Here is a 72,089-nt window from a genome sequence, read left to right on the forward strand (position 1 = left end):
GCGGGCCTCCGGCGTCCGAAGTCGGGGTTACGCCTAACCCGTTCTCGCGCGCGTTGATGTCAGAACTGCCCGAAATTCGGCTGGATGGTAGCCCACCCGGGCAAATTTCGCGTCGGTTGATGCGGCTCACCTTGTAGAATCTGGCGATGTAGCACACGAGTCAATCGCGATGGCACGTAGCGTTGAAAACGGCTGCAAAGCCGGAGCGTTCGTGGACACGCCCGCACCGCTCAGTGGCTTGGAAAGAAAAACCTGGAACGTGGAGGAAAACCTGTCCTCAACAGTGGACAAGAATGTTGTGTTGGGCAAGTTGGATGTAGTTCATTTTGTCGATAAATTCAGCGAAGAAGGACAAAATACAGTGGAAGGGGCACAACCCCTTTGTACCACGTCAAAAAGTAAACTAGAACGGCGGCGTAACGTTAGTCCGTTCATGTGCACAGTGCGTCACCGCTCTCCTTTGTTGAATTGTGTTTGCGGCGTCGTGTATTAGGTACCGCTTTCGTGCAAAAAAGTGTATGTTGGACAAACCGGGCGCTGCCTGAACGTTTGGCTTATAGAACATGATAACCTTTCTTCAGACACCGTTCGTTCAAGCATCGCTGAACACTGTGCAGAGTGCACCAAGAATAAAAAAAAAACGCGCAAAACTTTTTTTAAAGATACCACTGTGTTGTACCGGCATTGTGATCAGCGCACTCGAGAGATTACGGGGGCGTATTTTATCGGGAAGAAAAAAGATGTCTGTGTTAGCACTCCTTCCATCACGTTGTATGAAAAAGAGATAGGATTTTCAGACGCCACATGATTTGTCACCTGTTGATCTGTGGCGCAAGTGTACTTCGGTTTGTTTTTTAATGCACGTTGGAGTTGATAGTGTCCTGTACGGTATCTATGCACTGCGTGCCTTCCGCACCACCGCCGTTTGTGTGTATATATTGCGTTCCTTCACAATAAAATTTACTTGCGAGACAGCGCTTGTTTTGTCCCCTTCCTGCGCCTTTTGTCCTTAGATCTGCGCTGGATTTTTCAACAATGAACCAAAATAAATTAGCAGAACTTACTTTACTTTTACTTTATTAGGGTTTAACGTCCCAAAGCGACTCAGGCTATGAGAGACGCCGTAGTGAAGGGCTCCGGGAATTTCGACCACCTGGGGTTCTTTAACGTGCACGGACATCGCACAGTACACGGGGCTCTAGAATTTCGCCTCCATCGAAATTCGACCGCCGCGGCCGGAATCGAACCCGCGTCTTTCGGGCCAGCAGCCGAGCGCCATAACCACTCAGCCACCGCGGCGGCTAAATTAGCAGAACTGATTACTCCCCCAAAAAGCACAGCATCCGGTATTGCAGACGAAATCTCCCCGCCCGTGTTTTAGAAAGCCGTTTGCACGCTCTGCTAACCCGGTAACGACTTGCAGAGTTCTCTGGAAGCTGAGGTGTATAGAGGGAGTAGATGCTGCGTGCTGTTGTTAGCTGAAGGTACATAAACATTTCACTAGTCTGCTGACAGCTCGAAAGGAATGCACCAAGGGATTCTCGGACTTCATGGCAGTCGTTATCGTCTGCACTCATTACGCTTAAAAGACAGCGGTATAGAGGGCGAAAATGTGCCCAGAGACACTGAAAGAATATAGAGTAAACTATATATCCACATTTTTCCTTGCATCACAATACGAGTAGGCTCTATGTCTCTTTAAATGAAACTTATGGGCTGCTGTCAGCCGTTATGGCAATTTATAGAGACTAAATATTCATTATGTATTTTTTTACTGATAACAAGTGAAGTACTTGAGAGTGCAGAATGCGCTGAAGCGCGATTAATGCGAAAGTGTAATCTATTGTCCGAGGGGCGCCGTTAAAGCGGTTGGCTGTAAACAGAGATGGAGCGTAACGTTAAGACAGAAATATTAACGCCCAGAAGCAGAATTGCTTACTTTGTGAGCTATACCCTGCATAGTTAAAGAAAGAGGTGCGCAAAGAAACGACATTACAAGCCTTTCTTTACCGTGTTCTCTTTAAATTGCGAAAGTAATGGTATGACAGAGTGCATTTACAGATGCTTCACCTTGAAGAAAGGTACATTGTCATATTCTAGCATTCCGTGGGAGTTAGAATAGGGAAAAAGGTGGAGTAAACAAACGCGTGAAAAATCCACGCTTGTAGGACGCATGCTTTTTTTTATCCTTGGTTATTCTAGACATGACATGTTTTGCAGCTATATATGCAGGTAGCTTTCGTTCTTATTAAAGTGTCGGATATTATATGGGGTTTCTAGTTCGTGCAAACGTTGCCACGGGTATATTATTTTCAGCGCTGTAAATTGGTTTAGTTGTATACATCGCCAGCTTTGCATGGGAGGCACTACATTGAAAAATGGAGTGCATCAAAATGTTATTGAAACAACAAACGAATTAAACATAAACACTATAAGGTATTGCAAAATGCACTTGTCTAGAAGCTACTTGTAGAAAGCATCAGCAGGTGAAATCGTAAATATGAAAAAAAAAAACTGCTCACCTCTCGGCGAAAAGGACAAAAAGGGAACAAAAGAAAACTGCATTCATATAGAACAGTGTTAGAAGCCGGCAATTCAAATGAGAACACAACACTGAAAATCATGAATAGACGAAAACAGGGAAATTACCAGAAGCTTTGAGATTAACCTTTTGAGCACAACACCATCAAACAATGTTACAAAAACCACAATCGCCTTTCACAATTCACGTATGGTTTCTAAATTAACTGCAAAAAATGTAGACAATTTTTTGCATGTTCCATTTTTTGAACATTGACGTTTTCGATATACAAAATGCTTATGTCGTCTCAAAAACGAATTTTATGCTTAGTGCAGTACAAATTTCTCCACCTTGCTATCTGAAAACAAACTTTTCAGCTGCCTGCAATGTCTGCTCAATTTAGAGACATTAAATTGTAGAGGAAACCTCTGTTTGGATAATTTTTCTGTCAATGTTCCAGTTGTATCGCATAAAGCGTTTCAGAAGCCATGGTAGAGAGCAAAGCCTTTCTTGAACGTTGGCTTTTCCAGCACTGCTATAGATACGCACATCCCACAACGACCCACGCGAAACTTCCTTCTGCGATCACATAACCACCCTCTGCATGAGCCTCTCATTGCCTTAGTCTTCTTAATGTGGGGTGCGCAGCAGCGGAGGTGCATGATGGTCTATCGAGCTCTTGGTCCAATTTCATGCGGTGAGAAAACATGCGCCTTCTGTACCTGGTTTGATAAATATAGGGTACCACACAGGATGCTCAATGACACTAACGGGCAGAGAAGACAAAGTATTGTAGACATGTTAAAAAAAATCTTACATTTGAGTATGATTTCGGCTGCCTTAACTGAGAATATTAGAAAAAAAATGGAAATTAAAATGTTTGAAACGAGAGGGAACCATTTAGTTGGAGCAGCCTTTCTTGAAAGTAAAGAGCTTCAGATGATGACTTCGGCATCATGCGCTCTCAAGTTATAGACTGCCAGCGTTCCAAACTTCTTCAAGGCGGGAGGAATGCTCGTTCTCTGCTCTTCCGGAAGTAAGACCTGCACGGATGTCACAGGTGTCCTTCTATCAGTCACCTAAAACCTGGCAGCGGCAACTTCGCACCAGTTTTAATTTCGTCAGAGAGTTGTACGCCTTGGAGACCACCGTCCTAGGAGTCTTTCAAAATGTATGGCCATTACAGATGCTCCACCTGTGTAAAGGGTATCAGCGTACCGCTGCCGTTCTCGCGTCCTCGCGCAGGGGTAAGGGAACAAGTCTCGTGATTTTTCTTCCATCGCCGAAAACACTCCCGAGTTCGTGCTCACAGCACCTGTGAAATCGGAAAAGGTCGCTCTTCTCGACGTTGGAAGGACGTTACTCATTGCCTTCTACGCGCAACACAGTAAGACGAGCTTATTTAAAGGTTAACCAAGGGGCGAATTGTATTAGCGCCAACACAAGGTTAGCTCGTTAAGGAGAAATCCTAATCAAAAGCTCGCGCTAAGCACCTCCGGACTATTCCTAGCTTCACACGGAAGGAGGAACAGCACAAAACGCGAATGCTTCCGGAGTACTAACTAGATGAAGAAGAAAATAAGGTTTCTGCCTTACCTGTCCTATGCGAATTTTCTCCTTCACTACTAGTATGTTCGCGAAATACTGACAGATCGTTACCTGGAGTAGGAGCTGTGTACGAACATGCACTGCCAATTTTGCAACCCAAGTGTTTTCGTGATTCATTACAATATTGGAATGCCGGAATGTTGTTGTTGTTGTTGTTAGCCTATCAAAAGATGTCACGTACCCACACTGGGGGATCGGCCAAGAATCGGGTGGCTATTCACCTGAACGCAGTTAACAAAAAGGAAAGCACGTGGGAGCGCAACACCGGTGAATTCTTCGTCATGAACAGAAAAGAGATGAGAGTTTTGATTTCAAAATTATAATAATAATAAAAAAGAGAGGGATTAAAAAATAATGATTAAGTCAAAATGTAATAATTGATAAAAAAAGAAAAAATTTTGGAATGCTGTCCTCACATGACCTCGTCTTCTACCTTCCTTCATGTTAACCCCTGCCGAATTAATTTTTTCAACCTCAATGCCACGTTATTAAAACATCGCGGCTTCATTTACACTCGATAAGGCCTTGCTGCTTGACTTCACTTTCTATGTGACTGAACACGGTTATATATTTCAATACAGCCAAGAACGTGTATTTAGGATAATTGAGATCTGTGAGTAAGATTGCCTCAGACCGTTCTTTTTTGCGCTTTTTCTTTTTTTAGGATACGTTCGGACAGTGGAAAAATGAAATGGCCTTTCGCCGCTTTTAATGCGGACGATCAGAGATACGGGGCCTATATTGCGGTGAACGTGTTCCACTTTACTGCATTCATTGACATTCCGAACAGTACCAGATTGGCCACGTGACTGTTGTCGTTTTTATCTTATATCTGCTGCCACTGATACTGCAAAGGCAGTGAGGATGCCGCGTCCTACTATCATCCCTCCCCTCGCGCAAACTTTGTCGTCATACCATGAGACGAAGTCAGCGTGCGGGAAGAGCTATGTGGACGGGGTGGTATTGTGGCAACGGGATGATCATGTCATAATGTCAGCACCTGGTCACGTGGCCAATTCGTAGGCGGCTACTTAGCAGTAGCGGTCATCGGCGTTACCATTCCGCGGACGCTGTATGGTCTTGGCGATTACAGCTGCTACGTAGACGCCTGCAACTTTGAGCTTTAACAGCTGACATTGATATGATAGAGCGGAAGCAAATGAGGCTGGCTGGAGAGCAAGACTCAAGACCACAGAAACAGGGCTGAGATTTGAACCGGGCGGGAGAGTGTTTTGTTCTTTAGTCAGACCGGTAGTCTGTATATCGCACCTCAACGTCCGAGAAGCTTGAACTGCACTAGCAATCGCTTCTAAACCAGTGAGTGCTTATGCAATACATTCTCCCTTCAAAACTCGAAGAAGAAAGTTGATCACCCTCGGCTATCTTATCGCAGAGTGACCAAATATAGGTTATAGACTGATATTTTTAATTTCTTTTTAAGGCGATAGCGTTTAATGGCTCATACTTGCGGTGACCGTTCGTCCGTTACATCACCATATAGGTAACGTGGCGCCACGCTCGCGCCAGCTGTTCTCTTCTGTTATGAAATGAATTCAAACGCGGCAAATTCAAATCAGTGCAATGAGCCGCAAACGGCTTTAGCATTACCGAAGCTACGAGATATATAAGTGTCTCCAACGAATTTTTCCTCCAGGCATTTCAACTCACGCTTCGCTTCTGCTCATTTTGAGCTTTCTTCAGGGTAGTAGACATAGCTCAGACATCCTAGAAGCACGAAGAATAACTACAAAGGACGTCTACAGTGCTTTAAAACAAGAAAAAAAATAACCTGGAAATCCTAATCTTCTAAAAAGCGCCAAAGATAACTAGTGCGAAGCCTGTTCACGCGCGAAAAGAAAGACACCAACTGTCGGGCGCCGCGAATTGATTTTCGTGCGTCTTCAGAATGACTATGTTCCCGACACAAAGTTTTTGTAGCATCCAAAGATGCATTGGCACTAACTGGGTAGGAAATTGAAAAATGATTCAGAGAGCGACAAAATTAAGCATCATGTAATATACAGACATTAGTCGTCATCTGCGCCTGTTACGTCATCAATATGAGGCTGTGATGGGCAGCAGTTAATTTGCAAGGGCCTCGATGTCTCTGTGCCAACAGTCTAGGGCTGTCATGCAAGCGTAGGGGCTCCGTAAATTATCGCAGACTTACATGTTTCACTTCGTTTATACTAATGCCACCCGTAGAGTGAGAGGTGAGCCCTGAAGAATATATATTTTTTTTATGGGGGGTTAACGTCCGAAAGCGACTCAGGCTATGAGGAACGCGTGGTGAAGGGCTCCGGAAATTTAGACCACCTGGGGTCCTTTAACGTGGGCTGACATCGCACAGTACATGGGCCTCTAGAATTTCGCCTCCATCGAAATTCGACCGCCGCGGCCGGGATCGAACCCACGTCTTTCGGGCCAGCAGCCGAGCGCCATAACTACTCGGCCACCGCGGCGTGAAGAATATATTGAAACCAGGATGAAAAGGAAGAAAGTCCGGCATCTCCGGTACACTGAAGCCATTCCTTCTTGTGGAGGGCCCACAGAGATCTTCCTTCTTGGCAGTTTGTAACACGTACTGAGTGACAATAAACCTAAGATATACGTCGGCCAACATGAACTCATGCGTCCTCGTTCATTCTCACCAGAATTTGAGAACAAGATGCCCGTCTGCCGGATCGCTCCATTAAAATATGCGCTTATATGTAAGCATTCAGGTCTGCAAAGCAACAACTGCACTTTGTCGCCCTTGATAAGATATCTAGGTGATTGGAAAAAAATGTTATTTACATATGTACACATGCCAAGGTTACCGGTTACATTGAAATTTACAAGTAGACATGACGCTAAGCATGTAAGGCGAGCCAATTAAAGAGGTACCATAAGCAGCTTTGACAAACAGACAGAAAAACTTTACTTCGCAAGAGTTTTAGACCGTGCTGGGTCCCTGGGCCATTGCGCGGTCCCGCACTGCATCAATAAGGTCGTGTCAGGACATGACGTCGGCAGCCCGAGTAACCGCAGCAAGCTGCGATGTCGGGTCTGCAGACGTGACCAGAACCTCCCAGTCCTCCCAGCTCGAGATGGCGTGCTGTCCCTGCGGGGGAGGGTCAGCAGGACAGCCGAAAAGTATGTGAGAGAGTGTGGCGTGAGGGTCACCGCATAGGGAGCATGCAGGGTATATGCCACAATAGTTGGATAACAGCTGAGGGGATGACAGAGAGCGGGTCTGGAGGCGTCTGAAGAGAATCTGTCGAGAGTGCGTAAGAGAGGGATGGGGAGGGGGGTAAGTCCGACGGTCCAAACTGGGTATTTGCGCGAGCCCCGAAAATGTGTGCGCCCGCTCCCTCGAGAATCTTGGATCGAGACTGTCCTAAGGCCCGCAAATGAAACCTCGGGCCAATTCATCGGCAGCCTCGTTTCCAGGGTTCCCAAAGTGAGCCGGCACCCAGTGGAGCTCTACCCTGCGCGGTAAAGTTTGGGTAGGGGTGTTCAACAATTGCCAGGCAGGGGTGTGAATCCTGCCCCCGGCAAAGTTGGGCAGAGCCGTTTTGGAGTCGCTGAACATGTATTGGGCGTCCGAATGTGCAAGGGCTAGGGCGATGGCTGTCTCCTCTGCCTCCTCGGGCGTAGAGCAGGTAGGGTTGGATTGTAGGCAACTGCTAGCGTTTCGTGCGCTGTACATGCGGCGTCTACCCAAACGGCATCGTGGGCTTGCCCATAGTACATATGGAGGGCATTAGCGCGAGCTACGTGGCGAGGGATGTGATATTGGGGATGGACGTTACGAGGAAGGGGTTTCACAACGAGAGGTGCATGAATGTGTCGAGGGACAGCTATAAGGGTTGACTGGTTAGCTGGTATGTTGATGCGAAGGGAGGAGAGTATATGGCGGCCAGTGACGCTCGCGGCAAGTCCAAGGTAATGTTTCTGAAGGTGCGCGTCAACTAGTTCTGAATGGTGTTATGCATGCCTCGTGCAAGGAATTTGGCTGTGTTAGTGCTACGAGGTAGGATTAGGGCTGCATTAGTCGCAAGGCGGATCATGGCGTTCACGCGTTCGGTTTCCGCGCGGTTCAATTTGAGATATGAGGTTGCGTGTAGAATATATAGATATGGGGTTGCGTATAGAAGCGTAAATGCATGCACTACTTTCATGTTGTCCGCTTCGTCTAAACCCTTGTTAAGGGAGGATACTCGGCGTAAAATGTGCAACACGGAGTGCGTGGAGGCCTTCAGTCTTTTAGGGGTATGTTTATTTCGTCCAGAATCCTGCATGTGGAAGCCAAGGATGCGGAGGGCGGGTGTGATGGGGACAGGGGATCCTTTTAAAGCGATTTGGATGGGCAAGCTAGCGCCAGATTTTGGCCTAATTAGGAAGAGCGTGGACTTGGAGGGGGAACATTCGAGCCCGATGGATGACACGTGAGAAGAGATGGTGTCTGCTGCTAACTGAAGAGTTTGCTCAATTTCCCCGTCAGAGCCATGAGTGGTCCATGTGGTAATATCAGCGTACAGGGTATGTTTTATGGGGGGGATTAGAGCCAGTTTGTGAGCTAGGGGAATGAGAGCAACTTTAAAGAAAAGGGGAGAAAGCACCGCCCCTTGAGGGGTTCCGAGCTCTCTGAGTGTATAAGGGGTGTGGCAATCTGACCTATGTGCAGGGAGTCCGTGCGGCCCGAAAGAAAGGCGTGAGCGTAGTTGTAGGTGTTAGGGCCTACCTGTAGAGCCTGCAGTTCCCGTAAGATGGCATCGTGTCGAGTTCTGTCAAATGCCTTGGTGAGGTCAACCGCCAGGATAGCTTTAGTGTGGTGGGGGATGGAATCATCAAGCACGTCATGCGTAATTCGATGTAGGGCGTCCTGCGCAGATAGATGCGCACGAAAGCCGAGCATACTGTAGGGAAAAGGTCGTTATATTCCATGTGCGTTGTCAGCCGAGCAAGAATCATGTGCTCGAAGACCGTGCCTAGACAGGATGTAAGAGAAATAGGGCGGATGTTTTCTAGAGTGATGATAGGCTTGTGGGGTTTTGGAATAAAGATGATTTTTCCATGCTTCCAGCAAGCAGGGAGAGTACCTGCCTCACGACATTCGTTAAAGTAGTTGACTAAGTCAGAGATGGAAGTATCGTCAGGATTTCGGATAGCTGTATTGGTAATTTGATCGTCTCCGGGAGCGGTATTCCGTAATTTCAAAGGGGCGGCGTGAAATTCTCATTCTGTAATAAAGGCATCAAGCTCGGGCTGGGGTGGGCCCGCATAATCTGGGTACTTGCAAGGGAGACCGGGGGTATTATAGATGCATTTCACCTGCGCGAGGAAGGCCTGCCGATGATCGTGAGCGAGGCGGCGAATGCTAAGGCACGTCTGGGATTTGGATTGCGAGGGGTCTAGCAAGTGCCCTAGCAGGTGCCAAGCGCGGGTTGTGGAGAGATTGCCGTGGAGATTGTCACAAACCCGAGCACAGTTAGCTTTGCAAAGAGTGGCACTTCAGTGTTCTTTTTTGGATTGAATCCGGGTAAGTTTGAGTTTTAGTCTCCTAGTGTGCTTCTGAGTTTTCCAGCTTTGCGTTATGTTGTCCTGTGCTTGGAGGAGGTGGGCGACCTTACTGTCAATAACACGGGTGTCTGGGGTAGAGTCGAGTGTTTGAGTGTGTTGGCGAATGTCTTTTTGTAGCTGAATAATCCAGGTGTCAAGATCGAAGGGGGCCTGTGTAGGCTGCGCTTGCCTGAATTTGCGAAGAAGCACGTCCCAATTAGTGTGCTTAACAATAAATTCGCGCTAGAACGGCGATAGTTTAGCGTTATGCAAATTAGGTGCTGATCGCTGCCTAGTGCGGATAGCATTCTTTCCCACTGCAGTTTATCCAAGTTTCTACCAAGCAGCTTTGAGCAACAGGAACCGCTTGTGAGCGATTCAAGACGGGATAACATACCTATTCACAGAAGAGTGAAACAGCAATAATCTGACACGAAAAGAAAAGCCTTTATAGCCAGTTTGGTCTAAAGACCTACGTACCGACTCCTGAAAACCTCCATCCTTTTCCAGTGCGGAGGTGATCGCTCTAAAACAACAAGTAATTGCTCTGCGGCAGCCATTCCCATGCTCCCCACGGCGTGCATTGACTTCCGCTCGACGGCCTTTAACTAACAAGCCTACTTCATCGCACCCCTCACAGTAAAAAAAAATGTGGCTCTAATCCAAGCTGCGAAGGTGGTGGGACAGCGAAGCTATGCTGTTTGCATTAAATTTTAGCATGATTTTTGCTTACGACAACTACACGAAAACGCAACACTAATCTTTGCCCGGAAACACACATGGAGAGAAGGACCGTGAATCGCATTGTTTTCAGGCGCCTTTATACTTTATGCGGTTTGCACTTCACGCAAGCCAAGACACTCAGACGCCTACAAGCTAAGGCAATGCTTAGCCCCTACCGATTATGTTTAGTTAGAAACGATGAATGTGACCCTGCATGCCCGCACTGCGGTGACGGGACGCACGCCACCCACGACCATATATTATGGGAATGCGCTAGCAAACCTCCTGCGACGACACTTGCCAGCTATATATGCGTTCCCTTACTGCGCGGTTTTGGTGCCCACCCAGGTAAGTGAGACACCTAGGCGTCATTTTCAATCCTTAAAACACATTTCCATTTCATTTTTCTTACTTTTCGGCGCGGTTCGGGTGTGCACCAAAGTATGTGCGAAAGGCGTATTTCCTTTCCTTAAATTGTCCAACGGGCAAGGCGTCACGCCGAAAGGATGATGGGTTTTTTTCTTGTGTGGACACCTTGGCTACACTTCAACCTGCTGTCGCGTCCAGCTCTTAAAGTTTTGTTGTTAGTGGCTATTTATTAGTAAAATAAGAATGGAAGGAACAGGTGTTGCTAGCCTGTGAAAGCATTTATTTGAAAACAGCAGAGAGGTTGCATGGGCAGCAATCCCTAGTGGGTCGCTCCCCTTACAGTACTAGGTGGAGTCACTTATTCAGGGACCTCATTGGTCTGGGCCGCCACTCGAGCTCGCTGAACTAGGGCTTGTTGGGCCGGTAGGTCCAGGCAGCTGAGCAGTGCCGCGGCATCTGCCATCGGAACCTGAAGCACCTGAGGTGCGACTAGCGGCAATAAAACGATAGGGAGAGGACAGGTAGGGGGAAAGAAAGAGCGGAGCGATAGTGAGAAAGGAAGGATTGGAGTCGGAGGTAATATATACTAACACAAAGAAAAGAAAATTGCTTTTTGGGGAAAGGAAATGGCGCAGTATCTGTCTCACATATCGGCTGACACCTGACTGCGCCGTATGGGAAGGAATGAAAGAGAGAGTGAAAGTATAAAGGAAGAAAGAGGTGCCGTAGTGGAGGTATCAGGAATAATTTGGACCACGTGGGAATCTTTAACGTGCACTGACATCGCACAGCACACGGGCAGCTTGGCTCGGTTGCCTCCATCGAAACGCGGCCGCCGCGGTCGGGCTCCACCCCGGGTACACCGGATCAGTACCTCAGCGCCCTAACTGAGCCACCGCGGCGGGACCGCTCTTAAACATGAAGCCGATTTTTTTTCTATTTTTATTCTTTATGTATATATATATATATATATATATATATATATATATATATATATATATATATATATATATATATATATATATATATATATATATATATATATATATATGAAGGAAGCCAACAGTCACCGAAATGAAGGTGCATAGGGGAATGTTTGTTTCTTTTTTTATTATTTGTAGTGCTGATTAGTGGGAGAACAATACTTCGATTAATTTGTCGATAAAAAAAATCCTTACATACCAGAGCACCGGACGCGATATTCGGAGGTCGTTGGTTCGGATCCAACCCGCCGCATGGTTGTTTTTTTCTGCTGCTTTGGAAGCTGTTTTTTTTAAGATTAATCGAAGTATCATTCTCCCACTAAACAGCCCTACAAATAACAATAAAAGACACATTCCCCGAAGCACCTTGGTTTCGGTGACCGTTGGCTTCCTTCATATGTTTTGTCAAACGAGCCCTTCATTTTCCGCACCTTGTCTGCTGTGTATATATATATATATATATATATATATATATATATATATATATATATATATATATATATATATATATATATATATATATATATATATATATATATATATATATATATATATATATATATATATATATATATATATTACGACTCCTTTACCATCAGTACGAAATACGATTTCTATGCTGTTGGGGTTACTGTTACTATCCCACTCCTGGGGTTTCTTGCTGACGACGACGACACGAAAATTTTCTTCGACGGTAGAGGTGTACAGCTTCACTGTAAAAACTTGCCACAACATCCATGGTCTGGAGGCTTGCTGCAGCCAATTCGTATCGTGTGTATTGCACGTTACCTCCTTGTGTTGTAGAGCCATGTAGATTTTGCGACACGCCAAGCGACGCCAACCTCGTCCTTGCCTCGTCTCATAGTGCCACTCTGCTTTTAACGAGATAAGAGCAACTCCGGCGCCGCACATGTGCTCTCATCTCTCCCTTAGCGGTAACTCACGCCGCGGTCTTATCCGTGCAGAGGAAGTTGCGCGTGGGAGGATCTGGGTCTGAGTTGCCCTCACTCCTGCCACAACTGAAACGTGGCCTGAATTTAGAGACATATCCTCGCCACGGGTGTACAGTCTGCAAATGGAGGAATCTTGAGGCTGATGTCTACCACCTGCTGCGGGTTGGGTCGGCATTGAAGTCGATGAGAGGCCAGCACCTGACGGCAGCGGCTCCCTCGCCGAACAATCCATTGTCATATAACGCTTGTAGGCAGACTACGGATCATCGCTCACTCTGCGACTTGTTTTGGTGGGCCAGCCCATTTATTTCATTTTACAACCCTATTCATTCACCCATCACTATAAAGTACACCCTCTACGCCCTTGAGGCAACAAATATCGCTTAAAAAAGAGCAATTCTGTGACGTCGGTGCTTGCTGCGTGCACATTTTCTGGCAGATAAAATTAAAGAATACGCGAAATATGTGAGATATCGCCAATAGATTGTCAATAAAAGAACTCAGCGGAATAATAAGGCAGTGCAGAGGCTGGCACCAATGGACCAGTCACAGCGCCTTGTTAATGTTTTATGTGTGTCTATCTTCCTGTGTCTTTTTATTGCGTTAAGTTCTTTCTAAGATTTCAAGATGAAACACAAATTCGGTCATTACAGCATGCGTTTCTGAAAAGAAGGAAATTGTCTTTAAGCACTCCCACTCTCTTGGGAGTTGTTTTCTTGCAGGACACCCTCACTTATTTTTAGTTTATGCTTGCGTTCATAGTAAAGAGAATGCAAAATAGAGGGTGGCTTTTCGGAATCACGAATTGTTAATGATTGTAACTATCCTCATTTACCTTACAAACCGTGGCAACTGCTGACGACTTCCGAAGAACCCCTGCCCCCAGTGAGTGAAGCGTGGAAGATAGATTGCAAGCCGAGATGTGCTATTGCTTTCACAGGTCCGTGTCCTGCACTGTAGCTGCACATTAAGAAACCTCTCTTAAGGGTTTCAGTAAAACCGTAAACAGACACGTGTTCGCCACCAACCGAGCAAAACAACAGATTGTGCGACATCAGCAATAGTGCGACTGGAGGAAAATAAATGAACTACTCATCACAATAAACATTGAGCCTGCGCATGCGGGGCCGCAGTTTGGCTAGTGTATGTCTGTGTGTGCATTTCATCTACAACATGCCCTACAATGAAGAAGGGGACAAGGCAAACTGGCGATGCTCTTGTTAGGCTCCCTTGGCAGATGAAACAAGAATCACTGAGCTCTAAAGCATCAGATTTAGGAAAAATCGCTTTAACAGTGCTCTCTTTCAATATTTTTTAAAGTACTCTTGTCAAAATACATCTTTGTCTCTGTGCTGTTCTTTTGACCGTAAAGGAACGCGATTTTCTGGAAATAAGACAAAAACCGCCATGCGAATTTTGAAGCATTCCTTCGTATCGATTATGGGAAGTTGAAATTTGACAGTTGAAGCAATCGATCCGAGCTTGCTGTTAGCACACTAGCTGCGTATTTTTTTTATAGTTTCGAGTCGTTTCAACGCTTGTACGAACAATGCTACCAACAGGCGAACAACCGGCGATCAATACGTCACGAATGGCGTCCGCACTCTTGTTTTCTCCGCTCAGCTAATCTACCATGCATACGAAATATCACACCAAAAATATACATTCCTTTCTTTTTACCGCCCGGGCTTGATGTGTGTGTTTACTGCTGACTTTGTACGCTAACTTCTCAGTTGTGGTATGTCGAGCAGTCTGCGAGCAGACTGAGGGTGAGGGTGGAACAATCAGCATGAGATGGTCAGCGTTCAGTATGTGATTTCTCCGCGTGGGAAACAAGAAGCAACTATTTGCTCCCTCTGTCGTAGCTTACATAGCAACATTATTTTGCGCCGCTATGTCCTGTCTCCGTGCACACTTCCAGGATGTAAATACAACCTTTGTCCATAAAGTTTCGAGACTGATTTAGTTTTTTTTTCTAGAAATGATTCCTCAAAGCAAATGCTGGTGCGTATGTGTAGCACCATCTTTTCGGGCTAACCTGAGCTATTTACTTTAATTGCTGTGGCACACGGTAGAAGGCACTACATGTAGAAAAACGAGTTGTCAATAGTCGTCTACGCATTCTACAGTGAGTGAATGTGGGGAGATGGACGTCCACTTCGAACAGCGTGTAAGCATAAAATTCTGTGTGAAGGTTGGCAAGACAGCCACACAGACGTATGAGCTCCTTCTTGACGCTTACGGCAACGAGACGAGACGTGGGCGCGACTTTTCGAGTGGCACAAGAGGTTCGTTTCGGGGAGAACGTCAGTGTAGGACCACACAAGGCAGGGGCGCCCTTCAACCTCACGGAATGAAAACAGCGTGGCTCGGACCAAAGAAATCGTACAACAAGACCGCACCATTATAGCCCGCATGCTATCAGATGCTCTCTACATTAGTAAGACAACTTGCCACCAAATTTTGCGTGAGAACTTGTGGAAACGAAAGCTGAATGCCAGACTTGTGCCGCACTCCCTCACACAGGACCAGAAGGACACGCGGGCATCAGTGAGCGCTGATTTGCTCTCCGAGGCAGATAAGGATGCTGCATTTGTCGACAGCATCATTGCTGAAGACGAAACATGTTGTTTTCAATACGATCCTCAAAGAAAGAGGCAGAGCGCCGAATGGCGGTCCACAAGCTCTCCGGCGTTGAGAAAGGCGCGGCGACAAAATACCAAAACAAAGATGATCCTGGCAGTTTTCTTCGATGGTACAGGTGTCATACACCATGCGTTCGTCCCACAAGGGCAGACGGTGAATCAAGAGTTTTATATCGGCGTGCTCCAACATATGCGTGATGCACTGCGACGCCGTCGCGCTGATTTATGGGCATCTGGACAATGGAGCCTTCTCTACGATAACGCATGGGCGCACATTGCTCTAAGCGTGACAAAATTTCTCGTAAAGCACAGCACTACTGTACTTCTCCATCTGCCCTACTCGCCTGACCTCTCCCCATGCGATGTTTTCCTGTTTCCTCGTGTGAAGAGAGCCCTAAAAGGTCGCTGGATGGGGAGCGTGGAGCCCATTCAAGACGCCACGACAAAGAAGCAGACAGCCCTGCCAAAAGAAGCGTTTTCCTGCTGTTTTCAAGACCCAAAGAAGCGTTGGAAGCTGTCTATAGACTGCAAGGGAGACTATTTCGAAGGAGTGCTGCGCAAAATATTTTAATGTTAAACGCATTTTTAATAGACTCAGTCTCGGAACTTTACGGACAGAGGTTGTAGTTAGTATGTTGGCCATAAATGCCTTCAGCGAATATAAATGAGGACATAAGGAGCACAGTTATTCTTTTTCTAGCGGAAAGTAAAAGAAAAGATTCAGGCAACAAATCGCCATTCGTCGCTCTTTTTTATCGTTAGAGGGAAGCGTATCAGAATAATTTCCATGCAGATTGAAACTGCGGCCAGTGGTCAAATCTTAAGCAATAGGCAAGCTACGATCGAAATGTGTGAAGTTTCAGGTAAACCACAAAGACACGTAGTATGAGTTTCAGACAGCCTATTTTGCGTGACTCTCTCACTCTCTATCTCTCTCTCACGCTTGAATTGATAAAGTTCAAGCTTTTTCCGTCATTGGACATTGGAGGCGCAGTCTAGAGTTTAGGAGCTTCTCAATGATGGCGAGCCAAGAAGCGAATCGTCTATTACTAAATTCCTTGTGGCAAGGAATAACCATATCCGCGATCTGAAGGGTAAACTATATTGTTTTGAAAAAGAACCAGTTACTCAAGGATGATGATTATGTGATGACAAAATTTGTTGAGAAAATAAGTAGATACATAGGTCACAGATATGACTTCATTGTTTTCTTGAAATCTGAAATCACCGAAAATCTCAGAGCTATAAGGGACCCGCAACACCACTCGCCAGCATGGGTATAGCAGGAGTGAGAGGCTCTAAATGTTATATAAGAATTGTTGCCATTTTTTATCAACGCCATCAGCGAAACCAAAAGGGAGGACGGGCGACACGCAGTCAGTCCTGCGATAAACCTTTATGTTGTCATTTTTTTTTATATCATTCATTTAAAATATTCACTGAAAACTTTTGTTGCCGTACTGTCAGTCTTCTTCACTAAATGTTCAGAGCAGGTCCACAAAAATGATTTGCATGGCTCACACAGGCTTTCTAGGCTTCTAATATTATCTCACCAACCACGAAGACTTTGTCGTACAAATAAACTGAAGTGTGCTTACCTCTCGCCTTTCAATGGCGGCTGCACGGCCTGCATTATTCGTGCCTCACGCCAGCTGTCTGCACGCAAAACCGTAGCTCTTCAAACCCTGCTGTATGAAGTGAGAATAAGAAGTGAAAGAAGACCACAGCCAACGAAAGGGTGAGCCAAGCTTTTTGGAGCCATTGGCTGCTTTGCTGCGAAGAGGATGCTTTAGTTAGATAACTCCCGAAAAGAAACGGCGAGGAAATGCAATAATAGGCACTTGATGAGTGTAGTTTCGAAAATGAAAAAAAATTTGAGGAGAATGGTTCCTTGGCTTTGGTGCTACTTAGGTTCACATGAAGTAGTGACGTAACAAAACGTTACGTTCGAAGAACAACGCAGCGCACACGTGTTGTGTTCTGCCAGCATTGTGTTTTTTTCGCGCCATTCCATCACAGGATAATAAAATATGTCTTTATAGAATGGGAGCATATAGTGCCAAATTTATTAGATGTGAAATTAGTACATGTGAAGTTGTTTCTGAGAAGCCGTTCGGAAATGTCTAAGGGCATCGATATGTAATATGCCAAAGCGAAAACATGCAGTTAATCCTTGCTGCAGACCGATGCATGAAAATGCCGATCAAAGAAACCGTAGTCCTTAGCTTGCCCGCCAGTTGCATCCTGCCATTTTTATAGCTTCGCAATTGGTGAATGTGTCAGGGAGTGAGCAGCACAACATTGCCAATTACGACAGCTTCCGAGCTTAGCATCAGCATTTATTCACCACTAGGACACTATTTGAAGCCGTTAATGAACCTCGTATGCATTATATGGAAAGTGGTCTCCAATTAAAAATTTGGAGGACACTTAAGCTTCGTCTTTAAGAGTGAGACGCGACAGCGTGTTGCAGCGCTGCCAAGGAGTCCACGGAACGCCAACGCCCGTTCGGCGTGACGCGTGGCTCACTGGACAATTTAAAAAAGGGTCGGTGGACACCCGAGCCGGGCAGTAAGGGAAGGAAATTTGAAATGAAAATTAGTTCTAAGGAAAGGAAATAACGCCTGTCTGACAATTCTCGCTAGACACCCGCACCGCGTCGTAAGGGAAGGAAAATTCCTTCCCTTACGACGCGGTTCAGGTGTCCACCGAGATGCGCCATTTTTCGCTCACGGCCAACGCTGCCGACGCCGACGACGCCGTCTTTTCTGCGACACGAGCTCCTTAACGCTGTCGCGTTAAAATGGAGCATGGAGGGCTGAGGGCCAACAGGAGACGAACATTCGGCTGCTAAGACAGGAATGTAGAGTGGAATGAAGTGAAAAGAAACGATATCGCAGGGTGATGAAGAATTTTGATTCATTTGATAAGAAGAAGCAAGTATAAAGTTAAGCATAAAGTCTTTCTCTCTCGGCATCATTTTTGTTGAGTTCACTCTGCCTAGAAAATTGTTTTCGCGCTTTCCTTAAAAGCTGCACCCCTCAAGCGATGTAAACATGGATAAAAGAAAAGGCTACCAAATGACGGCTGAAAAATTTTATGAACGCGAGTGTGTAGAAAAAAAAATATTTTCGTGCCCGCCGTTAACAAGTCAATCCTCAAATTATATGCAAGCATAAGACCACTTGAGCACATCATCCGCTGGAACTAATAGCAGGTGACTGGGTCACCACAGAGAGCTGCACTAAATTCATGACTGAGCACAGGCATCCCGCGAGCTTTTCATGAGGACTGCACTTGGAAGAAAAAAAGAATCCCTAAGGTTTTTTCCGTCTTGCGCCTGTGAGCCCGTTTTGAACTGCCGCGAAAAGTCTCCAAAGCATACCTTAGAGTTCTTAACCTCATCTCGGGATAACAAGAAGACGTTAATCGGACCTCTTTTTCACCAAGTTGTCTTTGCGCCGTTAAAAATCGATTCACCATAGTAATAATCGCAATCATTCTTATTATCAGAACGTACAACTGAAGCAGTTCTTACTGCTGTTTAATTTGTAAGGAGCTACGGAAGCTAAAGCACACAAAATTTTTGAAATGGCGACTGCGCTGACCGCTATCAAAGAGAGCACTTCGATTTGTGACAGCAGCGTTTCTCTAAACGACGTAACTATAAAAAATAAATATAGAAAACTGCTCGGCAAGGTACAAACATAGCAAGTGTCGGTTGCCCTAGGGCCCATATCGTCGCTCTGCTTTGTAATGAGAGGGTTTCCTCGGCTGTTTCGTGTCAAAGGTGCGGAAGACAAAATGAGACTGCGAGAGTGAAGTTCTTCGCTAATTGTCATTTGTCATGCTCTCTACTCGTCCTAGATGAGGTTAACGCGAGAAGAGGGAAAGGAAGCTTTGTGGCCCCTATTATTAGCCGTCCTCTGCTCATCTTAAAGCTGCGCAGCCTTCTGAAGGGCTGCGGGAGGCTCGGCCAATCGCAAGATTAAGCGCTCTGGGGGCAACCTCGCTGATCGATGAACGCAACCGCGATGATATTTTCAGCTATCTAACTGAATTGACAGGCAATGCATCAAGTACAATACTTAAAATACTGTCCTGAAAGAAAAAAAAGGTTATGAAAAATAAAGGCCTACTGCTGAAAGGTTGGCCAAATGTCATCAGGAATCCCCCAATGTGGAGGAGATTTGTAATAATGGAGTAATTACTGATTGGCACCAACCCAAGCACAACCGTGTGGCGGCGCTTGGGTGTCTAGTCCACCCTGGGGGATTCTCCTAGACATTTGGCCAACACTGTTCCCAATTAGAGTTATTGATCAATTCGCTCTCGCCCTATCATAAGCTTGCCGTCGCGGTTAGCTGAGTTGCTAGAGCGACTGCTCCGGTTCCGGTGAAGGGGTGGTCCCTGGTTCGAACCCCGAAACAGGTCGAAGTTTTCTTTAACTGCATAGTTTCTGAGAAAAGTGTACAGCTTTCCTTTGTAGCCGTAGGGCTGCGATTGCGTGGGATAAAAATGAGTAATTACTCCCATATTACGGCTGAATGGTGTGCCGCAGTGGACCTCTAGGAAGGGTCCGTTGCGAAAGACAGCTCGCCGCCTACGCGAAACGTGGGAAATGAAGCTAGGTGAGCTTGCGCAGTAAACCCCTTTCAGACGAACCGAAACGTCGATTATAATTAAAACAACGTCTGTTATTTCAGTTTTTTATACCGGTCTCTGTCCCAGCACGTGGGTAAAACAACAGCGTTTGTGGATTTTAAATTGCTTATCCCATGTAGGATGTGGCTGTGAGGCACACCTGCCACTTCCTCAGATGTAAGTTTTTTTGTAGCTCAAGACACCACTTCATCCTCACCTGAAATTTAAACTGCATTTAGGTTGTCTCTACTATGAAAGATGACTGCGCCATTAGAGAGAACAGAGCACGCCTGCGCGGTTTTGAGATCCTACAAATCAGTTGTGCTTTCTCGGAATAATGAAACATTTTTTTCCCATCAATGCCCCCAAACTCGAAACATTTTTGGCACCTTGAACCTGTTGGCGGTCACCAGTACCTGCTGTACAAAAACATACGCACTATCCACGAAAGCGTTTCAAATTCCCCGCTATTTCTGTTCTGTTTTCGCTTGCATGTGAGACCCTGATCGCCTTCTAGTTTCTGCCTGGATACACTAGTAACAATTCTGGACAAGCATCTCCAGGTTTTTTGTCTCTTCGTTTTTTGCTTATTTGTTTTCTTTTTTTCTTCTTTTTTGGATCATGCAACAAAAAATTCCGCATCGGACTCTGGGATCCTCTCTAAAACACAAGTCTTTCTTTAAATTGTGTTTTCTTTTCGTTTGAGCATTTAGGCCTCTTTTGTTTGTCGTTTATTGGCTTTAAATCAGAAAGAACTCCACTGGTGCGCGCTGCCTCTCACCTCCATTTGTCTCTTTTTTCCTTCTGCGGGAATAAATCAAAGGGTTCACAGGGCTCAGTCAGATCCCGGTAGAGCTGTCTAATAACTGAGTGCGGCTACGATTATCTGTGAGTCATCCTGCACTGCGCTGCGCCTTTCGTGCAATGTTGTTCTTACTTGTACGCACCGTTGGCTACGTTGTTTTTATTTATTGATAATTCTTTTCAAAATCTCAATCTTCTTTCTTCTTCTTTCAATTTTCTTTTTTTTACTTTTATTTTCTTCGTTTCTCTCCCGAATTTCGTTCGCACGAAGCGTGGCATGCTAGCGGATTTTTCTTGGGAGCTCAAATCTCTCCCCTTCAATAAAGGCTTGCTCGCTCGCTCTCTCTCTCGAGGTGAAACAGGCTACAAATATTTTCTCCAACCACTGCGTAACTCGCAGAATCTTAGCTTCGATCCACTTTAGAGAAGAAGAAGAAGAGAACCTCAACATTCAGTTATTGTCTCTCTCCAAAATTCGGAAAAATCTTTCTTGACTCGTTCACTTAGGTTTTTTGTTCCGAGCACAGTGCGCGAGATCCGTTTGGTCTGGGTACCTGGGCATTCAGGCGTCTATTTTAACGAGGTGGCTGATTTATTGGCAAGGTCAGCTCTCAGCGCACCTGTAATATATCCCGTCCCTCACCTCATTCTGTTAGCAGCTTCACGTTTCCAGCGGTTCCAACATATTTCAGCCACTTTGAGTGATCCGTTGCTGAATACCGTGGACTTTCAACACCTAAAGTACCCATGGAATATCCGGTGGTGTAAGTCAAGGCTTTGTGAAGTGTCCATGACGCTCCTGCGATGTAGAATCCCTCACTTGAACTTGTACTTATGCAGGTGCGGGTTCGCTGCGACAAACCTTTGTGTATCATGTGGGCAAGTTGAATCAATCGATCATTTTCTCCTCTCTTGCCGGCGGTTCGCGGTTCAGAGAAAGCAATATCTGGAGGTTCCTCTTTCGAGACTAGGACTGCCTCTGTCTCTTACAGTTCTTCTATCGTTCGGTGCGAGTGCCAAGGGATTCCCGTTAAGCAGTGTATGCGGCTACCTTCACGATTACATAAGTGCAACTAATCGATTATCCTGTTAGCTATACACAAAATTCTTTCGCATGTCCAAAAAGGCTAGATTGATTCTATTCCGGATGACTCATACCTCTTGAATTCATTTTATTTTTCCCAATTTTTTTTTATCTTGATTCAGTCTTCTGACGTTTCCTTCCCCGCGCAAATGCTTCATTGGCATTCTACCCTATACCTTGGCCAATCCCCCCACGTGGGTATGTGCCATATTACTTGAGGAGAAGAAGAAGAAGAAGATTATCTTGATTCAGTCTTCTGACGTTTCCTTCTCCGCGCAAATGCTTCATTGGCATTCTACTCTATACCTTGGCCAATCCCCCCCACGTGGGTATGTGCCATATTACTTGAGGAGAAGAAGAAGAAGAAGAAGATTGCTAGTGTCGAGCTCTAAGAGCTCCGTGCTTCAGCGAGGCCTTACGACAAACGGGAAACCGCATCGCTCAGCTGATTCGAGTATCTTTTTGCCGCCTGCGAGACTCATCGGCTTGGTGAGTGGAACACTCGTTCCTTGCTTTCAGCTGCTGAGCCCATGGACGCCAGACCGAGGACCCTCGGATGCGGCTGCATCTCAACAGAGGCGAAATAGAAAAACGTAGTGTCATTGCATGTAAACGAACTCTGCGTGGTCGAAAATAAACCGCTGCTGTCCACTGCGCCCTCTCGCACACACTACACAAACGCATCCTTGTTGCTTGGCTTTTAGGAAACTAACTGGTTATCCCGTATTTACTCCAGAGACCACAGTGTTTCTTTTCGAGGTAAATTGATGCATCTCGCTTCTGATCATTATGCCACTTTGTACCACACTGTGGTCCTAGATCAATGAGTTCGTTGTGGGTGTGTGTCTCAGGCATTTTTCAATAGTTCTACGGTCAAAACCAACCCACTGTGTCTGTGAAGCATTTTTCAATAGTTCTGCGTTCAGGATCAGCCCACTGTCAATAATGTTCTGCTTTTTGTGTTTAGTCCCCACTCCACGTAATGTTACGCACTAAATTTCGCTCTTACCTAAAGTCAGCTATGTCGTATTTTCTCCGTGTTTACTTATAAGCATGGTTGGTACGAAATGCCGCAGCGTAATCCTATCCAGCACCAGCATTCGTGCTTTATTTCGCGCCATTTAGTTGAGAAAATCTTTTCTTGGCTGTCATTGCTTGTCCAGAAGGAAGCTCACATGCCAATAATAGTTGTCTGTCTCGATGAAGTCATAGCTGAGAGCTCCTTGGCGAGTCAAACATATAGCCCATTAAGTGATGGCCTTGGGAAAGACATAGCAGCGAACGGAATTAGCTAAGACCATTGTGTGTACACTTTTTGCGCTGTTTGGTTCAACTCAAGTCAGTCTGAAAACAAGAAAAAACGCGAACAGTTCGTATCAGGGCTGGTTTCGTACCTCATTACCGCGGGAAAAGTGAAAACCTTCCATGAAGGTGACCAAACAAGCGTGTTAGGGGGTAGTTCTGAGTGGCACTGCACATTCTGTTTTTGGTCATTAATCATATTATTTCAGTACTGCTCTATTGTTCGTATTTCTATGCGAATATCTACGCAATGGAATGAACTTGCCGCAGATGCTATCTTCCATAGCAAGCATAAATTCAAGCACATCACTTGAGTTATGCTTGTAATCAATCCTAACGCGCAGCCTATGTAACACTCGTCATGATGATAGTTGTGTATTTGCATAGGAAGATAACTGAATGATCGCGTCTTCTACGAACCTTTTTCAATGTTGACACCTTGTTCGAGCGAGCGTGCGTGTTGGACTGTGCGGCGCACACGCCGTAGGTGAATGTATGAAGTACGCCAATAAGAGCGCCGCTGACACTGTCCAGTGGTAATATGGCTGCGGTCAAAAAAGCAAAAGTCAAAAGGTCTATACGTGATGAATGATCGGGACACGCATTTTTCATTCGCAGGTCAGCAGCTTCCGGGTTAGCATCATGTACAACGGTGCTAACTACGACCCGGCAGCTAATGCCCAAGGTTATGGCCAGTACGGCTACGAACCTGCTGCGTACGCCCAGGCGTACAGCCAGTACGGATACGACCCCGCACAATACGGCCAGTATGGCTACGACCCTGCAGCGTACGCACAAGCCCCGTATGGACAGGCTCCGCCTGGCCAGGCGAATCGGGGGCTCTTGTTGTCAACATCCGCAGGTAGGAAACAGAAAACTGAGGCGCTGCTTCACAGTTCTAGCAGTTAGCTGTTGTGGGTAAAACCCTAGTTTCCTTGTAGTGAGCCAATTTTTTTTCTCAAACGGCTCAAAAATGGCGCCCAATACCGCCGGTATAAGCTCATGACTCGCAAGCGGGGATGTTCGCAGCAAAGTGTCACACTATAGCTGCCAATCGAACGTGGTTGAGGTGTTCACCGAGATTTCGAGATATTAGAGCTACTGCGTCCTTTCCTCAAAAACCTTTCATTTCCTCGAAACACATGCTTTCGCATTCCTCCAAATAAGCAGACTAGTATCCTCACAGTTAAACAGTAACAAGTAATTAGCAAATTAGTAATACCAGTGGTTGGTGTCCTAGGTCATAAATGGGAACTCGGTACACGATATTGCACTGCGCATGCCCAAGGCGCCAGCAGAAAATGCACCTGCGCTTCAGCCTACTGCGCATGCGTGTGACGTAGTGGCGCCACCATCGTGCTAGAGAGGTGCTCCCCAGGCAGTCTTGTAGGACGCCTCTTGAGCGCCGATCTGGAAGCATGCCGCCTAAACGCTCTCCTGTGTCTTCAGCAACCAAGCGTGCGCGCGCTAATGAACGTCAGTGAAAGTGTCGTGAAGCGAACAATTGTGTAGTCATTAATCATCATCTTCACCACACATCAGTGGCAGAGGAAGCAACACCGCGCTAAACGCTTTCGCCTCACCGCACTTTAGGTCAACAAAGTGCCTTTCTGATTTTTTAGTGCGTGTGCATTTTTCTCACAATATCAGAATGACGCGTGGGACCGTCATCTAGGTATGAAAGGCGCTAGGTCGTCATCATCATCTGCCTAAATCAGCCTACTGCGGGACAACAGCATCTTACCTATCCCTATATTTAACCTTGCACTTCCCAGCTGTGGCCACTTTATTCCCGGAGCCTTCCTTATCCCGTTCACCCCCCTGACTTTTCTGGCGCCCGAATCTACGCCTCCCATATCTCGCAATCTACTCCCGCTACCTTAAGGCACCACCGGTCATCTTGGTTTCGCAATGTGAGCCCTGCTAGTGCCATTTGTTCTTAATTTCAACCAGAAAATTGGAATCTCGCCTTTTTTTCCTTTCTCTTCCTCTCTGTACAAGTTAAACCTATCCATTTGCCTTCCATAGCTGAATGGGCGGTTCTCAATTGAAATTTAATCATTTTCTTTATTTTCTACGTTTCTTCCCCATAGGATAGTACCGGTAAAATGAGTTGGCAGATAATTTCTTCTTGAGTCCTATTGGCAAACTTCTATTCGTCTCGTGATGGCGCCTGAAAAAATACACTTCATAATACTCTTACCTTCCTATTTTCCGATAATCTACGATTAACCACACCGCGTTTTTTTCGTGATGATGCTTCTAATGTTATTGCATTACAATCTGCGGAGGATGTCTTAATGTGGAGGCATGCACCACAATACTGAACTGTCATTATAAAAATACATTTCCAGTATTGCGCGAAAATAGTGCCTTGGATAAGGGAAAAATTAATTTTTAAGCGCATTGCGTCTTTGTTTGCTTCAATCTGATGACGCTGCTTAACCCAATCTGTGAAACAACCGGCAGAATAAACAGTGTTTCGAAATAAAGCGTGAAATCTCGAGGCATTGATGCCATCGGCACGATATGAACCTACAGTGATTCTTTTCTGGTTTGCAGCACTGTTTCAGGCTCCGTGGTTACAATGTATGTGTTTGGACTGGACCTTTGAGTTAAACATCTAAATCTGGTGGACACATAAGAAGCTACAAGCAACCGAAGGAATAGTTCCACGTATTTAGTGCATGTTTCTTATTATCACTGGTGAACAGTTTGAAATCATTTGTACAGCGCTTTGTATGCACTTCCGTCCTCACAGGGGAGCCAAATTATTTCACTTATACGAAGTGCCTTCGAGCTGGTGTTTCATTTTTTCATATAGTAGTCAGAATGAAATTTGTACCTTATCCGTGCCAGGTTTAGTACTACAATTTTCGACATTGTACTGGTCTAAACCACACCACTTCAAAAGATTATTTTTCTGTCCTTCCAGTGCCCAAAAACCAAGGGTAAGTAAAATTAAGCACAGCAGTTTCAAACTGTTCTTCCTTTAGTATTGCTCATATTAACACCTGCCTATGCAGACTTCTATCACTTCCTTTCTTTGGCGGAAATCAATCACCGATAATCGCTTTTATTCTTCCTATATTTTTTATGGAACTAGGTAATATACGTTGACTAAATGCTCGAAAAAAATAGAAAGAACCGAGTTTCACAATTCTGATGATTCGGACTTTGAGCCTGTAACATTTTTAGTAGCAGCACCGCCATTAACCGCCAGAATCTGGAGAAATTATTGCTTGGAAGAATGTGCAATCCACCACGAAAGACAGGAGGTACGCAGAGGTCGTCATTAAACGGTAAAAAATATTGAACTACTACTACAACCACCTTTTCAGTACTGCAAGAAAAGAGCGTCCGGACAAAGTTTGGAAAATATTCAACGAAGCCCTAAATAGAAAAATAACACGAGAAAACACTTCTGAATTGACAATAGATGGTAAAAAATTATCCGGAATTCCTCTAGCCGAGTATTTCAATGAACACTTCGTCAATGTGGCAGAGCCAGCAGTCGTTAACTCGACTAGCGCTTTGCTTCACTACCAGTGTAAGGAGACGCTATTTCTTTACCCAACGGATGAAACAGAAATCTATCGCACATTTATAAATTTGAAAAACACCAATGCCAGCGATATTGACGGCTTTCAAATAAAGGCAGTGAAATACGTTATCGATATTATTGCGCCGCATCTAGTATACATATTCAATCTGGCTCTTACATCTGGATGTTTCCCGGATAGGATGAAAATCGCTAAAGTTTCAGTTCTTTTTAAGGGGGGCGATAAAAACGATGTTAACAACTATAGACCCGTCTCAGTGCTTCCTGTATTTTCTAAGGGTTTAGAGAAGATTATTCTTTTGCGCATGAACAGCTTTTTCGTTAAACATAACATGCTTTCAGATGCTCAACACGGCTTTCGGAAAGGCAGGTCAACGGAAACTGCACTATTAACTCAGAAGGAATTAATAATCTCTAATATTGATGAAAGCAGACTTACCCTCGGAATTTTTATTGACTACAGCAAAGCATTTGATCGCCTAAACCATGAAATATTACTAGACAAACAGTTCAGTTATGGTGTCCGAGGAGTTGGTTTCGCTTTACTTAAATCTTTTCTTTTGAATCGTCAGCAGCACGTCTCTATCGCTGAAAGTGACTCATCCCACAGATTACTAACTTCCGGCGTGCCACAAGGAAGTATTTTAGGGCCGTTTCTTTTCAACATCTATGTGAACGATATCGTGCAAAAGGAAAGCAATGCAATATACGTGCTCTACGCAGATGACATGAGCATCTTTTTCACCGGTAAAAATGTAGACGAACTATTAATAGAAGCCAAAAAAGAGCTTGCAATAATTTGGGATTGGTCAAGTAAGAACTGTTTAAAAATAAATGGCAATAAATCTAAGGCCATATTATTCATGGCCAGAGGGAAGCAAGCACAGATAGAAGAAAGGTTGGTTCTTGGAGGTGCACCCATAGAAATTGTTAAGAAACATAAAATTCTTGGCGTGACCTTTGCTGCTGACATGTCGTGGAATCATCACGTTCAATCATTATCAAGGACACTATCTACGTCAGTCGGCGCACTTGCACGGTGCCGTCATTTTCTTCCAGATAGAGCAAAACTTCAAATTTATCATGCACTGTTTTCCTCTCACATAAATTACTGTACACTGGTTTGGGCCACAACCACACAAACAAATATTCAAACACTGCTCCTTCTTCAAAAGAAAGCACTTCGTTGCATTGCAAATGTGTCCTATTTACATTCATCTGCACCATTGTTCACACGGTATAACATAATAAGCGTCGGAAAAATTTACGATTTCCGTCTACTGTACTCATACTTATTTTCCGATGAAAAGTTTAAGAGCCTCATAAAATTCCTTTCGCATTTGCAGAAACAGAAAAGTGATTGTCGCACCCGTGGATCTGAGACATGGCTGATACCACGCAGACGTACAAATTATATGCTACAGTCGCTCACGCACAAGTTGCCGTGCTTGCTTAACAAATTATTGTCTGCAAATTTTGACTTAAGCGCATGTAATAGAAAACAGACACGTGAAATTTTTTTCTCATCCCAGTTTTTGAGCAGCTAATCGTATTCAATGTATTTTCATTGCCTTTATGTTTTTCGTACTGTATACTTTCTTGTGCTGTGTTTTAATGTGTTTCGAATATGTTCCGATGAGTCAATTTCTGTGAAAGTGTAACTAAACATGTGTTCAGAATTTTGTGTTGGCTATATGTTGCTGCCTTGTACGGGCATCAGGCACCCTCAAGCTGCCAATGGCAGCTTTTTTGCCTGATGACCCCCAACGAGTCGTTGGAAATAAAGTTTTGAATTGAATTTTGAATTGAATTGAATTATGAAAATTACCTACTACAGGTATATTAGTAAGGGAAATCAGGATTGTCTCGCTTGCACATTTAGCCTTTGTTACAGCCAGCCCATAAACTAGCGGCCTTCATAAAAGCTTGCATTTCAACTTCCGGTCGCTATTGCTTCGCTAGTGATAGATGATACTGAAGAGATAGCATCAAGAATGAGTACATTTGAATGTGAGTAATATCAGAGTTACCTAAGCATCAAGCCATTTGAAAATATTCGGCTGTTACGAAGGAAAATACGGCTTGTTTCCCAGACCGTCGTTTCAAACCTCCCAAATACTATACTCTCAGCACCGTTTTCGCTCTCTAAACTTTTCAAATCACGTGATGGCCTAAGGCTACGCAAAAACATTACTTGCCGCCTACTCGGCAAACACCAGGTTCATAAAAATGCTTGTGCGCAAGCGTGTCTTTGGTAGCAGGGGCTGCAGAATTCCTTCCTTCGAGATATACTATTTAATGACCTTTTAAACACCAGCCACAATTTGGCACCCTATCGTAGATACGCAGACATGCACATAGTGTAATTCTTCTTTACTTTCTTTCTCTATTTCTTCATATTTATTTTGAGGGCCATCATTTGGAACTAAACCTCTGTTTCGTCATAATTTTTACGCGTAGGGAAAAATAACCAGTACACTTAAGACTACTTATGAGCGTTGAATGCGAAGTTGTTTTTAATTTTTTTTTTAAATTTTGTTCAACTTTATTTTTCTCTATCCTGTCTAATGACACACCTGCTGGTTAACATACCTTTGTTCGCTAAGCAGCAACGCGGTTTTCTGCATATGAGATGCGTTCTCACTCGCAATCTAAATGTCCTGAGTGCAATGCCCAAACAACCTTCAGAAGAAGCTTTATTTTCATTGATAGCAGGTGACATCACCTGGGGATTTTGGGACCCCTGCTTCGATGAGCCACATAAATCTTTCGCATTAGAAATCAAATAACTACTGCTTTTTGCGTGGAGTTCAAAGTTTAACCAAGAAATGCACAGAAAGGCGCAAATATGCATACTAGTCTGAATACCTCAGCTGCTAATGTTGAAGCTCTTCTGGCATTAAACGCTGAAAGTTACAATCCTTACTGGTTTGCTTGCTGCGCGGAGTTAGAAAAATGGAACAGAAAGTTATTTATCAAATCAAGCACAAATTTCGAGTTATACCTTCCGTCGTCATGATTATTAGCTTCTATGACTTTACCGAGAAGTCTAAACGGCACTCGCCAAAGCATTCCGCGTGTCTAACATGTTTGGATAACTCTCCGGTTTTCGCCGAACAGACAGCGCGGAACACTGCCTCCCGTTCTTGTGCGACCTAAAAGATAACAAAATATTCACCTAAATTTTTCACCGAAATAATTTTTCACCCAAAAGAACATTTTTTAAAACCCCTCATCACTCCCGTCACCTTTCGTTAGCAATTTCTGCGGAGTTTTAAAACTTTGGAGCCGAAGTCAATAGTGATTTTGATTAACTTTACTTATTCCATGATGCAACAGTAGGAAACAGAAATTCATCCTAGTATGAGGCACTTGACTAGTGACTTTATGCCATAATTAAGACAGAAACAGGCTTTGAGTTTGAGCGAATCAGCAGAGTATCAGTGCACGTGTGACCTTTATGCACGAGCTATGCATCAAGAATAGTTTGCGAGGTTATACTCGTTCACGTCAAAGGACATATCACTAGGAAGCAATTATTTCGCAGCCATTTTTTTTCGCGCTAGCTTCTACAATAGTGCTCATTTAAACAACAAAAAAAGAAACGAAGATGAAACAGGCAACACGAAGAAATTGCTCTGAAATTATTTGGTGCCTTTCACGTTTGGTATGAAGCAATATTGTGTTGAACGTCATAACCATCAGGAAACATTAAGTAATCTGGACTTTTCGAAATTCTTATCAGAGCCATCCATAAAGTTAAAGATACTAGATAACAGAGATAAATGGGTTAGCTTCAATCTAGAAACCTTTAAAACAAGGCTGTAAAATGCAGAAAATGATTTTGCGTTTCTTTCAAGCACGTTTATTCCTCTTTTTGCAGGGAAAGCAGTGGAAATCCTTTCATGCTGATGATTAGCGCAATGCTGCTACTCGTATGCGCGTCTGTCGCCATCACTGCGTTTGTGCTCAGGGGAGGTGAGCACAAAGGCTTTCAAAGTGCAGTGTTCACATGGCACCAAGAGTGGATGACAGCATCACACTATCCCCGCCAGAGGAAGATCAGTCTTGGCATTGTTTCAAAAATAATATGATTTTAATCTGTCTCACCAAATATGGCTTCAGTTCGCATGCATCGTGTCAGCTTTTCTCCTGTCATTGAAGATTAGGGTACAACCGTGTCAGTATCGCCTTGCTGCTTATTGGGTTAGGAAATCAGCTTTTTCTTGGATCATGAAGCAGAAAGCATAACAAGCATGCCTGTTATCCCAAATTCTTTTCTTTCGTATCCTTTTACCTTTTGAAAGAAATCTCATGTACATTGCGCGTTAAAATTGAATTATATTCACATATAAGAACATAGTTTGTAAAAAAAAAGACACCGCACATCAGTATCCATAATTGTTTTTTCAGTGCGATGGTGAAGCAGAACGGACACAAGTGTGAAACGATTGAGTGGTAGTATAACTGCATATTTTTTTCTTTTATTTGCAAGACTCATAATGAGCATCGTTTGATGTTTATTACCGTCCTATCTTAATTGGCCACCATCGACATGGCAGCTTCAAAATTCTTTAAATTCTGGTCAGTTTGGGTCATGCGAGGTCACGTATTTTAACGCGAAAGGCTGCGTAGTTAGAAGCTGAAGACTGATACTTCCCCGCAGCTTCCTTGACCATTTCTACCACGACGGAGGATGAGAGAAATGAGCGTAAAACCCTTCCGCCGGTCGTCGTGCATAGCGTGAGGGTAGAGGTGCGAGTGCCAGCTTCCCGCACTACTACTACCACACCGACCCCAACGACGGAAGCATTGACGACATTTCCACCGTTGATGGGTGAGTCAAACACTCACTATTGTGAACATCATGCCGCGTCCCGCTTTCCTGCACACTTGCACTCGCCAGGGTAGCTCAGCTGCCAAGCGCGAAGTAACGGCATCGACTACAGGTCATTTCGGCCACATATTCATGGGGGCTAGTTGTGGAAGAGGGTTATAGAATCCGAGCTGGTTCAATGAAATGCGCAGCCCTCCTCTATGAAACCTGTTTCTAATATCCATGTTTCACACGATCCTCTATCCTTTCCATCAAATTGAGCCAGTGTTCTACCAAGTGAGAGACGTTTGGCGAGAGGATATGTTTTGGAACAAAGCATTATTATCATTTCATAACACTGTACAAAAGTGTCAACCCGACCTTTCTAAGGAGTTGGATGTAATCGTCTTCAGTCCCAGCATTTCTTGACAAGAGAGAGTCGAACGTCCTGAAATCCTGTAAAAACAAGACACTGAGGCTTATCTGCAATAGTTATTTTGAATGTTCACGCTATAAGAGCGACCACTTTCATTTTACTGGTGCATGTTCAATGAACGTTTGGTTTGCTTGATGGAGTTGCCCGAGAAGTAAATTTCATGTTCGCCGGTAAATGAACCACCGAGCATGTCGTTGGAATCCAGCCTCCTCACCTTTTAGATTCAAAGGTATCAAGAGTATAATATGTGCACGTTTGTTTCTTTTCTTGTGGCAATATAAGCTCCTCTGGCTATCACAGTGCAGCTTGTAACCTAGGCTCAGAAAGTGTAGAATACTAATTTCTCCAATCAAAAACGCTCCTTTATGAGTTCATCGATATTGTCAGCTACAACCAGTAGAGGTTTCAGGGAGCGTTTTAGTAGTCATTGTCACAGGACAGGCGTTCAAGCAAGAATTAATTCAGCATAAATCGGTGATAAGCATATGGCACGGTACGCCAACAAGAAGGCGGTAGTAGAATGGCTGGTCACTTGAAACTGGTGGCGCGTAAACGCAGCATGTAAAATTATTTCAGCACTCCCCGATCAGCAAGGACATGGCTACGCTTGTCTCTGCTGTTTCTGCAGTTGCATGCAGCCTACTGATTTCGCAAGAAAGCGGGTCACCGTCTTTGACAGCTTTGCTGGCCCTTTTTCTGTTTGCCAAAGAGTGCATATTACCAAATAATTTGCTCGAATATCTCAAAAGATTCTCTTACGTCGTTCCCGCTAAGGGAGGTTGTGCAGGTAAATTAAAATAGCATTTATTAAGAGAAAGAAAGTATGCTGCGATCTAGAATTTACCAGTCGGAAAGAATGCAAAAAATCTCCCTGAAGATAAAAGATACAGGATGTCCACCGCAAGAATGTCGTCACCCTAGCGAATGGCCACAGTAGAGATGAGGTAATTTCAGAGTGCAGTACTTCTGGATAGGAACTTGTACGATGCAAGTACGTTGCTGAAACACATCCTCCAATTAATTTATTTTCTAACAACCCAGCGAATGCGCGGTGTCACGACTCACGTGAGCGTTATTAATGTTCAGATCTGCTGAAAGCCTGTACCTACCTCTGCGTGCGCTGATTTGAAACGACCTGCTTTAATATGACTCTCTGTTGCTGGTTTCGCTGTTGGCCTGCAACACGACTTCAGCCAGCTTATGGTTTTAGCCTCACTCTTTTTTGGTTCAGAAAAAATGTACGTTGCCAAACATAAAAAAGATGTGCTTGCAGGCAACAAAGAAGAAGACTGGGCGCCAAGCGTGTCCTTCGATTTTTTGTATCCACACCCGATTCTTGGCCGATCCCCCAGTGTGGGTATGTGCCATCTTTTGATAGGCTAACAACAACAACAACAATTTTGTATCCACTGGTCTGATGTCGGCTGGAGCTCTGAGGGTGGAAGTTCACTGAAATGCTGTGTCACGCTCTTGAACCCCTAGACAATCATTGTTCCATGCCACATTGCAAACCTTTCTCAGACCCTATGCTTCAGACAGCAGCGTGCCATTGGAAATGAATGGTCACCTTCTTTGTCAGCAATGCAAGGTGTTCATAAAGTACTGCCCAGAAACTATTTACTTGTTGCTAGCACGTAAGATGCAGCCTGCGTACATATCTGTGGCCACAGGAGCCAAACAAACTTCCAAGTCATGTCAATAGACTTGCTATTGGCCCTGGACTTCAAAAATTGGAGTCCAAATGGGTGATCGAAAATAAACAATCGCGAAACTTAATTGGTTGCGAGAAAACAGAATTAAGAATCGAAATAATATTCCAAAATAGCAAGCAATATTTCAGCCTTTGGGTTCGTCGTCACACCTCAAACCTGGAAGTCACTTTGGCATTGTCCTCAGGCCTGCTCCCAAATGCGTTTTTTTATTTTGTGGTACAAGCTCAAAAACTGTTATATGAAACAGCAATTTCACCCTTGATGAAAGCAGTTCCACAAGACATTTTTATATTCAAGTCTGTCGTTTTGAATGTGAAATAAGCACAAAATCTGCTTTTACAATCGAAGGGACCTTTACAGCGGTCAGTATTTGTCAGTAGTATGCATGACCTGCAACGACAAGAAAGCTCTTCCAGTTTTGATGAGAGCTTACTGTCGAGCATGCTGTATCTAGAGAAAGGGCTGGCCACCCATGGTTTGGAGAGCAAGGAGAACTACGTTCGGAACACGGATGATCACGTATGGATGGATGGATAGAAGATAGTAACGTCCCCTTTGAAACAGGGTGGTGGCAGTTGCCAACATGCACGGCTTTTTTATTTATTTTTATTTATCTCTGTCGTAAACTGTTATTAAAAATCGTCGTTTTTTTAATACGTTTTCCTACCCTTGTAACCTTATGTCACCTCTATGTTTCTGAGCCATCAATATTGCAATCGCATTTTGCTAACTTCCATCGCAGTTCGATGTCACCTGCAATCCGCATTTCAAAGAGCGGGATGTCTAGGAGTGGTTTCGTAAATACATTACATATAGTAGGAATGCGGCGGAGGCTAGAAGTTCTTAAGGAAAGCGAGCAGCAGAGGCTCACCTTTATCGAATAATTTATACGCATCTTTCTTCCAACCGCAGTGGCCCATCAATTGTTTTAACATTGGCCTGGTATACTGGAGGTGTGGAGTTCACTGCCAAGTGCACCTAGGCGGGCGCCAACTTTTTAATAGGTAAACGCTTTCCGCAACTCGGTACAGCATTTGTTAAGTGTAAAACGACCGAGAACAAATGTATTTCAGAATACGTTTTTGCGATGAAGCGTAATATGCCAAACCAAAACATTTTTGTATTGTACATATCAAACGCGCCAGCAATGGTAATCTATGGGCAAACCGCCGTCACACCATCAAAAATGAAGTCGTCATCAGCATTACCGGCATTCCTATTTTCTTGTACTCGCAGTACGCTGCACGCGATAACAGTGAATGGATGGACGTATATATTTCCAGGCATCGGGCCTGAGATACTGATTTGCACCTACGGCCGAAGGACAACGGCGGATAGAGTGATGGCAAGTGACGGCCTCTGCGACATCGCCTTCTACGACTCGATATACGCCGACGGCAGGAATATTCTTGGTGACAACCGTTTCGGATCGGACTTGGTGACATTCATGGGTGCTGTCGCAAGATATAGGAAGACCAAGCTTGGAGTAGCGTTTGCGTTTCAGTGAGTGATTCTCTCAGTTTAAGCCGGTCAAACGCGCTTAACTGGAAAATTGACGATTTGATATAGCACAAGCAGAAAGTTCAGGGCCCCTAAAAAATGGACACTTATTTTTCTTCCATTCTATTCCGTTCTTTGCATCGGCAGTACCAATCAGCGAATGTGTTTCATGCTTTCTCTGCCAAGCCATTTTTGTCCGAAGGCTCTACGCTCGAATTGAAGGCACTTGACGTTTACGACAAGTTTTATCAAAAAGCTTTAGGGAGCTATTCAGAATAGAGAATGCCTTCAGCAGCTAGAAAGAAAACAATCGCAATGACAGCGACTTTGTGTTTTTGCTCTTTTTGTCCTCTCCAAAGAAAGGATCAAGGCATCATATTCTGCTCCTATTCAATATATTGGCTGCAATACTGGGGCACTGAAAGTACCAATTAGACTCTTAACGTAGATAGAAATAACACGGGGCAGACACGATGCTCTTTTCTTTTTTTTTGTTTTGTTCTCGATAATGTGATTTTTAATGTCTCTACGCAGGCACATTGACCAATTGGGAAACGATCTGAGGCGGACCAACCCGAATCCGCTTCAGGTGTTCTGGCAACGGAGGATATACCACACCGGAGTTCTCGATACGCCCCCAAACGCTACCCGAAGTCAAATGATGATAGCAATGTCTCGGATCATGGTGCGGCTAATACTTCTCTTATCATAATACTTAAGAGCGCGACACTACAACATCTAGAAGATAAGAAGAACGATAAATTGCTAGAAAGCGTTATACCGTGTCTGCCGAGTCACCACAACGGGTTTAATGGCAGCACACCATGGAAGAGGTCGTATCGACAGAGACACCTAACTAGGGTACTCATGATTTGTTTTCTTAGATACTCTTCCAACTTTTAGAGCAAGCTAACAGATAACATAGTAACAAAGGTCTAGTCCTTTTATAAAACTAAAGTTGTCAACCTTTTAGCCTCTGCGCCGTGTAGGAAGGCTTCTGTAGAATCACTCGTGCAATTTGGGATACACCAGGATGATAACTAACCGTGCTTAAAACGTTATGGAGCACTGACAATGCATAACCGCCCAAGCGGCGATGCCTGGAAGCATGTCGCTTGATCTCATATTTGGAGAAGCGGGTTTGTCCCCCGTTAAAAACCGTAGGAACGGTTATTTTCTGATGGATCAAGAAAAAAATTCGATTTTGCTCATTCGCAATGTTTTCTAACTTATGTGCACAAACTTTCATCTTGATATCCGAACAACCTTTTTTCTACATTTTTTTCTCTTTTGCGCATCGTAAAAAGCCAGCAAACTAGAACAAATTTCTTAGAAAACTGTTACAGCTTTCACTGCACATTTTTAGTGCTTAGAACGAGTAATAAGAATCTTTTTTTTTTTTGCACTAACTTGCCATTCTCTGTGGTGTAGTTGCTGTAGACGTGGTAGAGTGCGAAAAAGTACCATGCGACGAATTCATAATTCATCGCCCGAAAATAAGATTGTTATCGCATCTCACTTCATAGAGAGTAACAAAGTAAACGGGGTAAATATAAATCAACTACTCTTGAAGGAATCAGCTACGCAATGCGAGCATCAGCCCAGAAAGGCGCTTTTGGAAAAACACCAATTTTTATTTCTCCACAGGGCGCCACGTTTTTCGCCATAGGCGCAGCTTTAAATGAAGCATTGCTTGGCTGTCTGGCCTTTCACTTGGTTCGCTTTTAATGACTCCCTGTGGTGCAGTCTTATGCTGCTTGTGGTAGAATCCTACGCACCTCTAACCATGGGGCCCGAACAGCTCAGCAGCGCCTCCGTAACAGCGCCGGATGCTTTCCACTGCGGATCAAACCACTTTCCGCAGGCGCGATAGATAGACGGCACCCTCTGTAATTATTAGACTCGCAGCAGCCCGAAGACAAAAACTTCTTGCAATTATTGATAGTAGGTGGCTTTCTATTGCTGTGGCCGTAAAAATGTGGCGTTCATTAGTTCTTTTCGAACAGGGTGTCAGTGCCCGAAGTTTGTAATATTGCTCAAGTCCAAACCTCAGAAATGTTACTTTAGACGAGCAAGAGCAGCTACTAAAGCTCAAGATTATCGTCTGCGCATCGGTTCTTGCTTAAGCTCTGCCGGTTTCTCGGGGCAGCCAACACCGTCGCACACAGTCGCGTGACGAGAGCTTGAAACCAAAGCATTTTTTTTTCTGCGTTCGCTTCCACGAGGAGTATCAAGCTTAGACATAAGTTTCCGCCACGAACAAACAAACTTTCCGAAGAGCGAAGAAAGCGCTTTCCTGTCGCGGCTCCTCAAACATACCGGAGTTGAAAGAATGGCGACTTCATGGGCAGTTCATGCACCACCGCGGTCGATGAAAGAAACAAAAAGCATTTTTAGAGTACCTCTCTTTATATTGCAGCACTCAAAACTTCGATACTACATAGAAAATTAGCTGTATGAACAGATATTGTGAATTTTAGGAAATCAACTTCCTTCGGCCATCTACTGATATTTTAAGTCGCGTCCCTCCTTAACGATATGACAAAGTGTGTACATTCACGTCAGCGTTGCAGCTAGGATGATGTCCGATTACAGCCACGGGCTTAAGAATGCGTGAGCAAGGATGTCAGCAGAAACTACGCCTAGGTATATTGCTAGTACGCAATATTGCTTTACAAACCAATAGCAGCAAAAATAATACATTTCCACACGTTGACTGCGGCAAGACAAAAGCCTCGAATTATCGCTGTCCACTGCCCACCATGCCAGCAGGTTTTTTTAAACTCTGAGCCTAGCTTCCACGGATAGCGGTTACATTTAGTTTCCCTTGGAATGATTGTTACTACAACGTACCGGTGGTATTGTCCGACCCACATTACATGCGCCACCCACGTTGACTCCTAGTTGTGTCCTCATCACCGTCTTGTACTATTGTTGTCTAAAATATAACTCCCTTCTGCTCAACCGACAGAATTCGGATGCATCTGCTTGATCGGTGTGTCCTTGAGCTGCGCGGTCAGCCTGAAGCTTGCCTTTCAGATCTTCGTGTCCGGGTGTCCGTATAATCCGATGTTTTGCATGGAATGGGCTCCCCTTCTGAGGATATCGGCGGCCCTTTTCCCTAGTCTTCCGTTCACGAAACTCCAGCACGCATTCTGGGAGTCTGTCAGGGGCTTTCTCGTCATGTTCCCAAAAGAGACCACTAAAGCAACTGCGTTCTCCTCAGCGTCCCTAATCGTGCAACCCCGCAGCGATGCGCCGAGCAGTTCGCTGCACCTGTGGTCAGTTACCCAAACAGCTGCCTATTGGTCACTTTTGTAGATTGATGCATCCACGTACGCAGCATATCCGCGAGTTCCACAGACCCGCTCAATCGTACTGGCTCTGGCCTGCCTCCTTCACATGTTGTGGGTCGGATGGATGTGCCTTGGTACAGGCGCAACATTAAATGTGCCCCTGATCTAATCCGACACGCCTGCCGGCCGCTCGATCCGTCTCGATAGCCCAGTTGTCTCAAGAAGGCTCATCCAGTTGTTGTGAGCAGGAGCCTTTCCCTCTGTTTGACTCTAGCTGCGCTTCCCGAAGTTCCTCGTATGTGTAGGGCGTTGAGGACGAGTCAGTCGCGCTCCGGATGTACGCAGAGATATTTAAATATTACAAAGATGGCAGGCGAAAGTACCTTCCGCCACAAAACAAACTAGACAGGGAGCAGTCAGTATCTTGGTGGCAGCAGCAGACAATTCGTACCCGTGCAATGCTCCCGACCGCATACGGGGACACCTGTCTTTGGTGCGGTGATAGACCGACTCGCTATCATATTAGATGGGGCTGTCAGCGTACCGCAATAGTCTCGGTAATTTTGAACGGCCCTAGGGAGCAGTGGGAGCCCGCGCTGTAGAGCTGCAACGCGCGAAACCAGCTACGGTTTATTGACTGCGCGTGCCGGAGAGCTAAGGCCACCGAAGTTCTCGATTAGGGACCCGATCACTAAAGACGCCGGCAACGACAATTGGTTTGAGCAAATAATGTTACGTCTATCTCTCTCTCTCTCTCCGGATAGATCTGAACAATAGGGTACAGTGCATAATCGCTTGTGCGTCTTTCTATAGAAACGGCTTAAGTTGTCGATCTAAGTTTTTATGGCTAACTTTTCATCCCCTTTTCCTCGTTTCGAATGGCTTAATTCCATCAATGTTGCGCAATTCTGCAGGCGGGACTTTGATTCCTCATCAAAAAAAAAAAACGAGGGAGTACCGGCTGTACCATACCACGAAATTAGACAGAAATCCCCACACAGTCACATTTTTTTCTTTCCGCCTTTGACAGATTCTAGACCGCTTTGCCCAGAGCCAGAGAGCGCTTAATCATCGGGCGCTCACAGCTCTCTCTTTGCCAACTCCAGCCAGGGAGTGGATATACTTCATTAACGACGAGTTCAAGTGAGTACCACTTCTCAAGTAAACGGTAATGGACAACTTACGTAGTTTCAGGGTATAGGCCACAGGTGTCTAAGGAAGCCCGAGGAAAATGCCTAAGAAAAGTTACGAGCAGTGCTCCGGAAAACATATGGCGCCACATATGATTTATGTTGCACAGTGGCTGATTCTTGCAGGTATGCTTTCTTAACACTGTACATTAGAGCCCGTAAACCAGAAGGCAGCATTGTGGACGCTACTACCAGCTTCAATAAAAAGTTAACTCCTGGGGTGGCAATTGTGCACTGGGTGAAGGAGCTTCCTGTGGCCGCGGAAACTTCGAACCTGACACGACTGTTTCCGTTCAATCGTTGTTCGTACAAACGAAGTCAAGAATCGGCTTCTGATTTCTTTAGTCCTGAGACATTCTAGACATGTCTTAGTAAAACCATTCCGTATAATGTTCCTGTAGAGCCCATGGTCATGAATACGGCAGAAAGCTTTCAGAAACGTTATGACACGGGTGTCTGTACTTAAGGCACATAGGAACGCATCAAAGGCGCAGGCAGAAGGAAGTGGCTTTGGATGTGGGCAGAGGTAGACAGGGCGACCACATGGCCCTTGACGTTCTTCTCAGCGTGTTTCTTCGCGCAAGATATTTTACACATCGAAAAGCAACTAGGCCAAATGAACACGTTAGCAGTTACTGCGCCTACGCGCTGAAAGGTGACTGGGATCTCTACGACACTGCACAACTCTCAATAACAACTCCACAATTCTCCAGTAATGTAGGAGAGTGGCAGCTCAGAATATATCAGAAAGAATTATTTGCACGCCTCTGTTGACAGAACTAGCGGCGCTGAAGAAATGAAAAGGTTTGTTTGTAGAACTCAACAAATTTTTCCAGAAATGCAGAAGTGTAAATCTTGGAGGAGATAATAAAATACGAGACGTGCTGAAACATGAATATTTTCTTTCTAAAGTTTCGAACTTTTATAGATAGTTATGACCCAAGGGATAGCTAAGGCATCTAATATTTCTAGCGGGTTACATAAGCATCTAAAAAATGAGCGTTGGTAGTGACATTAAATTTTGCGGACCAATTTTACGTCTTCATGTACAAAATAGAGTTAATTCAATGCAAGAACCAATTGTCATGAAAGCATGTCGAGGGATTTGTGTGCAGAGAGTACACACAAGTATCCTTCTAAATACCTACCAGGTTATATACCGACCTTATTAGCCTATACGGACAATGAATATGCATCTATTCAGAAGCGTGGCACGAGAAGAAAGCGTGAATTCGTTTAAGAGAATTAGATTAAGACGCTTAAGTTTTAAAGCGCGAAGAAGAAATAGATTAAAAATCCACACGTTTGCTGATTGAATGGGATGCTAAGTAATTAATGATGTGGGTTGTTGCGAATCCCCTAACAGCGGAGCATGTAAGAATGATGGGTGGTGTAAAAGAACGTATCAAATGAAAGCAATGGCAAACTGTCTATAAAGTGAGCCATCCATTTCAAGTATGAACATATACGTAATATTTAGAAATAATTTACCTGTGTTCTTCTGCTGAGGCAAAACCTGCCGCGAGATAACACGAAATTTTGCTAACCGGATAAATAATCACCCACACCGTTCAAAAATGAGTCCATGAAAAAAATATTATGGAAAAGAAGGAATTACAGCGCACTTAACTGCCAATTTCAAGTTAAGTGCTCCCGTAGTTTGGAGCTCCTTAAAAAGCGCTGTTATCGGTTAACCGAAAATTTTCAGTGCTGGGCTACTATACGCTGTGATTTTTTAAAAAATAGTAGCAATGAGCTGAACCCCCGTTTTATATTCTGGTATTTTATTTCGCTGGATAATTAAAAATTAATTTTGGACTTTTCGCTATCGATTTCGCAATGTATGGATGTATTTATAGTCGGCCGCACGGAGAGCTATATTCCTTTGAACAGCATTTAGGCTGTTCTACAGTATGCGTTGTATTTTTGCGCCTATTGTCTATGCGTCGTCTGAAGAACATTCTTCACAGAGTTCACATCAATTTCATTGACATGCAGGAGGCTTCAGTTTATCCCGGACCTGCTCGTTGTGTACGGCCACTATCCGTTCGGGGACAACACCGTCGACAACTGCGCTGTCATGCCACCGACCCGTTTATCAGCAGTCCCCTTAGCCCTCGAATTGCGCGGCAGTTACTCCTACGACATGGTGAGATGGCTTGTGTAATCAAAGGTACATGTCTTCGTTATTCGGAAGCAATCTTTCGCTCGCATCCGAAAGCGGAAAGAAACTGGCATGCATTGAGTTATTTGATTGATCAGAGTGGTGCGCAGTACTCTTTGCGTTCTGTAAGGCCAGTATGCGACGAAATACAGCGTCCTCCATGCAGTACGGTTCCAAAGTGTAATGGGACGGTCATGATGCACTGCTCTTTTAGCGGAACCTCAGAGAGTAAGGGCAGATATGTTGGTCAGAATATTCAGTCTTCTATACGACAGCAATCTGTCGTATTGGCGCGAAAGTGCTGATCATTATTATATAATCTTGTATTTAGCTACACCATCTAAGCAGGTAAACTGTTGGCAAAATGCAAAGATTCTACTGGCTTAAGATTGCGAATTGAAGTATCGAATTTTCAAAAATAGAACTTGGCAAGGTTGTTTCCAGTTGAACATGAAAGGCACATTTTCAACTACTACGCAAACGGTGTACAATCTTCTTTAATAATCCGGAGAAAACATGGAGAAGGGTATTTCTATTATGGAATAGTCAACAAAGCGAGAAAATAATGTGACTTAGGCGAAAGGCTCGGGAAAATGCTGTAGGAAGAGCCTCTCGTCTTTAGGGTCATGCCACGAATTCTGCACGTCCCTGCGAATGTTTCGAATAAGTGAAGCCTCCCGCCCCTGGATCGGATATCGTCACGATGCCCGCTCGAGTGTTTTACACAGACCTCTCTGGCACTCTCTTTTTTGTAAATAAGCTAGTTTGTAGAGAAGCAGGCTATATTTGGCATTTGCATGAACTCCGCAGAATCGAGTTCAGCTACTCTGTATGGCAGAGAATTGGTTGGTAGATTTGTGTTAACGCCGTCGTGTCAGGCCCGGGAGTGGAGAGGTCTTGCCCCAGTAAAGCGGACATCAAAGGAGGTTTGTCTTGCAGACCTCGTCCGCAAATTCATTTAATTCTTTTTTACGCCTCAGAGGGCAGTGCTGGAGCTGAGCTTGTAGGTGCCGGTTTATTACGCGTGCGGTCGCGGTCTGACTGTTCACACGCTGGAATCAAATTTATGGAGACGGCTTGTCATCCTTTTGGACTGACCTTACTTAGTCCTAACCTTGACGTGAATCTCGGCTGTTGGGTTTATGAAGACGAGATTTACCTATCTGATTTTCGCCAAGCCTACACGATCCCGATTGCTGACGTGAGCCGCTGAAGCCAGCCACACGGGGCACTGAGCAGGATGGAGGTTTGGGTAGAAACTCATTTCGGGCTTCCAAACGGCTTTTTGTTTTCGAGTGTCGTCAGTGACGACTGCGGCTTCATTTCATCGGTAGTGTGGAGAACGGATGGCAGCGCGGCAAGGGGAAAGGAGATGTGACATATTCGAGTAGTGGAATAGGCTACTGGGCAGGAGAAATAGCCAAAATATTAGAGGAAAAGGAGGATCGGGAAGATGAGTGTGTTATACTGTACGCCGCTTAACTTGGGAGTCTGAGAGCTGCTATGCTGGGATTGTGGTCGAGCTAGTGTGTACAGTGACTGCAGGAAGTATGTGTAATGTTGCATGGTCTCCTTTAAAAAGTGCGCCTCCTCGTGCATGGAAGGGGAAGGCCAGGGGATCTTCGTTCCCCATATAAAAGTGTATTGGGCAAGCTGATTGGCCAGCTCATAAGCGGAAATTCTTACACGGTCTGACGCCCACACCCCAGCAACGCTATAGGGGAAGTTTAAAAAGCACAAGGGTGAAGTCCCAGCGTAATTCCTTGAGGAAGCAGCGCACGCGAATGGCCCGTGTGGCTGTCGTCTGCGGATAATCTCATCCGTGTGAACACATAATTTTTTCTCTCGTGGCCAGGTTAACCTGATACGTAGTAGGGTCATTCGACACTCGCACTTTTCCGTCGATCTCAGCTCCCACCATATATCGTGGCACGCATTCTACGGAAACATGACGTCTGCGTGGCTCACAAATCCGTCTCAACGATCAACGGTTTTCTACCCCACACAAAGACCGTGCCCCCCCCCCTAAAAAAGCAACAGGACGCTGTCTAAAAAATTCCCTGCTTCGAGTGCCCGGCCTCATACATCGGCAAGACAAAAACCCTCAAGCAGGAATCGGGTAACACAAACATGACGTCCGGTAAATGAACTCAGCGCTCCCCCCCCCCCCCACACACACACACAAAATAGCCTTCGAAAAAGTGAGATTATTGGCCGTAAAACGTCATAATGTCAAAAGGAATCACGTTGAGTCATGGCACATCTGACTCACAAAGGCGAGGGTAAACAGGAGTTCTATGCTACCCGCATGTAAATGGTCTTCGCCACGTGATAGCAAAAGGAAAGCGAAACCCAGTCCCTGCTGCAGCTTGCTCGTCTATCAATCATCCCTAAAGAAGAGATCGAGGTGGTCTCGAAACACAAATTTCTATTTTTGCTTTACTTATACACTGTCAAACAGCATCTACGCTCCAGGCTTTTTGCGATATCCTCGTATGAAGTCTACAACTCTAAGAAGCGAACGTCTAAAGGGTTTTGCTTCGTTTTATTTGGTAGGTAGGATGGTAGGAAAAACTTTATTGAAAATGCCGGCAACCGACGGTTTGACGCGTCGTGACGTTGGCCAAGCGTCGACCCGGGGTTATGCCCTCCTCTGCACTACCCCCGTTCGGCCCGTTTGTGGTGGGTCGTGAGGCTTGTGCTTTTCGAGCGCACCCCGGGCCTGCTGGACGGCCCATAGTTGAGTGTCCTTGTCTGTAGACTGCACTGCACTTTGAAGTTCGGGCGGTTATATCCTGGAGGTAGCCTCGGTCGGGAACCTGGCACAGTCCCACATGATGTGCCATTGGTCCGGCGGACCAGCTGCACAAACATTGCACACATCGCTCGGATAGAGTTCTGGGTGAAGTACGTGTAGCACTGCCGGGGCGAGGAGTGACCCGGTCTGTATCTGTCTTAGGATGACGGCCTCCTCCCGACTGAGTGCCGGGTGGGGAGGCGGCATTGTCCGTCGAGCTAGGCGGTAACACATGGTAACTTCGCCATAACTGGTTACGCGGTCCTTGGTTTCGAACCACCACACGGAACGGTCACTCTCGGGGGCGCGGAGGGTAAGCGCTCGCGCCGCCGAATGGGCCGTCTCGTTGTGGTTCGGCGAGGATGCACACTCGCCCGCGTGCGCCGGGAACCACTTGATACGGATGGTGCTGCGGCGGTCTTGGGGCTGGAGCTTGCCGATGATGGCGGCCGCCAGCGCGCTCACTCGCCCCTTGGCAAGGTTGCGCACGGCGTTCCTCGAGTCACTGAGCACGGTGTGACACTCGGCCTCGGAGATCGCCAGAGCGATGGCAACCTCCTCGGCGTCTGTGGCGTCCGTGCACCACACGCTCGCTGCCGTTGTCGTGGTGCCGGTAGCCGCCGCAACGACCACTGCCGCGAAGCCTTCTCGTTTGTATTCCGCTGCGTCCACGTACCGGGCGTGCGGGTCTTGGGCGTGTTTCTCGATGAGGGCCTGGGCCCGTGCCTGCCGCCGTTCTTGGTTGTATTCGGGGTGCACGTTCTTCGGGATGGGGTCCACATGGATGTGAGCCCGCGCCTCCTCGCTGATCTCGCATGGTTGCCGGCTGGGGGTTCGGGGGTTGTAACCCAGGGATGTCAGTATACTGCGCCCCGTCTTGGTGGTAGAGAGGCGCTCCATTTGCGCGGTGAGCTGCGCCTCGGCTATTTCTTCTAGGGTGTTATGGACGCCGAGCTGCAGGAGCCGAGCCGTACTCGTTGTCTCCGTTAAGCCCAGCGCCGTCTTGTAAGCCCGTCTGATCAGCGTGTTGATCTTGTTCCTGTCAGTGACCTGCCAGTTGAGGTAGGCCGCAACGTAGGCGATGTGACTGATCACGAACGACTGGACGAGGCGCACGAGACTGTCTTCACGCATGCCCGCCCGTCGTGTCGAGACTCGGTGTATGAGCCGGATGGCGTCCATTGCCTTGGTGGTAAGTTTGTTGATGGTCTCGTCGTTGCGGCCGCTCTTGTTTAGCAGCAGGCCCAGGACTCTGATCTTGGGAACTTCGGGGATGCGTTGCCCCGATGCGGTCATGATCTTGATGTGATCGCACTCCCGAGGGGGAGCGCGTTTCCGTCCCGGTCGTAATGGTGTGAGGACGAACAGCTCGGATTTGGCGGGCGAGCACACTAGGCCGGTGCCGTCAAGGTGCTGCTCGATGGCGGTAACCGCGGCTTGTAGCTGTTGCTCGATGCTGGCGTCGGTGCCGCCGGCCGCCCACAGGGTAATGTCGTCGGCGTAGATCGTATGCCGGACGCCGGTCCCCGCTACTGCCCTCGCTACCCCGATCATAACGAGGTTGAAGAGCAACGGCGAGATGACCGAACCCTGCGGGGTACCCGTGCTACCGAGCTTGCGTTCGGGGAGTCTGAGGTCTCCGGCGTGCAGTTCCACCGTGCGGTTGGTCAAGAAGTCTTGGATGTAATTGTAGCTCGTTACCACCATGTTGAGTCGTGATACTTGTGCTAATATGGCTGAGTGTTTGACTTTGTCGAATGCGCTTTGTAGATCGAGCCCTAGAATTACTTTGCTGTCTTGTGTCTTGTTGTCGATGATTTCTTGTTTTAGTTGTAGCATGGCGTCTTGTGTGGTGAGTCTGTGTCGGAAGCCGATCATCGTGTCCGGATAGAGGCCTTCCTTCTCCAGGTATTCCTGCCACCAGTTGGCCACCACATGCTCCAGCACCTTGCCCACGCAGGATGTAAGCGAGATGGGACGAAGGTTGCCGATGTCCGGTGGTTTGCCCGGTTTCGGGATCAGGATTGTTCTTGCCGTTTTCCACTGTCCGGGGAGCTTGCCCGAACGCCAGCATTCGTTGAAGTAACGGGTTAGTGCCTCGATCGATGCATTGTCGAGGTTTCGTAGCATCTTGTTGGTAACGAGATCGGGGCCGGCTGCTGAGCGGGTGTTGAGCTCGTGCAGCGCTACTCGTACCTCTGACACGGTAATGTCTCGGTCGAGCCACGCGTTGGGCAGCCCCCCGTACGGCGGGTGGATTTCCGTTGGCGTGTCCGGCAGATAGTTGGCTTCCAGGCTCTTGATAACGGCGTCTTTTCCTTGTTGTTGTGTGGTGGTGTGCAGGAGGCGGGCGAGGCGGTCGCGCTGGTGTGACTTGGTCTTGGTTTCGTTTAGGAGGTGCCGAAATAGATTCCAGGTGCAACCGCGATGCAGTTGCCTGTCAGCTCGGTTGCAGATTTCGTTCCATTGCTGACGGCACAGGACCTTGCAGTGGTGTTCAATGGCCCTATTTAAGTCGGCTACCTTCTTTCTCAATTTGCGATTCCACCGTTGCCGCTTCCAGCGCGCCTGTATCGAAAGTTTGGCCTCGAACAGATGGGCCAGGCGGCTATCCATGGCGATGACGTCCTCGTCCGTTTCGATGGTTTTGGTGGCCGAGTGCACAGCATCGCAAAGCTCTTCCGTCCAGGTTTCGATGTCGGTGATGTCTTGTGCTGTGGTGGGACGTCCCTTACGGAAGCCGTCCCAGTCCGTCCACTTGTGCATAATGGTGTTGCCCCGGAATTGGTTCGGTATCGTTATTTAGATGATGTAGTGGTCGCTGCCCAGGTCGACGCCGGTGTTGTGCCACGTTACTTTGCCCGTGTGGTCGTTCTTGATGAACGTAAGGTCTGGTGTGGTGTCTCGTGCTACGGAGTTGCCGATGCGGGTGGGATGAGCGGGGTCCGTGATCAGGGCACAGCTGTGGTCCAGGATATCTTGTAATAGGTCCCGTCCCTTGGCCGTATCCTTCACGTAACCCCACGCTCGATGGGCGGCGTTGAAGTCCCCTCCGATCAGCAACGTGTTGTCTTTGGCTTGGGTGCTGGCTGTGTCTAGTAGGGTCTTGAATTTCTGTGTTTGGTGCTTGGGGTTACTGTAGATGTTGGCGATGAACAGGCTGCCTTTCCGTTGTTTGTTTGGGATGATTTCGGTGAAGGTATATTCCACCCTGCTGCGGCCGTGTTTGAGTTGGTGCTCGATGAACGTGAGCCCTTTGCGGACGAACGTGCAGACGCCCCGTCCCTCCGCCGGGCTAACATGAGCGCGATACCCAGGGAGGGTGGGGGTCACCGTCGCCGTTTCTTGCAGCAGGATGATGTCGGGTTTCTTGGTTACTGTGGTGATGTGTTGTTGCAGCACTGCTCTCTTGCTGTTGTAACTGTTGCAGTTCCACTGCCAGACCGTAAGGCCCGGTAGCGATGCTATTGTGGCTTGGGGCTGGGACATGATTGTGTCGGAGTTGGGGCTTGCGTCTCTTCTTGAAGGTATGGGTGGTTGGAGAATTGCGCCACAAAGGTGGGGCTGCGTACTATGGGCTTAAGGGTCTGTTCAATGAAGGCGAAACGCTCTTGTATGGTGCAGAAGGACGTGGTGATCAGCTCCTCCAGCCGCGCCAGGCGTTGGTCGGTGACGGCAGCCGTGCTGGCGTAGGTGTTGGCGAACGCTTTGATTTTTGCTTCGAGCTGAGTTTCCAATTGGGTCAGGTCCTTGTACTGTCGTGATGAGGTGCGTGCTCGTTTCTTGGGGGTTGGGTCAGTGGTCTGCTCCGGCTGGGGCTCGTCTTGGGTTGTATCCATTGATTGTGTGCCTTGGTGTGATGGCGTGTCGGTTTTCTGCTCGGTGATAACGGCGGGTGTACGTGTCTCGGATGACTGAGCTGGGACAGTGGCTGGCTGGGCTCGCTGTGCTTGGAGTTCTTTCTTGGCCTCGGCTAGTTCTTGGGCGAGCCGGCGCGTGGTTTCTACCAGCGTCGCGTTGGTTGCGCGGAGTTGTTCGAGTTCCTTGTAGTAGGGGCTGGTAATCCACGCCTGCCAGCTGCTCGGCGTGGTTCGGCCACTAGTGGCGCTGCTGGAGCTAGCGCTGCTGCTTTTAACTCCGCCCTTTGCGGCGTCGGCCCAGCTGACTCTGTCACGGGAGCGCGATCGCTGAACGCCGAAGCTGTTCCCGTCAGATGAGTCACGGCCGCGGGATGCGCTGCGCGAGGCATGACGGGAAGCGTGGCGTGAGGCATGGCGCGACGCGCTGCGCGACGCGCTGCGGGATCCACTACGGGACGCACTGCGCGAGCGGGAGCGTCCGAGGCGTGGAAACGAGCTTGATTCGAGTGCTTGCTTTTGCTCTTCTTCGGCGTTACGGTGTTCCCATCGCCGTCGCCGTACGACGTATGGAACCTTGTATTTGGCTCTGCAGAGGCGGTCCCCGGTGGGGTGTTCTTCGCCGCAGAGCTTGCACTTGGGGACACACTTGTGGCCCTCTCTTGGATTAGAAACACCGCAGGCAAGGCAAACGCGAACGTCCGGTGTTGGGCACACGTCGCGCCTGTGGCCGACCTTGCCGCATACCTTGCAAACTTCTATTTGCTTCCTGTAACCACGACAGTAACCAAGCATGTGCGTTACGGATCCACGCTCTACTCGTTTCATTTGGTGTTTGCTCGTTTTGGAATAAGCCCACTGTCGTTTTGCCTTTTTCCTAGGAATTGAGATGACTCGCCCCGCAGAGCACTGCTGGTCGAAAACCTGAGCTCTGGAATGTAAACGACAACCACCATGGTCGTTTGTTCGAAACATTTCATCATAGGCGACTTCTCCCTTTCCGGTAGCCATCAACTTACCTTGTAATGAAAAATGCGTCAAATGCGCGTTCTGTGTTGGAGATTTGGTTCCATAGGCACGCCATGATTGACGACTGAACTTGTCCAGTAGCTTTCGGTATTATATGCAGTTGCCTTTACTTTGCTATATTTTGTGCTTACTCTGGCCGTTTAACGTTTTGAGGTGAACATTTCACTGTGCTCGAGCGGCTGATAGCGCCTGAACAGCATGGACGTAAGTAAAAGTTACCGTGTACGCTTAGCTGGGCCAAGGTAACTGAAAACATGCAAGCGGTGAGCCAATTACAGAAGAAGACTAAACATTTCATCGCTAGTTTCATACTGCAAGGTTTTATCTTTACCTTTTTTTTTCTCCACCTCCTCGACCCCAGCGCTTCCGTTCCTGTCAATACGCTCCTCTTTAGCACTTCCAAGATGAAGTTGCGAACTGCACACGCACAATCTCTCGATGCTGCTTACTCTTCCTCTAGCTCGTCGACCTCAGGCACAGCGCAACTGTTGGGCATTGGAAATAGACGACCAATTGGTCTGGGCAAGCGGAATGGCCCATGGAAAACAGTACGTGTACAGTTTGACTCCCGCGCACATTCCGCCAGATAAACAGTTGTTAACCTTATTTTTTATTCTTTCAATAGCGGTGCTTTTCGGCAAACACTGGCTGCGAACACTCCATATCTGCGCTATTTCGAAATGGCGCGTGGGGCGATGGAATTCGCTGCGCCACAGCGCAGAGGTTATACGCAATATTGAAATTCTAAAAATTCTGTTAGTATTACAGGTGGCTAAATATGTCTAATCACAACCAACCGCCCGACACCAAAAGTTAAAACGTTATATATTATATTTAGTTGACAATCTTACCCGTTACAGGATTTACCTTTTTTCTGGCATCAACCTCAAACTCTATACTTTCCCGCAAAAGGCATGTTATGGCTCAGCAAGCCTATTTGAAAAGAAAAATCTGTGGCGGTATTTCCTGAAACACCCAGTATGTGAGTGACAAGTGTAAAAATCAAAGGGCCTTATGAATTATTCTCATGTGTCCTTTGTCCTGCAGTCGCACGGCCCCGTTGGCGCCGGGGAGTGGGAAAGGCGACAGCTGCCAACCCTTCCCCTTGTCTCGGTAACCATGAAAGGCCGCTGGACAAGGGCCTCTCAGGGAGAGCCGCTGCAGTTTTTCTCGAGATGTGAAAAGAATCCCATAGCAACATCCTTTGGAAGCTACGCACAGGTGAGCGAGCGCAGCTACATTATCTGCAACGCCACCCTCTAGAATGAGTATCCTGAGGGGAAGAGATCGAGGTTGCGGCTACTTAGCTCTTCGAGAGTGGCTCCTTGCGTGGAGCAGTGTAGAATTGTGTGACCGCAAGTGGCTAAGCTTCTGTTGAGATAATTTTGTATCGTATCGAAAGGTGTACGAAGCACTTCCTCTTACGCCAGTGGAGCCAGTTTTGATGCCAGCTTTATAGTTATTTCAGAAGAGAACACTCCTGCGTCCTGCTGCACAATTACATCGTCGCCTTCCTCAGACTGTATCAAGAACAAAATGATGAACTGGTAGCGAGTACGACTAACATTGTGTACCAAGTGCCTTAAACTGGTCCAAATGTCATAGACTATGATAAAATTATGGAAGATGGAGTTTCTGTCGCCGTCAAATGTATATAATGGTTGGGAGGAGAATGCCTGTCCATGCGTCTGCCCCAGACAAACGATTGGTTTTTGGTCCACTAGAGGGCTTTGGAGTTCTCGTATAACTGAAGGCATTTTTGCAAAGGAATGCAGTGGTCGTTGATTTTATAAGAAAAAGAACCACACCTAAAAAACGCGCAGCATTCCCTTCTTACGTTCTGTGCTAAATTGAGTTTTAGCTAACGATCGGCGCAGAGACCACAAATGATGGGAAAAAAGACCTGCAGTAAAGAAATACACATAAAAGTAAAGGGCATCACGTTGCGGATGGTGCGGCTGCTATAGCCATTGCCATCAACACAGAATGCGCACTAGGGTAAAAGTAACAACATTGGCATGATTCAGCGCCTCAACGAATTCACCCAAATGCCACCAGCAGCAGTAATGGAGGCGGTGAATCTTCCTAGGGTTCTCTATTGGCTCCACCTTTCCATGGGCAAAGATCACAATATGGTGTGACGGCCGCATTCAGCCATGAAATGGGAGACGGCGGGAACACGTCAGAGTTAGCAGCTCATGCCAACAGGTGCACTGCGTCAGCCGAAGCTTCGTAAAGCCGATTTCGCCCTGCGTTGGGGATTGGTCTTCAAGTGAGCCAGAGGTCAAGTGTGGCTACAGGTCTTACCATATGTGGTCCATCATAACGTCACACTACTTGACCTTTGACCTTTCGATTGGCCGATAGAGGGCGGTAGAATAGGCCGCAGCCTTCATTGGGTGACCAACCTCTCGCGATGAACCATTAATTTAACTTCCACCTGCCAGGGTGGCAAGGTGGGCGCCCTGCCTCTCCAGTGTGCGAAACGCACTCTACGTCAGAGACGCCAAGCCGCGCCTACTAGCCCGATACACCAGAGCTTTCGCTCTCTAACAAGGTTCAGCAGTAGTTAATCCCCAGCTAATTTTTCTTATGTATAAAGCCAGTTTTCACCCGCATAATATTGTAACTAACGCCTTAGAGATAACACGCCGCTATGGCTACAGAGATTCTGGAAGGATACCATCGCCACTGCCGGTTGGTGAGATCTCGATACGCCTCTTTTACAGGTGTGCAGGGGGACCAGTTACGGTCAGAATTTAAGATACCAGCCCCAACATTACGCCATGCTGACTTACGATGCAAGGAACCGGACATTGTTTGCGTACGATAATGAAGCGGGACTGGCCGCAAAAGTAGGTGATTTTTCGCGCATCTTTCTCAAAACTCAGTTCCCTTTTATCTGAACAAGTTTGGCATTGTGCACAACTTCAGCATGCGTGTACCACTAGACCGTATAATATAGCTTAGAAAATCATCCAGGCTTTTAAACCGGACTTCTGCTGAGCAGTGTTAGAAATCTTATTATGATTGTCCGGGGTCACTACTACTGACAAAGTTGGTTATTTTTTAAATTTTGATTGGCGAATTCATTGTTTAAGGGGCGGCTTCGCAGAGCAAAAACATGTCATGTATACCTGGTCGTAAGCTTCTTCCAAATTTTTCTTCATATTTATTTTTTATCGGTTAATCCGTAACATAAATTTCTCCAAAAAAACGGTGATGATCATAGAAACGGGGTTTTAAAAAATCCGCGTGGATGTTTTATTTTCGTAATGATTACACGCAGCTGTGCAAGGTCAAGGACATAGCGCTGGACGTCGCATTCGGCATCGCCGCATACGACGTCGACTACGACGACTACGCCAACGAGTGCGGGACGAGGAACAAGTTTGGAAAGCACAGCCGCCTCAAGGCCCTTAGGAATGTCACGGACTACTACAGAAGTCTCGCCAGCAATATTTTCAACGAGGCACGATGCACGAAAGTTGTGTCGTGAGGATAGTGTGTTGGCCATTTCTGACCATGCCTGGAGAAGCCTTTCAGCACGGTTCTACCGGCGCAGCAAAGAGACCACCAACGATTGGACTGAACAAAAGTGCAATATTAGCATGATCTCCAGTTTTTTTTTATATAGGGTACGGCTCGGGACGTACTAGCACTCGTGAATTAAAATGCGGCAATCCCTCTCTCGATACAATTTGAACGAGAACATATCTATAATTAGGATGTAAATACTCAATGGCGCCTGCCCACGCGCAACACTGGGCCAATATCGTTGCCTCTTCAGGATTTTGATCATACCGCTCTCGTCCTTCCACACGCTAGCCGTCCCGGTTGGCTCGGGTCGTGGTCTAACGGCTTCGGTGAGGCGGTGGTCCCGCGTTCGCAACCCGACCAACAAGAATTTTTCACCAAATCGAAACATTCAGTGGAGCTTTATATCTTTCCTTCCCATCTGTGTGGTGCACTTGGGTGGAAACGAATGAGTTATTTCTCCCATGTTACAAATGCTTAGGGGATTCCACTAAGGATATAATCAAGATAATATTCTGTTCTTCGGGAAACTTTGTTTTACGATTTTTGGAACATAGGGAGCATTAGCTTAGAATAAGGACTCCAGAACGTCGACAAACGTTTTTTGGTGGTGAAATCGCAACCACAATTTGCATATGAATTAAGGTAAAGACAGTTCGAGGGAGTTCAAAACGTGTTATGCCTCGTATTTGACCTCTAAGGCCGTCATAACGAGCGTGTGTGAACGCTGGAATCGTTCTAAAAGTCCGGTTTTTGACTGCCTTGAAAGAGTAGGCCGTTACTGTAATATAATCGAACAGCAACTCGTCGTATTCTTTTCTTGCAATTACAAAGACAAAAGAGTAAAGTGGAGTTTTAAGCCTGTTTTTAAGTCATGATTTGCAGGTGGGCTTTTCGCGGGACAAACGAGGACAAGAGAGGGACACACGCCGAGCGCTAAGTTGCAACTGAAAGAATCGGAAGCAGAATTACGAGCTCGAGGAACTCCATGCACATGCCCAGCTATCCACTGATTAAGTTGAGGGGGATAGATAAAGGCAAGCTGGACCAAGATAATCAGGTGCTAAACGACGACAAAAATGGCGCGAAAAGAAACCGGAAGCACCTCTTCCACCTTCAAGCAGCAATACCCGAAAAGCTACTCAGCATTTTGAAACATAGATTCCTTTCGCACCAGAACAACCGACGTTTCACTTACACACTTATCGCTTCCTAACCTAAGAATGAATGACGCCTCAAGAACCTCCATTGCTAGTGGAACTTTAGGACGGTTAAGAACTTTTCTTTTTCCAAAAAGTGGATTACATTTGAAGCTCAGACAATACTTAGGCAGGTTGTTAGAATGGGTTTTTAAAATAAGCCGCCTGTTCCCATAACCGTTCATTGAGGCGGCGATCAGTCTGCCCTGTATAGACGCGGCCACAGCTCAGAGGAACTTCGTAAAAAAACCAACTTTGCACGCAACGAGCTTAGTTTTTATGGCCAGGCCTCGCCAGTGCGCAAAGGCATGACAGTTTTTGAGGTGCCATGAAAACGACATCCACACCTAAGTTTAAAAAAAAAGCCGACTTGACTGTCGCAAAAGGCATGCTTAAGCAGCTACGTAAGCGAGAAAAGAGAACTTGCTTTCAGCAGTGTCATGGAAGCAAGGCCGAAAAAATATATGTGGTGGTGCCTAACGTTTACCGCGTATCGCAAAACCTTAAAAAGATAGCAGGCAAGTTTGGTGTGGACGTCGTTTTCACGGCACCTCAAAAAGTGTCAAGCCTTTGCGCACTGGCGAGCCGTAGCCATAAGAAAGTCGCTTGCAGCATCAAGCATAACTAAGTTCGCTGCGTACAAATTTGGTGTGGTATACGAAGTCGCTTGCAGCTAATTTCTTTCTCTGAACTGCGCACCCTAAACACATACACCATGCTTTTTAAGTCTTTGGTTTCATTTCTCGCAGATACAGCGAAATGTATGGGGAAAAAATTTCAAATGGATGTCTGCACAATTATTGTCACGTATAATTGAAGTGGGCGCAAAACTTGGACAAGGACCAAAAAGCAACACATACGGCGACTGACAAGCGCTTTCCAACTTGCCATCTTGCCCTTGAATTGTCACGTAAAACAGGCTTTCCTTTTTTCGCGATCTATTTTCAATTGATCGATTAATAAGCAATTTAACAGGCGAAATACATACGTTAGGTAATGGGCAAACGGGCCTCCAATTTTTATTACCTTTTACAAAGAAGTGCTGTGGTGTACTTTCAAAGTCTTGCTTCCACAAATGTTGGCATCACTCCTTAGTGTTCCAAATCTCCGAGCGCTCTTTCCTGGTCCCCGAGTGAGGTTGTTTTCAGCAACTACCGTGCTGAATGTCATTATCGACTGTAAGTGTTCAAGATCATGCGACTGAAAAGGAAAATTTCAGTGAATTCAGCTGTTTAACGTTTTTCTTGGCGAGGATTCATCCGATGAAGTAACGTGTGAGAATTGCATAGACTGGAACTGGTTCAGGTGTTTATTGGGGTTTAACGTCCCAAAGCGACTCAGGCTATGAGGGACACCGTAGTGAAGGGCTCCGGAAATTTCGACCACCTGGGGTTCTTTAATGTGCGCATACATCGCGCAGTGCACGGGCCTCTCGAATTTCGCCTCCATCGAAATGCGACCGCCATAGCCGGGATCGAACCAGGGTCTTTCGGGTCAGCAGCCGAGCACCATAACCACTGAGCCAGCGCGGCGGCGCATCCAGTGGAATTGCCAGGATGAATCGTTTGCATTGCTGCTCAATAAAGGTGCAAAAATTTGTGAAGAAAGAATGAGGAGAAAGCTGTCACGAGAGGATTTTTGAAAATGGTAACCTTATGCTTGTCTCTTGCAGGTATTGTTACTGCCAAGTTCGGTACATCCGTCATCGAAATAGGTGAAACTTGTACAATTCGAAGACAGAGTAAGGCGCCAAAATATAGCGTCGACCGTGAAATACCCAAAGTCACCTTCGAATAGCTGATTTTTTTAGGGGCGTAGACAAAGCTAGATGTTGTTTTTCTTTGTACCCAATGCGCACAAAGGAAAAGAAAGTCACCGCATCGAGTCACCTCTAATATCAATTCAATTCATTTTTACAACATTTGCCTTGGACACGTCTGAACTGGCAATACCAATATCAACGGGCGAAATCGAAAGCGCGCGACCAGAAAGAGGGCTACTCACACCTACGAGTGTGCGTCACACAGCGGTGCAGATATCAACAGGTCGTTTTGCAGCGTCCCACTGCGGGAGGCTGGTGGGCAGAGAGCATGTGACAGGCGCGCCCGTGTGTGGCGCGCAGAGAATAGATCACGGGACCTTGGTTTCGGCCACGTGCGGCCTAGGAAATGCGCTGCTTCGTCGACCAGAATGGAAGTTCATAAATTCCAAAGAACTCTCTCTCTCTCTTCCTATATATATATATATATATATATATATATATATATATATATATATATATATATATATATATATATATATATATATATATATTCGTTGCAGTTGGCTGCGAGTCTCTCAAAATGTAAGGAGCCTAAAAGTTAGTTAAAAGTTCACTTTTTGGTGCTAGCTAACCAGACTGATGGTGAGCGCGTCATCGCACTATTCTGTAGGAATGCAGCACTGACAATCTTTTCCGGAAAAAATCTGGATTAAAACTCAAAAACCCTTCTTTTTAAGTTGCTCACGGTTTTGGGTAAAACGCCCCGCAAATCATGTCAGCAGGAAAGCATCCCCTTGTCTCTTTCGACACTGCAAAGCAGAAATCGTGCGTTGAGACCCAATACTCAAGAGACTAGGGTAAATCAAGAATACCAAAAAATTATGCAAAACTGCGGACGAATGCAATGAAACGCTCCTGTAAGAATTTCAAAATCTACCCAACTTAGGAATGATCAGAACAAGGAGTAGTGCCTACGCACTCGCGAAACCATCGCAATTGAATTTGCCGGCTTGGAAGGAACAAAGGGCCGCCGCGTCTTGACAGCGCCCACAGGATGAGGTGGTTTTGAGAGAAATCCGATTTCGCTTTTTCCTGGTTGTCTCATACTGGCCGGAACGAGGTTGTTCATTTGATTTACGGTCCCGCCTCTTGCTCAGGGCTGGACAGCCTGCTGACCAGTCCTGGATTTGAAATACGTCGTGCGGTTTCCCAGAAACGGAAATGTCGCAATACTCGCCGCAGAATAGGACACAGTAGAATTGCTTCCTGCGTGTCAGGGCTACCTTTTTATATATTTCCACAAATGTATGAGGTCGGCTGCCTCAAAACATTCTTTCCTGTGGCAGCAGTGACTACGAAAGATATTGGACTGTTCAAAGGAGATTAAGGGGGGGGGGGGGGGTAGGAGTGAACAAGCATAAAGTGTACTATAAACTTCGTTTCATTCTCGGAAAATTGTTGGTGGAAAAGTGGAAAAAGTGGAAAAAAAATGCCACTGAAGTAAAAAGCAGGTGAAGTTCAGGTAGCTTTGAAACACTGCTTGCCGGGCATGGCTGGTCGCTGCGCTGACATTCATACAACACACGGTACGCTATTTCCTACACGTTTTACATTTCATCAAGGATGGATGTATAAAATATAATAATAATCAATAAATATATCAGGATGTGTAAAAATGATTACCTTTCGTCGCTTGGTAAGCAGTTTTCAGTTCGCGCTCTGTCTTGTCTGCGTCCTTCCTTTCTTCTCTGTCCATCCCGTAAAATGTAGCGTGTGATAAGCATTACGCACAGCCAACTCGGCACGTCCTCGCCGAGAAGGAAACCCCTTGATTTCAGCCGGAGTTCAACTCCAATGAAGAAGTCGAGGGCTTGGTAGACCAGGAGTAGGTGTTCTGCATGGGGATGCGACGATAGCCAAGAGCTCTATGTGAATAGTGGTGAATGGGAGTTGATGGGAAATTGAAATGCGCTGCCAAATTCAAACAAATAGTCCTTCAGGTCATTATTTTCATCATCAGGGCAGCATTGATTTTGAGGATATAATAATGAATTTTAATTGTAGATTGCGTTGCTTTATCTATTTCTTTCATGCTCTCAGCCTTTTCATAACCTGCGGACGTTAGTTCCACGCCAGTTCTCTGCTGTGTACTTATGCGTCTTTCCCGTGGAGTTTTTATTTTTCAATAAGCATTTGAATATGTAGCTGACTGCATTTACCCATTTACATGGTGCGCCCAAGATTTTGGTCCAACAGCTCCCATTTACTCCATTCTGGCAGCACCTTTTTTGAAACGGCTGCGATAGAAATCTTCACTGAAACTGACAAAAGAACGGAGGGTAGAACAGCCTATAGTGCAGCATAGCTGATTGCGTTACGCGACACCACTGGCTGACTAGTGCGCTCGCCTATGGCCGTTTGGTCAACATGCGGTCACTCTTGTTAAATTAATATTTCGTTTGACCAGCGGATTGTAGCAATGAGCTGACTCTTTACAGAACGACTTTTTTTATTATACTAGCTTCAAATCACGAGTACCACTTCCGGGTCGGACTCTGAAGGAGTCTGCATGCATATTCCTCCTGTCTCCCTCTGCAGGCGAGACCAACTGCAATTTCAGCGACTATAGCTGGCAAGCCATCTCTAGCTATCAGCCATAAAAAAGTCCGAATGCCCGAAACTGCGAGATATTGCGTGCGTAGCTTATGCACAGTGCTCCTTATTACAACAACGCAAACTCGCTGCTAAGCTCAACTTTTCTCTTCACAAAACTTTTGTATGTGCTGCACTGAAATTTTCTCAGTACTCGTCACACGTATTGCCTTAACGTGTCCATGGCGATGACATGCCCCGTTATCGTATTCGCCCATAGGCTATATGCGCACAAACTGAGTCAGCGCAGTACGTTTGCTACCCTTATACACGCGTAATGAGCTGTCAGCTTCAGAAAGCGCTGTCGCATCTGCGCGCCTGTCTGTTTTTTTTCCCCTCGAATATGTCGAATTCATCACAGGGGTTCTCGTTTCAAATCTTTGATATTTTCACTGCGCAGGTTTTTTGCAAACTAAGGACAGCACCACCGATGAATATATTTGGAGTCGCATTTCGTTTGTCTTAATTAGCCAAACAGCTAACGCACAACAAATTAATGAGAGGCAAAGAATAGTCGTGCCACTAGAATTGCCTCCATTCTAATGTGTGCTGAGGGATCGCAAAATGTCGGGAGAGTTTTCATTACCAGAGTATTATAATCTCCTTTCCTTCGTTTTAGCTCCTGTCGCATCAACATTTTTTTTCTGCTTGAACCATACATCCACCAGCTTGGCTTCAAATTCATCGCTCCAGCTTTCGATCATTTCAAATGATGCACCCGTGGATATCTTGTAACACGTTTGTACAATATGCTCCTCTTTTGTTCCCCAGTGCAGAGTAGCAGGCCAAATATTTATTTTTCCGGCCAACCTCTCTGCCTTTCCCGTCAATATACCCTCTCTTTTTGATGCGACACCGTAGAAGTGCGCTTTTACTCACAAGTACTAAATCTGCTTAAAACCACACGCCAATTGTACGAAACAATCGTATTTCATTCACTTTTATCTGCGGCCAAGCATGACTACGATCTGAAGTGGTGGGAAAAGGAAGCGAGCTTTCTATCTAGACTAGCTTACTATTCTTGCTACCAAACACACCTCACATAAGGAAGTATAACCTTAGAATTCCGGCAAGCCTTGGCTTTTAGACATGCAGCGTAATTTTGGGTTGCGATTTGCTGTGACAGCCTTGCATTGCTGTTTGAGAACAGGCGAATTGTTCAAGTTTCAGTTACAACTGCTATTTATGTCTTTCACAGAGCGGCACGACTTTTAACAATTAAACTTTAAGAAAGAAGGTAGGACTCAATTGTTGTTTTTATACACAGAAAAAAAATGTCACATACTGATAGCGAAGGCATGCGAGCAAACGCGAAGTAGGAATGATGTCACCGAGAGATATAGAGAAGTTATTTTTCCTGAAATGAAACAAGGTAGCGACATCTGAAGATATTGAAAAATGCGTCTGACGAGCAGTTCTGACGAAAATAGGACTGCTCCAGGCACGTGCGGCTGAAATTTAAACTTCAGATGAATCAGAGGAAACAAATAAATTAAAATCTATCAGAGAGCCAACTGCATAAGTTAAAGGAAGAAATATCTAACGGCGCATAATATAACCGTTAGTGCAGACGTACACGTGACACTAGCTTTGTCACCCAAAGGAGCTTGGAAATGCAGAGAATAAACAAGAGTTGGGAAGATTAGTGTACTTAAAAAGCACTATGGGATCTTCCTAGATTAGTTGCTATTTTCATGATCGCTTTTGGGGAGCTGTCCCTAGGAGATGTTCGCCAGCAGAAGCTCAAACCTGAGGAAATTCGTTTTTCGTTGTGATACTCTTGCTTTCACCAGTAGGTTTGCAAGAAACCTACTGAGGAGCACTTGGACGCATGCTCCATTTACGAAACGAGTAGAGTATCTCGTGACCCGACCCTCTTATTTCCAGATAGTTGAAACTTTTGGCCGAAGAAAACCTTGATTCAGACAATTTCTCCCTGCAAAAATAAAAAGACGCTCTGCGGAGGCGATATTACAAAGAATCTTTGTAGCTGTTGCTGTTTAAATGGCTATAAAAGTCGGAAGCGTGCGCTATTGAAGCTCGGCTCCGAGGTTTTTAGACATGGAGCTGGCCTGCTCACGAACAGTCATAAACATTGCACTTTCAGCAGACGATATAAGCACACCTTTGGGAAAAACCTAGTCGTGGACAGATTATATCGCCAAAGCAACTCAAGCCTGCGCAGCTAACACAGATTGATAAAGCTGTACATCGGCGCTAGGGTATACATAAAAAAGCACTGAGCTGATTTCTTGCTGCATTTGTCGGTCTCCACACGTCGTCTCACATATTCCACAGGCGACGTCGACTTGAGAACCTTGAAGTTTGCATGAGGTACAAAGCTACAAAGGTGCATATTTATGAAGATAAAAAAAGTATTGTGCGAAATTTGTAACAGTGCACGAAAATTGATATAGATGAATGTAACTTCTAGTTGGTGGATTTCAAGAATCAGTTTGGATTATTCCCGCCAGAGCGGTCAGAACGTCATTTAAGCCTCAAAACTGATAGCTGGCAAGTAACCCGATAGATTAGATTTTGTGGTATGCACGCTTTTTGGTAAACTTTCCAATCTCTTGGCACTTGTTTTAGGACGCTTTGTTTCTTTGAGACGAGATGTTCGAGTGGCCATAAGTGTTTCAATCAGAATAAAATTTAGTACAAAGTAAAAGCTTACATTAAATGACAAAACCGAGTTGATAAACGGTGTACCGCACAAAAATGCTTTTGTCCAGAATAGATAGGTAGCCTTTGCGAAACAACCGAAGGTTGTGAGACGTATTACATTTTTGACATTTTATACACTAAAAAGCTCAACTCTTTTTGAATGAAAGGCCATAGTCTATCTACTCAGGCCCACTTCGCTTTGAGCTTTGTGTCCCTTAGTAACGGTTGCAGTGAGCTCTAAAAATTATAAAGTATAAATTTCTCTTACTGGTGGCTTCCACCATGCCCTTTTCCAAATGGGTCATTTTTGGTATCGATCCATCCACGGGAAACTCTCAGATTGGCATCAAGTTTCGCCTGTCCCACAAGAGCTACGGACACCGAGGAGCATTTGTTATTAAGAGTGAGCCTTTTGTGGTCATATTAACCATACACGCTTCGCAGTCGCAATAATAATAATAATAATAATAATAATAATAATAATAATTGATTTCGGGGAAAAGGAAATGCCGCAGTAACTGTCTCATATATCGTTGGACGCCTGAACCGCGCCGTAAGGGAAAGGATAAAGGAGGTAGTGAAACAAGAGAGGAAGAAGAGGTGCCATAGTGGAGGGCTCCTGAATAATTTCGACCACCTGGGGATATTTAACGTGCACTGACATCGCACAGAACACGGGCGCCTTAGCGTTTTTCCTCCATAAAAACGCAGCCGCCGCGGTCGGATTCGAACCCAGGAACTCCGGATCAGTAGTCGAGCGCCCTAACCATTGAGCCACCGCGGCGGCGTAGTCGCAATATTCGCAGAATATGGAACGAAGTTATTGCAGTAAATTCACACCAGATGATGAAAAGAGAGCCTGGAAGATGTAGAGTTATACTTTACTGAAGATGCTTCTATGAAAAAAAGAGATCCGCACCCATTCGTGCTGTGTCGCACCCAAGAACTTCGTCCCTCACCTCTAGCCCAAAGTGTGTATTACCCAGTCACGTACGGACCTCAATCGCAGGAGACGTATGAAAATGGGTGTACACAACGCAGACAATGTCTGCATTAGTGTAGGTTGGTCCAGGTCAGATGAAGTTGGGCCAGAGCAAGACCTGGAGAGTTGTACAGCTGTCGTCGAGAGTTCGTTCTGGAAAAAGTTATAAAAACTAAGAGCTTACGCAGTTTTCTCCCCGCTTTTGTAATCTACATTCTTGGTCAAAAGTATTAAGGTCGCAACGTTCAGCTGTAGCGAAATGAATGCTCCTAAAATGCTTCGTGTAGCAGATTATTAAAAACACAAGTCAAGCAGGAAGCTTCTATAAAGCAAGAAGAAACCTCCTGCTAGCATTTCAAGGTCATTCGGTCTTTAATAGTGCCGTAATGGCTCTCTTATGTGGCTGAAGCGAAAAGTGTTTGGCCTAAAGACTTGATCAAAGCTGTATGCATTAAAAGGTGCGCAGGATTTGTACCGCAGAATGCATATTATTTTTTTTTTAAGATGAGGATTATGGAATGACCCAATATGCCAAAAATGATTCCTGGCGCTCAGTGTATTGGAACTGGAGGCGGTATAGGAAATAAATATTCGCTTTCGAGACAGCATAGAGCTTTTCAACACAAAAAATACATTTGCTGTTTTGCGTTTGAGCTAAACACGCATGAAAACATTATAAAAAGAGAAATACCGAAAAAAAAGAGCGCCAAAAGATCGCGGAGTGCTGTACATGCGGCACAATTATTTCTGTGTCGTAGCCGCGGTCAAAATGTTATGGTCTTTGTTAGCACTTAGTGCGGCCTGTCGACCACTCTTCCTTCTGCACAAAGCGTGCACTTATGTTATCACGGGGCACATATTTGGACTGCTACAATTCCTGCATCTTTTGTCATGTATCTCATAAATACCCTTTTCCTGTCACCGGAGCCCGCCTTTGTAATCGATTATCTGTGCCGACACGACACTGCGTATAATAGCCACAGCCTAATGGGGCTCCTCTATCCGCCGGTCTGGGGGGTATGAAATGTAAAGGGTAATGATGACAATGGTGTCATTTCTCACTTATGCACGAACATTGGTACGCTTTCCCCTGCGCGATGGTGTAATCACTGAAGAAATTTATTGCCATATTACTCTCAGCCAGTGGCGATGTAGCTGCCTGAGTTGATAAATTAGCCTCCTTCAACGCACCTCACCATAGACGAAGGAGGCGGAGGTGAGCCTACATAGGGGCGTCGGTGTCGATATAAATCCCCCAGGAATACCTCTAGCGTGTGTACATATAAAATGGTTCACGCACTAAATTCTCCTTATACAAACACAGCGTTTTGCACGCCTGTATGCTCGGTGTCTTCGTTTAATGTTCTTTTTTAGGAATAAGGGTATTGAATGCAGTTAGGCCCAGTTGCATAAAATGTAAAATTCAGCGCGAGCTGGCGCAAACAATGTTGGTTATTTTTTTCAACCTCTCACCATTTGCCTCCATCCTGTGTTTTTTTCTTCAGTCTGCGGTCCAGCTGTAGGCAACGACTTGAAACATGATAAAAAATAAACTCCTGTCCATTGGCAGCAAAACATTTGCAGGGCAGAAAGGAAATAAACATTTTGTTGTGAATTTTTCACGGATACCTAGTTTTCCAGTAGTGTGGAAAATTCAGAAGGCTCTCACATAACGGGAAATTTTTTTTCCCGCTATATAATAAGTGAAATTGCTTTTGACGGGTCAGTAAAACGCCAAAAAATTTTTTAACCAAATCGACGACAGCGGAACGCACAAAATGACCCATAAATTAAACCAAGAAAGAAGAAACTTGAAGACACTCTGTAGGAAACAAATAAAATTGAGAGGGAATTCAGGCGTGATACTGGAAATACCAGGAGAAAGCCGGAAAAGGACCAAACTTCTTTTTCCTGTTCTGTATACTCCATGCCGTTGTTAAAACTAGAACCATCGCGGAAGACGAGAGTCACTGTTTGTTTGCCTCCATAATGGAAGTAAACAACGACTCGAATGTTGCAAAGCGGCAACGACGCGATTTCGGGATTGCGGGAAAGAGGCATTTTTTTAAGGCCTCTTTCCACTTTTCCTCTTTTCTCGGAGTCATAGGCTTGGACTAATAAAAAAAAAGAAGCACAATGACGTCTGCTGTGTCGGAAAAAAATAGGCTAAGAGATGTGATATTTGGTTCGGTTCCTGTACGTCTCATTTATTTCATTTCATTTATTAAGTCCTCAAAGGCCCCATTTAAGGGGTATTACATGAGGGGTGGGCGGGGAGGGGAGTACGGCAGTTATGACAAAAAAAAATGATTTTCGATGGCAGTCTTGAATTGTTGAAGATCTTCAAGGGAAGCGATATGGCCGGGAAGGTCGTTCCAGTCCAGGGCAGTACGGAGGAAAAATGATTTTCGGAACGTTGTGGTATGGGCGCGCTGGGAGTAGACTGCTTTGAGATGGCTGTGACGGGATAAACGATGGGCTGGGCGGATGAGTGCGTTGTTCGGTGGCAAGCTGTGAAAAAATGTATGATAAAGCGAAAGGCGAGCTAGTTGACGACGGGATGCTAGGGTACGAAGTTCAAGTCGAGATTTTAGTCCAGTTACACTAGCGCGATATGAGTACTCTGAAAGAATAAATCGCGAAGCGCGATTTTGAATAGATTCTAGTAAATTCGACAGGTTGGTTTGGTGAGGATCGAATATAGAACTGGCGTACTCTAGTTTAGGTCGGACAAGTGATATATAGGCAATTAGTTTGACGGAAGGGGGTGCTAAGGAAAAGTTCCGCCGTAAGTAGCCAAGGACGCGATTGGCTGACTTAGCTATATTAGCAATATGACTGTGCCAGGATAGGTCACTGGAGATATGGACACCTAGGTACTTAATATTGTCGGTTTGAGTTATGGGACAACCGTAAAGGAGGTAGTTGGGAGGTGAGTAGTTACGTCGGCGGTGAAAAGAGACTAAAACGGTTTTATTGACATTTAGTTTCATGAGCCAGGTATCGCACCACTCTTGCACTTCAACGAGGTCGTTCTGTAGGACGGCGACATCTGATTGGTTATTTATGGAGCGGTAAATCACACAATCGTCGGCAAACAGGCGTATGTTCGATGATACGTTATTTGGCAGGTCATTAATATAAATTAGGAAAAGAAGGGGGCCTAAAACAGTACCTTGAGGAACACCCGACCGGACATGGGAGAGAGCGGATGAATGGGAGTTGGCGACAACAAACTGGAGACGATTGGTTAGAAAACTGCTGATCCAGGTGAGAACACAAGAGTCTAAATTAAGGCATGACAGTTTGAGTAGCAGGTGACGATGCGATACTTTGTCGAATGCTTTCTCGAAATCTAAAAAAAATGCGTCAGTGGGTGTATTAAGGTCAAGGTTGGTGTGAATGTCATGAAGGAAAAGAGCAAGCTGTGATTCACAAGAGTGACCTTGACGGAAGCCATGCTGATTTGGGTGAAAAAAGTTGACCGATGAAAGGAAAGATGCAACCTGGGAATAAATAATATGCTCCATGATTTTTGAACAAACACTTGTGATAGATATTGGTCTGTAGTTGGTGGGGCATGAACGGTTACCTTTTTTGAAAACAGGAACGACCTTCACAATCCTCCAGTCAGCAGGAATGGCACCACTAGTTAGCGATTGCTGAAATATGAGTGACAAAACAAAACTACTGACTACTTTAGTATTTTTAAGCACTTTGGCATTAATGCCATCTGTTCCCACGGCGGTTGAATTTTTTAGTTTGTCGATTACATTAGAGATACCGAACGGGTCGAGAGTTATGGGATACATTTAAGGATGAGCATAATTCGGGGGTGAAGGGAGGTGCACAAATGTCTCATTGGTGAAGACAGCGCAAAATGCATCGTTTAGTACACCAGCAACTTCGTGTTCAGGAACATTGTAGCCGTCGTTATGGAACAAAGAAATACTGGTTGAAACTGAAGGATTGATTGTTTTCCAGAACTGCTTTGGGTCGTTACGCAGCATAGAGGGCAGAGTGTTGTTGAAAAAGTTGTGTTTGGCGGTATATAAAGATTTTTTGTACTCGCTGGCGGCGCGAAAATACTTATCCCATGCAGCGTCGTTGTTTGAATGCTTTGCAATGCGAAAGAGCCTTTTTTTCTTGTTATTCAACAGGTTTAGTAAATAATTGAACCATGGCGACTGTGCACGCTCTGTTATTGTGATAGTGGGGATGTACTTTGCGATTAGACGGAGCATTTCGGTTTTAAAAAGTTGCCAGTTAGTATCAACAGGACGCTCTTTATAACTGGCCGCGAAGGTGTCGCAAAAAGATGCCAACTCTGTATTCATACCTGCATAATCACCTTTACCATAAAGAGTCAGTTTTTTCTTGTTTTTTTGCTTTTGAGTGAACTGCAGTGGAAAGAGCCACAGATTACAGATTACAGATCATTGTCAGTACAACGAGATGCGGGCCGGCTGGCAACAAGAAATTGGGAGTGTGCTCAACCGAGATATTGCAAAATATGCGACCGCACCTGTGCCTCAGCGTACATGCATTTTGTTTCCGGTCGCAGAAAGGTCTGCCAAAAGACTAACGAAATTTCTGATTGTTGTCGATCTATTATATCGTCGCAGGATTTGAAACAACTGTTCATAGGAACACTGAGGGCCAAGTGAATATTGCTGTATTGATAGATTTCTAGGTTTTTAAGAGAGTGCTTACTTTAACTGAAAACGGAGCTTTTGTAAACTAGATATGGCGAAGTCATGTGAGACGGAGTTGTCGGGAGCACGAGCCATTTTCGCAAGCAAATTGCATAGCGGCCACTCGCAGTTAAGGGGTGGTCCCAGTGGCTATGGTAAGTAGCCATCCACTACAAACTCCGGTCAAAGATTCTTTTTAGTTTAAAGACCTTTAACTTCAAATGTGGGACAAAATTTTTAAATGCAGTTCCCTCTGCAATACATGCCTCTTTTCTTGGCTGACAAACATCATCATATCAAGAGAAAAATCTAGGATAAACGTCAAAGCAGCCACTCGTACCAACCCACCTATCGCAGCTGGACACAGGCTTTCAACCCCACGTTAACTATATCTCCACGCTTGTCCTGCGTCGTTCTTCTGCTGTGGGGGCGTTTTTCTCGGCGCTACTGTTTTCCTTTCTCGAGCAGTAAAAGCCCCCGGGTTCGTTTATGCTGAGATGGACTATTCCTTTTCTCGGTTTTGCAGGTGAGCCGGTTAAAGCCGGTAAGAAGCCATCATACCTGGACAAGATTTACGCTCCCCACACTAACGCTTTTCTCACTTCACACTATCCTCCCCCTCACCGGGCCTTCCTCCTCGGAATGAAGGCCTTATTTAAACCCCGAAAATGATGAACGCATTGCCCCGATAAACAGAAGTTCTCTTGTCAAAACGTTGGCAAGCACCCTGAGGTTTTTCCCGTGCCTTGTTCAATTCGTGTCTATCAAGAAACCATCTGCGGACCCTTTATCTACCGTCTCACGGAGATGGTTGTTTTCGCTAGGGACTCCATATTCTCGCTACTAAGCTCAACAAAAACGCCGGAAGGCTGCTTCTCTTTGGCGGCGGGCTCACGGGGACAAGATGATGCCTTCCCGGTAATCGAGTTGTTCTCGCTTTCGCGCGGTTGCACTTTGACTGCCGCCAGGCAAAAAAAAAAAAAGCGCCCCGTGCAATGCCTGCTTTCATCGCATCACACACCGAACTCAACGTTCTCTCAAAATCGCACACGCGGCAAAACACAGACACAGCTGCACAGCAGGAACTCGTGAGGTGGAAAAAGATGGAATCGAAGTTGACATCGAAAATATTCAAAACATTCACGATTGCATTGCTTTCTTTCCCTCTCCTCAACGAAAATATCGGTGAGCACAGCCGCACCTCGGAAGAAGCCGGAAGCAAAAGCGGAAGCGAAATATTTTGGGAAGTTATAACAAAAGAGCGAAGACGCCGTTTCAAAGATGGTACCGGGCCGCATACTTTCCAAAATGGGTTCGTATTCGATTACTGCAGTAAGCTCGCCAGCTTGCAGGGTGCCTTTTAATGATTTCTTGTTTTCCTCGTTACTCCTAATTCGCAGGCGTACTTTCGCTTGCCTGTTACGTTTCCTACCTTGCCACCTTTTTTTACCTCTCGCCTCCTAATAAAGGATGACGTATTCCTGAGGCGTATTCCTATCTTGTCTTTTATGCTAAGCGGCCAGTTTTTGAGGGCACAAAATACGAAAAAAATCGCTTGGAAAAGGTATGCGGTCTTTTGGAGTTGTGAATACGAAAGGCGTGCTTGCGAACGTGTAAACAAAGCACTTTTCATTGTTCCAAAATGGTTTCGGAACAAATGTAACCGCAACTCAACATGATCTGCGCCAGAGTCGCCCTGATAGGAGGCACCGCAAATATACCATCGGCCTTCTTTAAAACCGACCTTCGAGTGCTACAGGGCGTGTTTACTATGAGTTCCACGTACAGCACGTATTTTAGCGCTTTGTCTGCAGCTACAGACATTCATGACTAGCTTTATTCCGTCCTCGTAGCCGTTGGTTGTCTTTTTACGATGAGGAACATCAAGTGCACTTTCATAGCGAACACATAAGCGCACATGCACCGCCATGCTTGTAACGCAGGCCAGCACCGTGAGAAACCAGCAGGTGCTTCCTCATAAAAGAGAGAGAGGGTTTTCCGCGGCGCCCATTCACATGTGTCATTATGAAAGCCTTTGGAACGAACAGTGTCATATGGGACACGTGTCTAAGATTTCTTTTATGGTTATTATGGTTATGGTTGGTTTGGTTTATGGTTACGACTTTTCGAGACTGCCCCGTCTGCTAGGAAAGCTCGCTCTGAAATTACAGCTAGCTAGTGCAGTGTAATAAAGAGCCAGATTTAGGGCAGAAATCTTTCATGCCGACCCAATCACAGCCTCTTTTTTTAGGTAATCTAATGTAGAACAGAAACCATTCATCAACGCATGTGGTTTCAGGAATAGCGGGAATGCTCCACTACGACCGGGGGTTTTAATTAAAAAACGATGCTGCCCAAGCCACCTCACTTAATATTTCGTGGACGGTTCTTGCAGATTGTCATATCATTCCACACATCATATTCGGGAACCATTTCTAAAAGCTATTATCAGTATACTTCTATCGAAGAACATGCACAGTATGCGAGACATTAGGCGGATTGCGTGTTAGGTCAAGAGAATTGGATCTGTACGGGCCAAAAAAAATTGAAAGTGTTATGTTAAGTACATTCTGAAAGCGCTAAATGAGGATCGACATATGAAGTAGGTTTATTAGCTGATCAGGCTGCCTGTCTCATGAACTGATCAAGTTTTCATTTCAGCTGAAAATCAATGATCAACACTGGCGGCGGATCAAGATTGACGGATCAAGACAGACCAAGGTGACGGACAAGATCTAGACGAAGCAGGGGCAACGCTTTTGGAGCTCTGGTGGTTGCCACAGTCCACAGTAATTCAGACGTAACAGAAATTCGTCTACATGTCTAAAGACGTCTCGCATTGAAAAAGTTAAATGTCGAAGCAGAAATTGGCCAGGAAGGACTACTAGCAAACCAACTACTTGGAAAATCTCTAGGCCCTCAGGCGAATGATGACATTGCGGAGGAAGTTTCAATATTTCACGATATTCACTTCGCTAACGTGAGTCACTACCAGAGCGCAGAATATCTGTTGTAGTGATTGTAGACGGCGAATCATGGCTATCGAAGCATGCACCGGTACCTCTCGCACAATATACGCCTGTGGCACGTTTCGATATGCTTGGACCGCAGGCGAGCACAGGTTGGCGAAGATGTCCATCGTTCCCTCTTGGGGGTGGTGGTGAAAAACTTTTTTAATGTTCAAAAAGAGAGTTTGAGAGTCAGAAGACCCAGCTATATGGTTGCTATCCTTAGTCCGGGTGGGGCACCGCACGACGAGGCCCTTTCTCGCGCCCGCTTTACCGGAGCCTTTTGGGACTCCAGTGTAGAGAAATTGAGAAAGGCAGTCTCCCAAGCCTATCGGGTAGTTGGGTGCTCTGTACCCTCACGGCTTCGGCACGCATGAGGACGTACAAGAATGGTGTGTGCGACCGGAGCATAACCGGTCAGGCCCAGCTCGAAGAATTGCCATGTTCTTCAGCTTCTTAAGCATCCATGGCGTGGCTTCAGCAATAATAAATCTAATACCACTGTGCGCCACACTATCAGCGTGGTGTCTTGCGGCCGACTGAGCGTAGTGCATCGAAACGGAACTGCAAAGGAAGGAAGTATAATTTCCAACTCTTAATAAATTGTGTTAAGCTTGTTCCTCAATCATATATATTAATCCATGAAGGTTTAAAAAAATAACGAAGAAAGCAAACACGGTTATTTCGTATTGAAATTGATGTGATGGTAGCTTCTTTCATCACAGTTAAAGCCGCAGTTAAAGTTCTACTTCAGAAGTTATAAGTGAAGTTGTCAAGCAACCTTGTTTAAGCTGAAATATCAGTGTTAAAACAAGTTCGCAAAACACAGGCAGGCAATAAGCAAACTGCTCTTTGCAGCCGCCATCTATATCAGCTTCGCGCTTGATGAAGGCAAAACAGCCTGCACCTTAGGGTCACGTGAGAACCGCGCAGCCGTCCAAGATGTTTCAGAGACAGTTCCACTCTCTGATAATCTGCGTCACTGCCACGGCAGTGTGAATGAGCCAAGAGCGAGGACGCATAACTTGACGGCATATTTGTGTTCTCTGTTGGCAGAAAAGCGTTCACCCCTATTAACTTTTGGAATGCTTCCTTTCTGAAGCGAAAAATAAGATACAGCTTACTGATGAGGTAAAGGAAACACCCCACGGGGTGACCCCTAAAAGCCCAGATCACTTGCTCCAATTTGAGGTTGTTTCTGCCAGCACAGTAGTGTAGCTCACAGAAAACGATGTGCGATGATCACGAGGTTCACTACTAACTGCCATGCCTGTGTTTAAACTTTACTAATTTTATTCCTCAATTGTGCTGCATACTAATTTGCCTTGCCCGTTTTCTTCTCTGTTATCGTGGCCATCGATTCCAGGACCCCTAGCTAGTTCCCGTTACTGTTGAGCTTCCTCTAATCTGCGTACAGAACACATTTATTTGTTGTTATCTCTTTTCCTTTTGGTTGCCTTTATTACTTTTTTTGCCCATGTGGAGGTAAACAAAAAAGTGCTGATTACTTTTAACTTCAGCTGAAAATACTATGGTAAACACCAACACCGCAGATCTAAAGTATAGTCTTAAAAAAGCATCTGAAACACTGAATTTGCTTTGGAAATTTTACTGCAGTGTTTTAGTGCCAAAACAACAAAATCATCACATCAAAGAAATGTAAATTTAAAAATGCACTACAATATAGAACTATTACAGATAAATTTCCCGTTTAGGATAAAATGAATGTATTTGTTCATTCATTTAAAATATTTTGCAAGTCCCAGAAGGCCATTGAGTATGCGATAAGGAAGACGTCGTGAGTACAATATGAAAGATTAGTTCAATACAACGCGACATATGAGTGAAAATATTTTACAGGGAAAGATTTTAGGCGAAACATACGTAGGTGCAAGATGCAGAGCGGTTTAACATAAGTAGTATGGTTGAAGCACATATTGCAAATATACTTTTGAAGAATAACTGGTGCTCATACTAGAAGTGCGAGTCTTTGCAAGAGACACAGGAAAGCAAAGCATGGTGCAATAGCAAAAGTGCTTTGCTTTTCGT

At 45.6% G+C, this 72,089-nt stretch overlaps 2 protein-coding genes across 2 annotated transcripts; both read left to right on the top strand.

The window, feature by feature from the left end:
- The first annotated feature begins 8,023 nt into the window (after positions 1-8,023).
- Positions 8,024-42,863, top strand: LOC144102685 (uncharacterized). Its single transcript, XM_077635885.1, has 9 exons — positions 8,024-8,071; positions 23,799-24,042; positions 26,116-26,131; positions 30,626-30,720; positions 34,990-35,209; positions 35,741-35,891; positions 39,533-39,645; positions 41,691-41,841; positions 42,837-42,863. Exons 1-9 carry the CDS (start codon positions 8,024-8,026, stop codon positions 42,861-42,863), a joined length of 1,065 nt encoding a protein of 354 aa, XP_077492011.1.
- Positions 42,864-50,608: 7,745 nt separating this feature from the next.
- On the top strand, positions 50,609-53,108 carry LOC144100650 (uncharacterized). Its single transcript, XM_077633529.1, has 3 exons — positions 50,609-50,760; positions 52,269-52,394; positions 52,829-53,108. Exons 1-3 carry the CDS (start codon positions 50,659-50,661, stop codon positions 53,036-53,038), a joined length of 438 nt encoding a protein of 145 aa, XP_077489655.1. The 5' UTR covers positions 50,609-50,658; the 3' UTR covers positions 53,039-53,108.
- Positions 53,109-72,089: the final 18,981 nt, after the last annotated feature.

Source organism: Amblyomma americanum, chromosome 8 (genome assembly GCF_052857255.1).
Source record: "Amblyomma americanum isolate KBUSLIRL-KWMA chromosome 8, ASM5285725v1, whole genome shotgun sequence".
In the NCBI taxonomy this organism is placed as follows: domain Eukaryota; kingdom Metazoa; phylum Arthropoda; class Arachnida; order Ixodida; family Ixodidae; genus Amblyomma; species Amblyomma americanum.

Excerpts from the sequence above, each read along its gene's own strand:
- LOC144100650 (XM_077633529.1), top strand. The coding sequence starts at position 50,659 with ATGAAAGGCCGCTGGACAAGGGCCTCTCAGGGAGAGCCGCTGCAGTTT. Across the intron at positions 50,761-52,268 it reads CCTTTGGAAGCTACGCACAG|GTGTGCAGGGGGACCAGTTA; the intron begins GTGAGCGAGCGC and ends CCTCTTTTACAG. Across the intron at positions 52,395-52,828 it reads AAGCGGGACTGGCCGCAAAA|CTGTGCAAGGTCAAGGACAT; the intron begins GTAGGTGATTTT and ends GATTACACGCAG.
- LOC144102685 (XM_077635885.1), top strand. The coding sequence starts at position 8,024 with ATGGCGGCCAGTGACGCTCGCGGCAAGTCCAAGGTAATGTTTCTGAAG. Across the intron at positions 35,892-39,532 it reads TAGCAATGTCTCGGATCATG|ATTCTAGACCGCTTTGCCCA; the intron begins GTGCGGCTAATA and ends CGCCTTTGACAG. Across the intron at positions 39,646-41,690 it reads TTCATTAACGACGAGTTCAA|GAGGCTTCAGTTTATCCCGG; the intron begins GTGAGTACCACT and ends ATTGACATGCAG.